Source organism: Castanea sativa, chromosome 8, assembly GCF_040712315.1.
Source record: "Castanea sativa cultivar Marrone di Chiusa Pesio chromosome 8, ASM4071231v1".
In the NCBI taxonomy this organism is placed as follows: Eukaryota; Viridiplantae; Streptophyta; class Magnoliopsida; order Fagales; family Fagaceae; genus Castanea; species Castanea sativa.
The window spans coordinates 56,042,963-56,114,848 of record NC_134020.1 but is presented as its reverse complement, the minus strand read 5'-3'; the positions used below and the strand labels follow the sequence as shown (position 1 = coordinate 56,114,848).

Here is a 71,886-nt window from a genome sequence, read left to right as displayed (position 1 = left end):
GTCGCCTCATGGATCGCATTGACGAATACAAAAGGGTAGAGGAAGACCAGCAGCAAGGGAAGGGCAAGGAGAAGGTTATCCCGCAGGATAGAAGGGATTTCAGGTCGGACAGATACCACAATAGCAAGCCGAGAAGAGATTACATCGGGCAGTCCGGCTCGGCATCCCCTCAGACCGTGAATACCGTGTTCCAAGAACCAGTACACCAATTACTGGAGAAAGTTCGTAAGGAGCCCTTCTTCAGGTGGCCTAGTAAGATGGCGGGAGACCCCGCGAAGAGGAATCAGAACCTCTTTTGTCAGTACCATCAGGACGTGGGCCACACTACCGAGAACTGTCGGACCCTTTGGAACCACTTGAAGCAGCTTGTCAGTGAAGGAAAACTGAAGCAGCACCTGTGTCAACCTAATGGGCAGGGCAGTCAATTCGGCTCAAACAATTAGAAGAATAATTCATCTCGGCCGGCATTGGGAACAATTAACGTTATCTTTGCTGCACCTGGTAGGACCGGCTCAGGTCCCACTAGGGTGATGGCAGTTTCCCATTCTCAGGCCGAAGAGGCAGGCTGCAGGCCGAAGAGGTTGAAGGTGAATTTACCCGTCTTGGGATTTTCAGAGGAGGATAAGGTTGGTACCATCCAACCCCATGACGATGCTCTTGTGATCACTCTCAAGATAGGGAATTATGACGTGAAGAGGGTGATGATTGATCAGGGCAGCGGTGTAGATATCATGTACCCTGATTTATTTAAGGGGCTAAGGTTGAAGCTGGAAGATCTTACTCCTTATGACTCGCCACTCATAAGCTTTGAAGGAAAGACCGTTGTGCCGAAGGGACAGATTCGTTTGCCCGTTCAATCTGGCTCAGAAACGGTTGAGGTGGATTTCATTGTGGTTGACGTGTACTCCCCGTATACAACCATCCTCGTCAAGCCATGGCTGCACGCTCTGGGAGCTGTCTCCTCTACCTTGCATGTTAAGGTTAAGTTCCCCTCGGGGGAATACGTTGAAGAGATCCTCGGCAGTCAATCGGTGGCCAGACAATGCATATCGGCTGCAGTGCTGCATCAGACAGAAGCCGGGTCTTCGGCTTTGATCATCAAAGAATCATAGCAATTAACAGCTCCGGATGCACCTGGAGCGGTGACAGGAGAGGAGGCTCTTTGTGAGGAGTTCGAAAAGTTTTTGATAGCGGACGACCCTGAGAGGTTCTTCCAAGTTGGCATACGCTTGCCACACCAGGAGAAGATGGATTTGTTGGAGTTTCTGAAAGACAACATTGATGTTTTTGCGTGGGACCCTTATGAGGCTCCGGGCGTAGACCCGAGCTTCATTTGTCATAATTTGAATGTCAACCCCACCATTGTTCCGAGAAGGCAGCCACCTCGACGTTCTTCCAAGGAACATTCCAAGGCTGTCAAGGAGGAGGTGCTCAAGCTCAAGAGGGCTGGGGCTATTAAAGAAGTTTTCTACCCCGAATGGTTGGCGCATACGGTTGTGGTAAAAAAGAAGAATGGAACGTGGAGAGTGTGTGTGGACTTCACGGATTTGAACAAAGCTTGCCCCAAGGATTCGTTCCCAATGTCGCGTATTGATCAGCTTATGGACGCCACTGTCGCGTATGAGTTTTTTGGATGCCTTCCAGGGTTACCATCAGATTCCATTGGCATTGGAGGATCAAGAGAAGACTGCTTTCATTACTCCAATAGGAAACTACCACTATAAGGTCATGCCATTTGGATTGAAGAATGCTGGGGCTACTTATCAAAGAATGATGACCAGAATGTTCGAACAGCAACTTGGGAAGACCATTGAGGTATATGTGGATGATATGGTGGTAAAGAGTAAAACAATACCTTCGCACGTTAAAGATTTGGCTGTCACCTTCCAGTTGCTTAGGAGGCACAAGTTGCGCCTTAACGCCTCAAAGTGCTCTTTTGGTGTGGGTTCTGGAAAGTTCTTGGGTTATATGATTACTCATAGAGGTATAGAGGTAAACCCAGTGTAGGTCAAGGCTATTCAGGACTTACAGCCGCCTCGGAATCCAAAAGAGATCCAGAAATTGACCGGAATGATCGCCGCACTAAGCAGATTTATCTCTTGGTCAGCTGACCGGTGCCGTCCTTTCTTCCAATTGTTGAATAAATGGAAAGGGTTTCAATGGACCGACGACTGCGTGTTAGCCTTTGGGCTCTAGCAAGGAGGGCCGACCTGTTCTTGAGTTAAGAACTTGTTAGTATTGCAAATCAGCCCATACGCCGAGGGTCCGAGGGTGAGTTTCTCCTCGGACAGACCCAAGAGAACTCGGAGATTCACTACAAAGGTCAAGGCAGAATTTCGGAAAGACTGTTGGTTAAGAGGGGGAACCCCTGAACCTTTTAGATACACCGGTGTTGGAAAAATATCATAAGCAAAGGCTGCCACCTCCACATTAAAGAATCTGCACCTACCTCCCTGGCCGCATTAATGAGGAAGTGACCCCTGAACAGTAGAACCGAAACTTCTGGTTACTATTCAAAGCACTAAGAGAAGAAATATCTAGGGGGAGGAGATTGGAGCAACACGTGGATAAAGCACCAAAGGAAGAAGTATTTAAAGGGGGTGAAGGCCAAAGAAAATAGGGGATCGGTCAGTTACGAAGAAAAAAATTAAGAATTGTAACCTTTAAGAGAGAAAGAGAAATAATACAGAAGTGGTTCTCGGCTCACGTCCGAGGAGGTCCCTTTGCAAATATCATCTTTTATTTATAAGTATCTTCACACCTTAGCCTGTTGTCAAGTTCTCAGTACCTCTAAATTAGATTTCAAGCCCACACTCTACAAATTTCATTGTTTAAGGCTCATTGGGACTGAGCTCATAATTGTCTTTGGGTCCAAGTGCAATTGTGCACTTACAAACCTGATATCAATTATTTTACAATCTATTACAAAAACAAATATTAAGATATCATTGCAATAATATAATATCAATTATTTTACAATCTATTGTAATGAAAAATATAAACTAATTATTTATTACAAAAATATTTACATACAAGTGATTAGACATCGTTTTAGGTTACGACAAATGGAAAAAGTAAGAGAAAAGGCTTTCATATTAGGGAAGGGAGTATAAATAGTGAGTGATGATGATGATGAGGAGGGTGCATTTTGTTGTAAATCATCATCATCATCATCATTGGCACAGTGTAAAAAGTGTTGTTTTCACACTGCTTCTCTCTCTTTCCCTTTCTTCTAATAATTCTAACAACGTCGCTGTCGTCTGATCAATGGCCACCATGACCACACAAACTCAAGCTCAGCCTCCTGTGGCAAAGAAGGTGCCCCTTTAGATGGAATTGTTCCGTGACGTCAGGGTCGACAACTACTATTGGCTTTGCGACGATTCTCGCTCCAATCTTGACATGCTCTCTTACCTCCAACAAGAGAATGCCTTTACCAATTCCCTCATGTCCGATTCCAAAAAGTTTGAAGATAAGTTGTATGCCGAGATCAGAAGGAGGATCAAAGAGGATGATGTGTCTGCCTTTGTACGTAGAGGAGCTTACTATTACTACCAAAGGACTCTTGAGGGCAAGGAGTATGTTCAACACTGTAAGCGCTCTATACCCAATCCCAACGCCCCACCTTCTGTGCACGACACCATGCCTATGAATCCCAATGCACAAGAAGAAGAACATATTATCTTGGATGAGAATGTCATGGCTCAATCTTACGATTATTATAGCATTGCTGATGATGATGTAAAAATCGTCGATAATGTAGGTTTGTCTAGATAGAGTTGAATTCTCGTCACTGTATCTGTAAATGTTATGTAAAGCTCTCCTTAGGTGGTCACCAACTCACCGGTGTGGTCGTTGCCATAGAGCCTCCAATGACAAAGTTAGTAAATTGAAGTTTTTTAGGAAATAAGAGAGCTCAGAATATTAGAATTACGCATACTAGAGTGTATTTTAACTGTGTGTATGTACCTGGTTTGGTCTCGATGGACTTGTATATATAGCTTCACAGTTTCTAGCCGTTGGGGCTTTAATTATGGCTTTAGTGCTCTTTTTGTAACGCTTTAGGGCTTATTAATGTGGGTGTTGACGAGCTTCCAACGGTATGACAACTAATTGATAACTGATTGAGGTGTTTAAACTGCTTATTAATGATTCACCTACCTTTTTCCATGTCGTGGCAAGGTGGACAAATGTTCTTGATAAGGTAGTCTGGGCAAGAGAGTTCATCGGTCCCGTTAGCTGCTTTCAAGGTCCACTTGCTCTCTATCCCTCTCTCTCTCTCTCTCTGTGTGTGTGTGACTATTATCCTAATTTGCTTCTCAAATTACAAAACTTTTTACACTACACTACAAGTTAGTCCCAATAACAAAATGGTGGCGTATGCCGAGGACACTAAAGGAGATGAGATCTACACTGTTTATGTCATTGATGTTAAAACTGGGGCTACTGTGGATAACCCTCTTGTGGGTGTCACTGCTCATCTTGAATGGGCTAGTGATGCCTCTTTAGTTTACATCACCATGGATGACATTCTCCGCCCTCACAGGGTAGGTTCTTCTCTTTCTTTTTTCTTCTATCACTAATTTATCCAGATGGAAGATTCTCTTTAAAACCTTATCTAAAAGTCGAAGTTTCTCTTTCAATGATGTAAAAAAAAAATTGCTTTCGATAAACTTTAGAAAACGTGAGCTTTGAAAACATAACTTTTGAAAACCTTTAACTTCTAAGAACCTAAAGAACAAACTTGCATATATTGTGCATTATTACTTACAACACTTTAATCACTCTGAAAGTCTAGCTGAAACAACCTCCAAAAAGCCTCAAAACACTCTTAAATAAGATCTATATTCAATTATAGAAATTACTTAATATCCTCCACAAAATATAAAGTTTATAGAACTATACAAATGGACTCACTAGGATTATATTTTGCTGAACTAACAAAACTTTCAACACTAAATTAACGTTTCTCTAAACAATGGTATTTTAATCGATAATACATCCTTGCATTAATCGAAACTCATTTAACCATGAGGAATGCAGTAGCAGCACTTTAGAATTTAATATAAGGATTTGGGTATGAAATCTTAAACTTATCATTAGCCTTTTATAAAAAAACTGTAGACGTGTTGAACCCTTAATTGGTTCATTGTGTTTGGAAATAGTCAACACCTAGGCAAAGACTACCAAAGCCACCAATCCATCCATCAGAGAACTTGGACTTTGACAAAAAGTGAGAGCTAACTAGTGGCACATGGGTGGGGTCGGGTGCAAATTCTCCAGCAAGTTAGAATTAATGTTACGGTATGAATCAGTAGCCCAAAAATTCTTATAGACCTACTAAAGTGATGCCAGCCTTAGTCATTATTTTAACAATTTCGGCTTTTGTTCTAGACCTAAAAGGTTTTCATACTACAATTGGAAAAAGGAAAAAGAAAAAGAAAAAGAAAAAGAAAGAGAAGGGAAAGAGAGAGGAAGGACTTTTTTTTTTTGGTGTGAGTGGGTGTTCTCCTAGGCTAGTTATTAGAATCGGCTTAGGCTTTTTTTTTTTTTTTTTTTTTTTTTTGCGCCTTGCATGGGTTTATTCATTCCTTTACAATTTTCAAGTATATCATTTCTCACTTACATACTTATATTTTGCTTTCTTTAGATTTGGATTATGAAGAATTCTCACAATTCCACCATGGCTTTAGGTCATCCTTCTCACCCATATATGTAGGGCCAACAAATATTGAGATAGCATTGCAATAACCTGATATCAATTATTTTATAATTTATTGCAACAACAAATATTAAGATATCATTTCAATAACATAATATCAATTATTTTACAATCTATTGTACTGAAAAATATAAAATAATTATCTATTACAAAAAATTTTCACATACTAGTGATCAGACATTGTTTTAGGTTATTACAAATGGAAAAAGTAAGGGAAAAGGCATTCGTGCTACAATTGGAAAAAGGAAAAAGAAAAAAGAAAAAAGAAAAAGAAAAAGAAAAGACTATTCTTTGGTGTGGAAGGAAGTTACTCGAATAATTTGGGGGCCGTTTGGTAATGTTTATATTTTTTGAAAATACGTGTGGGTGAAAAAATATAAAAATACATGTAATGTTGTTTAAAAACTGAAAATATTGCTTAAACTAATCATACCAAACGGCCCCTTAACTTTCTTACTAGAGAAGAAAAGACTATTCCAGTTGTTTTTAAATGTACCGTGCACAACACGTAACTGTCTCATTCTTATCATCATCATAAAAGCTATAGTATTATTGAAGAGAAACATTAAGTTCGGGGCTGGCATAAACCCAATGTTTTACATCAGCCAATTAAAAATCGCCACGTGGACATTTAAATAAATCCCTCTCCAAACAGCCAAAACTAACGCCATTCACCTCAGACAACAAAACAGAAAGAAGAAAAACCCCTCAAACAAAAGCTCTGCTTCCTCAGCCTTCACGCCGAACCTCCACCATTGCCACAGCTTGAACCTCCACTACCGCCACACATCGCCAAACAAATCCCTGTTCTCATCTCTTCCTTCACACCAAACCTCCACCACCGCCACACAGATCGTTGTTCTCCTCTCTTCCTTCACGCTGAACCTCAACCATTCCACTTTAAACCACTCACATGAATTATGCCTCTTTAAAATTTCCTTTATTCTGAGCCTTTAAAAGAAATTATTTGCTCTCTTCTTGTTTTGTTTTTGAGGAATATCTGCTCTCTTCTTTGCAAAATGAACTTGGAAAAATGACAATTTGTGTCATTTCCAATTTCTATAATAATTCAAAAACCAAACAAACCCCAGATCATATCAAAACCCAACAAAGCATATTTCATTAGAACAATACAAGTTATGAACATACAACAGAAAAACCCATAAACCCAGAAAACAGAAAAACCCATCAATAATTCTAAATCCAAATAATAAATGAGTTAAGTGAGTAGCGATTTGTGTGGCGGTGGTAGAGGTTCGGCGTGAAGGAAGCAGAGGAAGTAGAGGTGAAGGCGTGAGCTTTTGTCTGAGGGATGCTCCGGCAATCAAGCTGTGGCGGTGGTGGAGATTCAGCGTGAAGGAAGCAGAGGCGTGATCTTTTTTCTGTAATCTGTTTTGTCTAAAGGGAATGACGTGAGTTTGGTTGTTTGGAGAGGGATTTAATAAAAATTTCCACATGGCGGCGATTTATTGGCTGGCGTAAAACACTGGTTTTACGCCAGCTCCAGACCTAATGTTTTCTCATTATTGAAACATAAATAAAAAGTTGTTGAAATGTACCAAAATAGTCCTAATACCTTGGTTTGAAGGACTATATGTACGATGAATACGGTCAATGGGTTATGCAGTAATTTTATGTAGTAGTACTAGAAGATTAAGATTATGATTAAGATAAGCCGCCACCATCAAATGGATTTGGCTCAAAACCCAAATCCTTTTGATACCCAGAGTCCAATACAAAGAATATATTTTTGTCTTGAATTAATGAAAAAAAATATTAACATACCATAGCATATAAATTATTTTATAATCTATTGCAACAACAAATATTAAGATATCATTGCAATAACATAATATCAATTATTTTACAATCTATTGCATTGAGATAGCATTGTAATAACCTGATATCAATTATTTTACAATCTATTGTTATTTTACAATTTATTGCAACAACAAATATTAAGATATGATTGCAATAACATAATATCAATTATTTTACAATCTATTGCATTGAGATAGTATTGCAATAACTTGATATCAATTATTTTACAATCTATTGCAACAATAAATATTAAGATATCATTGCAATAACATAATATCAATTATTTTACAATCTATTGTAATGAAAAATATAAAATAATTATCTTTGACAAAAAAATATTAACATACCATAGCAATCACAATAATACAATCCACCATACTCCCATGCAAACTTTTGGCCAAACCAAACCCCCCAAATTTTCCATACATTATTTTCATCTTAGACCTCACCATAAACAAACTCCAATCCTTATTTCATCACATGGGAATGGACTGTCCCAGTCCCACTAGCCCATAGTTCAGGCAATTGGGCACATGCCTTCGCCGAACCGTTCGCACTTCTCTGCACTTGGTACTTAGATCTCTGCTGTACTCTCTCTCTCTCTCAACCTGCCGGTGATTTTTTTTTTGAATTGTTAATTTTATCATTGTATCATGTTCTCTCTGTATTATTGAATTATTTTACCATGCTCTCTGTGTGTGTTTTGGTGAGTGTGTGTGTGTGTTCCGATGATTCAAATTCTCTCTTTGTTGTGCCCTTTCCTGACTAGAATTAAAGTAGAAACAGGATCAGGAAAATGACCTGGATAGGGTAGCCTCAACAGAGGAGTTAAGTTTGTACTACGTTGATCCTCAAGGGGTGACCAAGTGACCATTTGTTGGGGTGACCTAGATTTTGTGTTCCGGAGCTCCTTCTTAATTAACTAATTTTTATTTCATTAAAAAATAAATATTGATTTGTTTAGTTTATAGTTTTACATAGTGGAAAGCTTCTTCTTTTTTTTCCCACGAGCTTCTGTACATAGTCCATGCTCATATGTTATTTGATGGTTGTCACAATCTTTTCATATTGTGTGAAAACCATAAGATAGAGACTTAATTTTTGCAGAACTTTGTATACATATTTGTTGAGCCAAAAAGCTTTCCCCTTTATTTTTCAAAAATTGCATGACATGTCCCTTTGCATATGGGTTGAACTCGGGCCCGAGGCGATGCTGGATAAGCTAACCTCTAACCTTAGATAGTTTTGGCAATCATAGTAGGTAGCCTCATGTAGCTATCTGTGTAGCCTTGAGGTGATTTGAAATGATTGCCCTTGATCCTCTCTATCTCCACAACCTTTTATGAGGGGCAGAATACGATGATCAAGGTTCCCATTCTCTAGGATTTAGGTCCTACCCTTAACCAACCTTGCATACAATGAACCTAGTTAGCTTAATCCGTGAGGATTCTGTTGAGTGAACATCCAAGCCTAAGATAGGATCGCCTTGTAGGATTTTTTTTCAAAATGAGTCAAGGGAAAAGTGTGTTTGTTTCCTTTTGTTTTGTAGGTGCATTCATTTTTAACAGGTTCTTTATTTTTGTACTTGTTTTAATTTATACTGACCCTTGGAGAATGAACCAAGGTTCATCCACATAATAGGATCTCCACCTATACCCTAAGGGTTACAACCCTACAAGGGTCTTCATCACATTATTTTTATTTTTATTTTTTAAATTATAAAGGGTGACAAAAAACTTTGTTTTTATTTAAAGTGTTTGTCTTTAGCCCATGTTTTCAAAAACCCCAAAAGGGAGTAAGTTTTACAAAAATCCAATTGTCATATCCTTCAAAAAATAATAATAAATATAAATAAACCTTTTTCAAAATGTATATACACCTATATATACACTCATATATCTGTATACATACATGTATATTGATATACAGATGTATATAGGTGTGTATGTACATTTTTTTCATAGAGGCAAAACTCAATTATTTTTACCCACTTCTTGTACACAAGTAACGTAAACTGTAGCTTCTTTTATTTTGCCCCTGAGCAACACACTTTGACCGTATTTTAGTTAATCTGTAGTTGGGTGGCTTAATGCCTACTAATTATTGGGGAAAAACTTTGATGCTCCCAAGTATAACGTGGGATAGCCAAATTAAAACTCAACGATGAGCTCTTAAGGTAAAACTCAAAAGCTTTCGGTACAGTGATAAGCATGTATAAACAAGAGATAAAAGTTGCACCTTGACAAAAAACGACAATAAAACCCAACAAACACTTAATTAATTGGGCTAATGGTCCTTTATGATATTGGAAGAAGAACAAATTTTTTAGGGTAAAATTATACTTAAAGTCCAACAATTAATTATTAAATAAATTTAGAAAAGTATTCCTTCTAGAAGTCTTTAAATGTCTTGGTCAGAAACGTCTATCGTACTTTCAGTCATCCAAGAAAAAAAGAAACACGGTTGAAAGAAAATGTGATTTGCTGTTGAGAGAGAGTGTCGTATTAAAGAAGCACTGAGGAGAGCGTGTCTGGTCCAGACCTAGGCTGCCTTCATATTATATTAATTTATGTACTTTTGTGTGTGTATTATAATCTCTCATATTGTCCTTTGTTTAGTAGATAAGACCTTTATTATTTATTGATCGGGTGTACTCAATACATGAAGTTTTTGACCGAGGCGGCTCAGTCTTGGATGCTTGTGATTATAGGGTGTAGTTGTTGTAGTGAATCAAATCCAATTTTAACTTGCTTCTTTTATCTTTATTTTAACTAATAAGTAACTTCGTGCATATACACTAATATATTTTAAAATAATTATAATTATATATATAATTTAATTGAATTTATAATTTTCAGTTTTTGTGTCTAATAATTTACTTGTTACAAAAATTTTAAAAAATTAGATAGGACACATGACATAAAATTAAACTCCAATTAAAATTCAATTTAGAATTTAACTGAATTTAGACTTTTTTGATTTTTGCATATAATAATTTGCTTGACACACAAATTTAAAAATTAGATAAAACACGTAGTGCAAAATTATACTCAAATTTAGAATTTGAATTTTCTCTCAGTTTTGGCTATTAATAATAATAATATATATATATATATATAGATTTATTAATACAAATTATAATCAATAAATATTTTCTATTGAAGCCAAAAATTTAGTTCTCTCTTGTAGGGATTCAAATTTCCCTGTCTCTCTCTCTCTCTCTCTCTCTCTCTCTCTCTCTTGTTTTTTTTTTAAATTTATTTTAGATAAACACATGAGTTTACTCTTTCTTTTTTTTTCTTGTCTTTTTTTGTTTATTAAGTTTTTGATGATTTATTTATATTAGACCATTAATATTTAACACTTCATTAACTCACCTAGGACAAAAATTTAAAAAAACTTAAATAGGACATGTGAGGCAAAATTAGACAAAAATTGGAATCCAATTTAAAACTTAATTAGATTTTCTCTCAACTTTACCTATTAATATATGTGTGTATGTGTGTGTATGCGCGCGCGTGTGTGTGTTTTCTTTTCTTTTTTTGAGGAACTTAGGGCATGTATTTTAGCATGTACACTTTTGGACTTTAGGGTCTATTCGGTTGAGATGATGGAAAAATGGGAGAATAAAAAATGGAGAGTAGATGGAAAAGTGAGAGGATAAAAAATATTTTATTTTTCTCTATTTATGTTTGATTAGGAGGGTGTAAAGGTGGAGGGATTGAAAATATACTTTTTTTTGTTTAGTTGAGAAGAAAACAATCACACCAAGTTTATTAAAAAAAAATCGTACAAAAAAGAAAAGGAAAAAAAAAAGATTAATGGAAGACACAAAGTTGTTTTTTTATACTACTATTTAAGAGGTTTCTCTTATTTGTGATTCTCATTTTTTGTTCAAAAATATCTCTACACCCTTATGTTTAAATAAAAATAAAACTAAATGACAATCTAGTAAATATACAACTCTAACTCCCACTAAAATATTGCCTAAAAAATAGAGTCATTATCTTATTGATTTTTAAATTACTTTATCAACTTATAAATTAGATTTTCAAAATAAAAATTATTTATAAAAAATAAAAACGCATAAATTTTTTTTTTTTGGGCTATAAAATAGAACTATTAAATCCAAAAAGAATCACATCACAAATGCAAATTGCATGCGATAAAAGTGAGTGACTTCTGACTACATACATTGGGCGTAGAAAAACAGAGCAGTCATGGAAATTCCAAAATGTTTGCTAATCAATCATTAATTCCAGGTAAATTTGATTGGATTAGCATCATATTCAACATTTGAATGCTATGGGCAAAGGAGGAAGGATAGGAAAAGCAAATCCAATGGGAGCCCGGATATATATTATACATGTTTTAAAATGTTTTTTGTGTTATTGTTTACGGTAAAGACAGAATTCCCTCTATCAGAATGAGAATGCTTTTGTTTCAATTAAAAAAAGAAAAAAGAAAGCAGCAAATGGAGAAAGATGAGAGGCTATCATATAACTAAAACAAGCGACTTTTCTCGTCTTCTTTATGACTTCATCTTATCCGGAATTTAGCTATGTTCTTTCCACGTGAAGCACAGAAAAGCACAATTGCACAGAAGCTTCCTCCAACAACAACACGAATGGTTTTGGTCTTGGAGTTGAGCAGAAAATTACTCCCAACTCCCAACGCAGTTGCAGTGTTTCTTTGTCTTTGTGTTTTGCCCATTTATCTTTTATTTTAGTGTTAGTACTAAAATAGAATACTACTAGTAGTAATTTTTTTACTGTTTTTAGTTTTAGACATAATAGTTTAGAATCGAATCCATCCAATTCCAACCAATCCAATCTGAAAGCTTCCCGCGTAAAAAAATAATAAAGGAATAAAAATATAAATTTTTTTTTTTTAAAAAAAGTCCACGATGAAACTCATCTTTTACAATCTTGTACTCTCTAAAAAACAGGAGTTTCTAGCAGCCATGATGAAATCTTCAAACTCACCCCTCTACCTGCTATCTTGCCTTCTAATGTTACTGCTTCTCCCGGTGCCTTCCCTATCGGCTGACCCCGATTCGTTACAGGACTTTTGTGTTGCAGATTTGAATGCATCCATATCAATCAATGGACTTTTGTGTTGCAGAGTTGAGCGCAGTGTAAAAAGTGTTGTTTACGCACTGCTTTTCTCTCTTTCCCTTTCTTCCAATTCTAACAACGCCGCCGTCGTCCGATCAACGGCCACCATGACCACACAGACTCAGCCTCAGCCTCCTGTGGCAAAGAAGGTACCCCACAAGATGGAATTGTTCGGCGACGTCAGGGTCGACAACTACTATTGGCTCCGCGACGATTCTCGCTCCAATCCCGACATGCTCTCTTACCTCAAACAAGAGAACGTCTTTACCGATTCCCTCATGTCCGATTCCAAAAAGTTTGAAGATGAGCTGTATGCGGAGATCAGAGGGAGGATCAAAGAGGACGACGTGTCTGCCCCTGTACAAAGAGGGCCTTACTATTACTACCAGAGGACTCTTGAGGGCAAGGAGTATGTTCAACACTGTAGGCGCCCTGTACCCAATCCCAACGCCCCACCTTCTGTGCACGACACCATGCCCACTGATCCCAATGCTGAAGAAGAGCATATTATCTTGGACGAGAATGTTAAGGCTCAATCTTACGATTATTATAGCATTGATGCTTTCGAGGTCCTCTCTTTCTCTTTGACTATTATCTCAATTTGCTGGAATTTTATTTTTAAATAACATTAAATATTAAAAAATTTAGTTAGTTGCCACGTTTTAAAACAATGTTGAAAACTAGCATCTCGAGTGTCTAAAACTCGAGTTCCGAGATAAAACTCGAGTTTTTAAGTCTCGATTTGTAAGTGGTGGTACCTGATGTGGAAGAAAAATCCACGTGGAATCACGTTGAAATCGAGTTTTTGAAACTCGATTTGCTTCAGCTTGAAATCGAGTTTCAAAAACTCGATTTATCATCATTTTCATCAGTTTCTGAAACTAGCGGCCCAGCGCCCAGACGCCCAGACGCTCCATCTCCTTCAAACCCCAAACCCTCTACCGCATCTCATCGGCGGCAGAAAAACCCATCGGCGGCATAAAACTCTTGTCTCCTCTCATCGGCGACCTCGCAGCTCATCGGCGACCTCGCATCTCATCGGTGGTAGAAAACCCATCGGCGACCTCGCATATCATCGGTGGTAGAAAACCCATCGGCGACCTCACAGCTCATCGGCGACCTCGCATCTCATCGGCGACCTCGCAGCTCATCGGCGACCTCGCATCTCATCGGTGGTAGAAAACCCATCGGCGACCGCTCACTCAGCTCTCTCACTGTCTCGCACTCTCGTCCACTGGGATTTTGTTTTTCCCTCATTTCCAGGTAAGGCCAGAACTTAGAGAGGGTTATTCCGGTAGAAATGGAGTCTGGTAGAGTGGGCATTGTTGTGTAAATCTCGAGTCTCAAAGACTCGAGATCTGTGAAAATTTTTTTTTTTGTGCCGTAGAACTCGAGTCTATCAGACTCGAGTTAAATGTGTTTTTATTTTTATAAAAATCGAGTTTTGAAGACTCGAGATCCAGGTGGCATTTTTCTCCACCTTAGCGAGCACAAAGCGAGTCTTGTAGACTCGAGTTTTAATGTGAATCTCGAGTTTTTGAAACTCGAGTTGTTATTTTCCTTTATTGTTTCAAATCATGCCTAACTTACTATATTCATGCCATCCACATGCCTAATCTGCACATTCCCCCCAATTTGCTGCTTCTCAAATTACAAAGCTTTTTACACTACACTACACTACAGGTTAGTCCCAATAACAAATTGGTGGCATATGCCGAGGACACTAAAGGAGATGAGATCTACACTGTTTATGTCATTGATGCTGAAACTGGGGCTACTGTGGATAAACCTCTTGTGGGTGTCACTGCCTATCTTGAATGGGCTAGTGATGCCTCTTTAGTTTACATCACCATGGATGACATTCTCCGCCCTCACAAGGTAGGTTCTTCTCTTTCCTTCTTTACTTCCCGCACATTTCATTCTAAATTACATTACACTATTAATGGGCTTGTTAGTTGTTTTGCTAATGCTCTGTTGTTATTGCCCACAGGCGTGGTTACATAAATTGGGAACACAGCAATCGACCGATACCTGTCTTTACTACGAAAAAGATGATACCTTTTCTCTTGATCTTCAAGCTTCTGAAAGCAAGAAGTTTTTGTTTGTTGCTTCTGAAAGTAAAAATACTAGGTTTAACTTTTATCTTGATGTTTCAAACCCTGAAGATGGACTTAAAGTTCTCACACCTCGTGTAGATGGCATTGACACCTCAGTCAGCCATCGTGGGAATCATTTTTTTATCCAGAGGAGGAGTGATGAGTTTTTCAATTCTGAACTCATAGCTTGTCCTCTGGATAATACTAATGCAACTACGCTTCTTCTTCCACACAGACAAAGGTAATTATCAATTCCTACCAGTTTTACATTGCTAACACATTCTATGTATTATATGAAACAAATAAAGTAACTGTATTATATACCTACAGAGTGTAGATCTGAATGTGATCAAAAAACATTTTATAGAATCAGACCCCCTTCTGTTTTAATTTCAATTGTTTACTTCTTGACATTTTGGATCATCCTGTCATGGACTATCAGATCAAAATTAGTTCTTTTCAGAATTCAATACAATTCATGCTGGAAAGTTACTGTGAATTCTTAAATTCAAAAGTGGCAAGAATTCAAAATACCTGAAATGTTTCTTCTTTCTTCTAAATTGTCTCAAATTTTCTGCTAACATGAAAGTTTGTAATATCTTTTGCAATAGTACACTTTTGCTGATGCTACATGTTATATTTGTTCTCCTATCCTTGAAGCTATAGAACTTTCCTCTCTCCCAACTTTACACGATGTGCGCATGTTAATCATAGAAAATCTAGGCATGCTTGATCCTATAAGCTCATCTTTTTTTACTGAGTAACAAATTTACGAATCTAGATAATATGCTCATGCTTCGTGGTGTTCAATGTTCTAAAGGTCAATTTCCTTGTTTTGACTTAAAAATGCAAGGAAAAGGATTGTCATAGATTCAATGAAAACAAAATTCTACATCAAATCCATACCTAACATAGCCAGTAATAACTAGTCCTTTATAAAACAGATACGCACGGACACTAATCAAATGACAAAAGTTGGCTACAGAATGAGGCATCCCTCCACTGAAAAGTGGAAACCCTCTTCTCCTATAGGTTGAACCCTTGAAGTCTCTGCAGAAAAATTGATAGTAAATTAGTCATACTTGAAGGACATAAGTATATCCGGAGATGTGAAGGACATACCTAAAGTCACTTGGATGTATATCCGGAAATGTGAAGAACATACTTGAAGGACTACTAGAACTTTGAACTTATCGTTCTGTTGCTCCATTATGCAATTAGATATACTAGAGGGAAACCTGGGATGACTACTAGTGATGATGCCAAGAAGATCAGTAGGCTGGATGCTTCGGACTTCAAAGGACCACTGGTTCTCTCTGTGGCCTGAAAAAGAAAGAAAAGCGAATCAAAGGCGACCGGGGCTAACCGGCCAAAAATCCTCCGATGGCAAAGTTAGTTTTTCTCTATGTTATCTGAGTTCCAACTTTTTTGGAGTAGAAATGAACATACCGTGGGTTTGTCTGAAACAGCCTTTATATAGTGTTCTTATAGGCGGTTATAAAAATTGGAACTTCTCCTGGATTCAAGGAGAGGTAGAAATCAAACGTAACTTGCATAACCGTTTGGAAGTTATGCTCTTGTTTCACAACGGATACCTGGCGGTTATGCGTGGGATAAGGGATTATCACATCTTATTCGGAGATTTTCCTAAGTACGATACCCTCGTCCTGGAGTTCCTTAGTTGGGTGTGCTTTGGTACACGCGCAGAGGCTGCCTCGTCTAACAGTCACTCCTTCAGGACGAGGCTGTCGGCACTCTGGACGAGTGCATCACTCTGGTGGTGCTTACCTCGTCCAGAACTCTTCTTCCTTGGACGAGGTAATTGTAGGCAAGTTTTTGAGGGTGTTTACAGTGGTAGGTGGGTCATGGACGACCTGTATGGACGAGACAAAGATAGGCTAAATCAGTTCCCTATCAGTTGCCCCCTGTTTTAAGGTCGTCCAAAGCTCTTTGGTTTCTGGACTCGTTTCAACGTACTATTCCACGTGTTTCAAAGTAGAGGACGAGGCTCCAAAGGCCCCAGATTATGTCACGTGTCATTATTTACCTAGGTTAACCGTTGCGTCGATTTGGGTTTTCGAGGAGGTTGCCACGTGGTTCTTCCTGATTGGTCATTTCGTTCTGGGTTTTACTTTTCAACACCTATAAATAGTGGATTTCCTCCCCTACCCTCTCCATTTTCCAAATTCTCTCGTTTGACATCTCTCGTCCATCGCCTCGTCTAGGAGTATTCCAGCGTCCCTAGTTTCTTTCGTCTAGAGCCAGGTATTTTCTCTACGCTTGTCTTTAGGTTTCCCTTATATTTCCAAAATGTCCGAAAGTTTCTCTTCGTCTAGCAATAGTGTTGATAGGGAGATAGATGAATATCGTAACACAACTAGCTATAGTGGTTCTAGTAGTGACAGTAGGAGCAGTGGTAATACCACAGACGAGTATGTTTCACAGGGTTCTGGGGTTCCGCAAGTTTTCCGGGAAGAACTTAGGACGAGGGTAGGGTCACGGGTACGGGGCTGGTCCTCTTGCACGCCCTCGCCCACTAGAATGGACGAGGTTGAGGCGTATACAAGCTCTAGCATGTAGGGGTTCGGCCAAGACGGACGAGAGGAAGTTAGCGTCCACCCTTATGGGCGGTACCAAATCCCGGACGAGCTAAATCCTAGATTAGCCGTCCGTGGTGAGTGGTGTTGCCAACCTCACTTTTTGGCATTGGGGTTTATGAAGCCTATCTTCTAGGGGGTCTTAGGCTACCTCTTAATGCTTTTGCCGAGGGAGTTACTTAGTAGGTTAGGTTTAGGTTTGTGTCGGCTAAATCCTAATGCATGGAGACTAGTCGTTTTCTATGCAAGTTTTGTGGAGAGAGGTTTTTGAAGGAGATTGTCCTCTTCGTGGACGAATTCCTTTTGCTATAAACCCTGCGAAATTAGTCAATCTCGTGGCTTACATCGGTTCACGGCCCGGGGAGAAAAGATTGTAGGATTATTAAATCTTTGGTTACTTCGAGATAGGAGGCTGGAAGACGGAGTTCTTCTTCGTCTCGGTTTTTGGGCGAGGGCCATGCATTGAGTTGAGCGAGGGGATTCGTTTCCCCCCTATACAGGAGACATAGGGAACCTTCGTCCTGAAGGTATGCTTACCACTACCGTAACATTACCTTTATTATACATCTTTCTATGTTAAACTCCTCGTCTTTATTGCAGGTGTTAGAAGGCCATCGTTGAACAAGTTCTATTTAGGACGCGTTCAGAAGGCTCGTCTTCACCCAGAGAGGGACTTCCACTCTTTGGTCACCCTGCAACGTCTTGCGACTTGGGGACTTGGCCCAGAGCCCTCTCCGGAAGCATTAGCCCACGAAATCACAGTTTGTCGACGTGAGTTCTCGTCTTGAATTTCTCTTTTTTATTATTTCCTTATTTTTGTCGTCTTAGACAGATTTGCTAACTTATTCACCCATACCCGTTATTATTGTTATTTGTTTTAGGGATGGCTACTATGAAGGAAAACAAGGGCAAAGGAGTCGCGGACGAGCGTGCTAGGCAAGACTCCGAGGCAAGGGCTCGTCCTGCTACCGGTGATAAGAGGAGCCTGTCAAAGGCTATCAACCTTGAAAACCTCCCCAGCCGGAGAGCCAAGCACAGGAAATCGTCCAAGCCTGGGGTCATCTCTCCCGCTGTCCCCGTTCCTCCTCCTTCACCGTCCGTCCAGATCGTTGATGTGGAGTCGTCTGAGCCTGTTCATCCTCCTCCGTCCAAAACCAATGTTCCTACCTCGTCCCAGCCTCCCGTTGACGTTGTGCCTAACCTCCTTGAGAGTGAAGGGTTGGCTTGGGAGAGGTTCCAACAAGCAGTGTCTGACGAGGACGTGGCTGTATGCTATAACATGTCCTTGAAAGATTTTGAACATTCAGGTGTCCACGATCTTTTCAAGGTAAGTGATATGAATTTATTCTCGTCACTAGTTTTGCTTTTATGCTTGTCGGCTTTGTTTAATACGAAAACTTTTATTTGCTTGTGCAGGCCATGTCCAAGTTTATAGGCGTCAGACGAGGCAAAAAGCTGGATAGGACGAGGCTGGCTTGTTGGAGAGGAGGATCCGGGAGGTCAAGGACGATTGCAAGGGTTGGGGGAGGCAGGCCAGAGGCTAAGGACGAGGCCAAGGGGTTTGCCCAACCTCGTCGAGGAGGCGAAGGCCAACATGGTGGAGAAAGACTCTCGTCTTGACCACTTTCAAAGGAGAATCGGACGAGTGAGCAACTCCCTTGTGAGGGCTAAGGACGAAGGCGTGGACGAGTTCAAGGCTTCGAAGCCATTCAACGACCTTACGGACGCCAACTATGCGAGTTTGGATTTGAGGATTTTCGCATGGAGGCGAAAGAAAAGTTTCCAGAAGTTGATTTCAGCCCCATCGTCCTTCAACTAGGAGGTGCTTCCAGTTCTTTTCTTCAGACTAGCTCTGAAGACGTCAATGTTGAAGACGATGCCTCGACCAAGCCCGCTGAAGACGACCCTAATGCCTGATGCCCGTTATTTGAAGATTTTCATTATTTGTTCAAGTGTTTTCTTCCTGTCTCTTTCTTCTTCTTTTTTTTTTTAAAATGTATAAGAGTACATTTGTCTCGTCCTGAGTACTTTTGACGGCTTAATAAACAATGCCTTTCAAGGCTTATTTCTCAAGGGTTTTTGGACGGTGGTCGTTCACCCTTTATTGTTTAATGAATGTTTATTTTCGCTTATCATTATTGTTGTTCTATGGACGAGTGTGTGTATTATTTTCTTATTCAATTGCCTTTTAAGCAATGTTCCCAAGTGTTGGGTGATTGTTTACATGATGCCCTTATGGACGACTAGATTAGGACGATGATGATCACTTTGCCTGTTCTTTAGGCGATTACTAGTATTTTTGCGAGTTCATAATCATCTCGACCATATGCTCGTCGTTGGAATGCACGTGTTAATGCCTACTTTCCTTCTTAGACGAGTAGGCCCTGCTAAGGAAAGCTTGGACGAGCATGCCTTAGCATTTTTTCTTTGCTTTATCCTCATTCTTTTTTTTTAAGGAAAGCTTGGACGAGCATGCCTTAGCATTTTTTCTTTGCTTTATCCTCATTCTTTTTTAAGGAAAGCTTAGACGAGTTTGTCTTCGTCCAGAGATTTTACTTGCCTAAGGCTTTTTCCTTCTCCGTGGGTATTATCAGGGAAACTGGAATTCAAATATATAAGAAATTCAAACCATATTATTACATGAACATTGTTCACAAACTTGGCACATGCTTATAAGCTAGTGCCTTATTAAGATACTTAAGTACATAGCATTGTCTTTCATAAGCTAGTCTGTAAGTAGTGCAAAAGTTCGAGAACTAGTGCACTTTTATTCATAACACACCATAACAGTAGTAAAAGCAAAAGTAAATATAGGTAAACACGCGAATTATAATTGTAATTTTGCTACTGACTTCCCTCGTCCTTGCTCATCACTGATAATACCTTCGCAGATGTTCCACGTTCCAAGAATGCTCTAACTTCCGCCCGTTCAGGGCTTCCAGGTAGTAGGACCCCTGCCTTTTGCAATTGATTACCCTGTAGGGTCCTTCCCAATTGGGTCCCAGTTTTCCATGAGCTGGGTTCCTGGTTGCCAAGGAGACCCTTTTGAGGACAAGGTCCCCCACATCGAACCGTCTGGGTTTTACCATGGCATCGTGCTGTCTGGCCATGAGATTTTTGTACCTCGCCGTCCTTTGCTCCGCATCCATTCTTACCTCATCAATAAGATCGAGGTCAAGGCGAAGTTGTTCCCCGTTGTCTTTCTCCTGGTACTCCATCACTCGGTGACTTGCCATATGGACCTCCGTGGTATGACGGCTTCACTCCCATAGGCTAGTTTAAAGGGGTCTCTCTGTCGGAGTTCGTGCGATCGTCTATAGGCCCCGAAGAACACTGGTAGCTCGTCGGCCATATCCCTTTTGCCCCCTCAAGCGAGTCTTGATGATTTTCAACGGGGATCGGTTTGCTACTTCAGCTTGCCCATTTGCTGTGGATGGGAGGGTGAAGAATAGTGATTCTTGATTCCAAAATGATTGCGAAGTCACGAAGGGTGCGTTGTCAAATTGACGTCCGTTGTCGGATACTAATACCACAGGTACTCCGAACACATAGGATATTCTTCCATACAAAATTCTTCACGTTAACTGCTAAGTGATTCTTTTGCAAGAGGCTCGGCTTCTACCCACTTGGTAAAGTAATCTATCCCTACCACCAAAAACTTCATTTGCCGGACTCATATGGGAAAAGGACCCGGGATATCCGGTCCCCATTTTGTGCGAAGGGCCATGGGGGCTGTCATTGGGGTACGATACTCGACGGCTATGCGGGCACATTGCTATAACGCTGGCATTGGTCACATACCTTGACATAGGCTTTAGCGTCTGCCTGCATTGTTGGCCAATAGTAGCCGGCACGGACGATCTTATGGACAAGGGACCTTGCCCCTGAATGATTTCCACACGATCCTTCATGAACTTCCCTCAGAACATAATTTGACTCGTTAGGAGCCAGACATCTTAAGTAGGGTTGGGAAAAGTCTCGCTTGTACAACACCTCATTTATGAGGACATACTTGGCCGACTTGACCCTTAACTTTCTCGCCTCATCCTTGTCCTCTGGAAGCCTCCCATCCTTGCGGTAAATTATTATCGGACTCATCCAATTCTCTCCTCCTCCTATCTGCTGTATGTCAGGGATGTCTATGCTCGGCATGTACTGGATGTCGCCGAACTCGTCTATGACCCCTGCCGAGGCGGCTTTCGCCAAGGCGTCTGCTTCCGCATTCTCCTCCCTGGGAAGTTGAATAAAACTTATGGCTGAAAATTTTCGGGCAAGGCGTTTTACTCTGTTAAGGTGTTTTACTCTGTTAAGGTACTTCTTCATTCGATCCTCCTTGACATCACACATCCCATTTACTTGGTTAATGACCAGTTGAAAGTCTCCTCTGATTGTTAACGACTCCGCCCCTAAGGACTTGGCCAATTCCAACCCCTTGAGTAGAGCCTCGTACTCAGCCTCGTTGTTGGTAGTTGGATGTCTTGCGAACGGGCCGCATACTCCGGCTTGTCACCCTCGGGGGACTTGAGGTACAATTCCAATCCCTCACGCATACATTGTGGACGATCCGTCTACATTAACCACCCAATTTCATTTCCTTCGTCCTTGTTCGGAGTCGTCCGGCGGGGGTGAATTCTGCAATGAAATCTACCAATGCTTGCGCTTTTATTGTGCTCACTCGGGAGGTACGACATCAAACTCGGCGGAAGCTTAACGGCCCACTATACTAGCCGTCCGGCGGCTTCCAACTTGCTCATCGCCTTTTTTATGGGATGGTACGGGGACGTTGATGACGTGTGCACAGGAAATAATGTCTCGGCTTCTGGAAGCCGTGATTAATGCGAAGGCTAGTTTCTCCATCATCGGGTATCGTCCTTCACCTCTCATCGCGTGGCTTGTGTAATAGACCGGCTTCTAGACTCTCCCTCTTCTCGACTAACGTTGAGCTTCTTGCGTGTGGGGACAACGCAAGTACAAGTACAACTCTTCCCAGTGCAGACGGACTCAACGGTGGTGCCGTCATTAGATACGTCTTCCAAGTCTTGGAAGGCCTTTTGACACTCGTCCGTCCATTCAAAAGCCTTCCTAAGGACTTTAAAGAATGGTAAACATTTGTCGGTAGCTTTCGATACAAACTTGTTGAGGGCGGCGACTCGTCCGGATGAGCGGACTTCGTTGATATTTTTCGGTGGCTCCATGTTCGGTATCGCTTTGGATTTTATCCGGATTCGCCTCAATTCCTACGTGCGACACCATAAACCCCAGAACTTACCCATGAAACCCCGAAAGCACCTTTTGCTCGGATTTAATTTCATGAGGCACCGTCGCAACGTATCAATATTCTCATGAAGGTCGTCAAGATGTTTATCCTCGTCTGGCTCTTCACCAGCATGTCGTCCACATAAACCTCCACATTTCGGCAATTTGAGGACGGAACATATGGTTAACCGGCCTTTGGTAGGTCGCCCCCGCGTTCTTCAAACCGAAGGGCATAACCTTGTAGCAATACAACCCTTGGCTCGTGACGAATGAGGTCTTCTCACGATCTGCTTCATTCATCGAATGCGGTTATACCACGAGAAAGCATCCATGGTAAGTATCTGTGACGACTGCCGTCGAGTCCCTTCTTGGTCAATGCGCGGCAATGGGTAGCTATCCTTGGGGCAAGCTTTGTTTAGATCGATGAAGTCCACGCACATCCGCCACTTGCCATTGGCTTTCTTGACCATGACTACGTTCGCCAACCGATCGGGTAATGAACTTCTCGGATAAACTTCGCGGCGACCAACACGCACCTCTTCCTTAATGGCATTGTCTCGCTCGGGAGCAAAAACTCTTCTCTTCGACGCCTTTGGTTTCGAATAGGGACACACGTTCGGGCTATGGGTAATGACGCTCGGATCGATACCGGGCATGTCCTCGTGACTCCATGCAAAGACATCGAGGTTTTCTTCGAAGCCGAATCAAAGCGTGCTTTTGCCCCTCTTCCATGCTCGCCCCGGCTACGGTAGACTTCTCGGGCTGGTTATCGTCCAGGGGACGTCCTCTAATGCTTCGGTGGGCTCGGCCACGACCCTTCTTCCGTCTATACTCATCGCTTGCATGTGCTCGTCCATGGCCGGCATAGCTAAATAGCATTCTCTGGCGACGGCCAGGTCTCCTTGTACACGGCCTACTCGTGCTCGGTCGGGAATTTGATGGACGGGTGGTAGGTAGAGGTTACCGCTTTCAGTGTTCAAAGTTGGCCTTCCAATAATTGCATTGTATGACGATGCACAATCAACAACAAGGAAATTCACCTCCTTGGTTATCTGCTTTAACGGATATGTTCGAGCGACCACTAGCAACGTGATGGTGCCCACGGGTTGCACCTTCATTCCTCCGAATCCTACTAACGGCGAGTTCCTTTGGTCGAGGCGATCTCGTCCTAGCCTCATTTGTTGGAATGCGGGGTAGTAGAGAATGTCTGCAGAGCTGCCATTGTCTATCAATACCCTCCTGGTCGTGTAGTCAGAGATGAGTAGGGTGATGACTATCGCGTTATCGTGTGGGTGGTGAATTCGTCCTGCCTCCTCGTCCGTGAAAGTAACAGCCTGTTGGTCTACATCCCTCGTCCAAGGAGGTCGTCCAGACTGTTGGATGTTCTGCACCACTTTCAGGTATGTCTTCCTTGACTTGGACGACTGCGTCGTCGAGCTTCCTCCTATAATTACCCTTATTTCTCCTAGTGGGGGGCGTGATGATTCTTCCACCTTGGCCTTCATTTTCTCATCTCTCTGGTCTCGTCCAAGGAAGTTCCTCAATTTTTCCTGTCTAATGAGATTTTCTATCTGCTGCTTCAAGTCAAAGCACTCATCCGTATCATGCCCATGGTCCCTGTGAAAACGGCAGTACTTGCTCCTATTACGCTTGTTGGGGTCTCCCTTCATTTTGTCCGGCCACTTCAAGGACGGATCATCCTTTATCTGCATAAGAACTTGCTCTAATGGCATAGTCAGGGGCGTGTATTGCTGATTCCTGGCGGAGGAACTGGCCTTCTTACCATCCTTATCTTTTCTCTCGTCTACCCGAACTTTCTTTGGACGAGGTCACGGGATCGGATAACGATGGTGGCCCACTTCCAGTGTTACGCCTTTTTCTTTTCTTGGCTATGATAGCGTCTTCGGCATTCATAAAATTAAGGGCTGAATGGACAAGCTCGGCCACCAGTACGTAGTTCTGCTCGTAGAGCTTATGAATGAACAAGTCGAGAATTGACCCCGTTGTGGAAAGCGGCCAGCAATAGCTTGTCATCCATCTCGTCCACCGTTAAGGCTTCTCTGTCGGGTGATAAAAGATCACAAACTTTCATTTTCCCCTTGCTCTATAGTCGGCGGGCTAGAGGAGGAACGTTTGTGGCCCAGCCTCCAATGAAGTTGTTGACAAACGGCTTACTCGGTTCTTCAAATGATCCCACTTGAGTTTGGGGGAATCTTCTTGAACCACACTCGCGCTGGTCCCTTGAGTGTGGTGGGAAAAGCTCTGCACATGATCTCGTGCGGGACCCCGAATGCGGTGCATGGTCGTCTTGAAAGTTGCAATGTGATCGCATGGGTCGCGATTTCCATCGTACGAGTCTAAAGAAGGCATTTTGAATTTCGGGGTAGAGGGTGGCGGTTGATGGAAGGCTGTGAAAGGGGGAGTCCGTTCGGTGGACCATATCATCTACTGCGGGTTTGCTCGCCTAATGTTTTCCCTCATTTCATCCATGGCTTTTCTCATACGGTCCATTTCTTTTTCCAAGTGCGGCACCCTTCTTGAAGCGGTACCCACTTGTTTGATCTTCGGACTCTACATTTTCCCCTCCTTCCTTCCTTGGGGCCACTTCCCTCCATGTGTCCTTGGCCACCTCCCGAGGTTGATCTCCCTATTCAACTCCTGGTTCGACGTGTCGGTTGCCATAGCGGCGGCCATGGATTGTATATCTTGAATAGAAGGCGGTTGCATTGCGGAGTGCGTCTACGCGATCGCGAAGGGGATTGCCTTGGAGGCATCCTACTCTACGGTGGCTGGGCTGGTAGCCCTTGATCTCGTTCGAACCATTCAGCCTTATTGTCTGGGATAGAATAACTCTTCCCACAGACGGCGCCAACTGATGATGCCAAGAAGATCAGTAGGCTGGATGCTTCGGACATCAAAGGACCACTGGTTCTCTCTGTGGCCTGAAAAAGAAAGAAAAGCAAATCAAAGGCGACTGGGGCTAACCGGCCAAAAATCCTCCGATGGCAAAGTTAGTTTTTCTCTATGTTATCTGAGTTCCAACTTTTTTGGAGTAGAAATGAACATACCGTGGGTTTGTCTGAAACAGCCTTTATATAGTGTTCTTATAGGCGGTTATAAAAATTGGAACTTCTCCTGGATTCAAGGAGAGGTAGAAATCAAACGTAACTTGCATAACCGTTTGGAAGTTATGCTCTTGTTTCACAACGGATACCTGGCGGTTATGCGTGGGATAAGGGATTATCACATCTTATTCGGAGATTTTCCTAAGTACGATACCCTCGTCCTGGAGTTCCTTAGTTGGGTGTGCTTTGGTACACGCGCAGAGGCTGCCTCGTCTAACAGTCACTCCTTCAGGACGAGGCTGTCGGCACTCTGGACGAGTGCATCACTCTGGTGGTGCTTACCTCGTCCAGAACTCTTCTTCCTCGGACGAGGTAATTGTAGGCAAGTTTCTGAGGGTGTTTACAGTGGTAGGTGGGTCATGGACGACCTGTATGGACGAGACAAAGATAGGCTAAATCAGTTCCCTATCAACTAGAATTTTGAACTTTTTTTTTTTTTATAAGTTTACTAGAACTTTAAATTTATCATTCTACTGCTCTATTATGCTGATTAGATGTACTAGAAGGAAAGAGGTCCAAAACTCAGCAGATGCTTATAAGCAGATACCTCTACTATATGGGAAGGAAAGTACTTACATGGAAAAAGCAAAATATGAAGGTTGTGAAGGATAGGACAAAGACTAAGAAAGAGAAGGCAACACATTTGGGAAAGGAAAGAGGTCCAAAACTCAGAAATGCTTTCCAAGTATGGGGAAGGAGAGAAAGGGGAGGGGGGAAGAGGGGGGGGGGGTGGTTCGGATGAGAGTGTGGTGGTTTTTTTTTCCTTATGCTAGGCACATGAGGTTCTGTACCTTGGTTCAATATCTCCAGCTTATGCTGGAAACATGTTTACTTCGTATATAATTTGTCACATAATGGATGTCTTTATCAGTTGGGTTGTCCATATTAAGGGATCTCACTCTCTGTCACTCTCCCTAAAAAAAGGGGTGATAAAATAAAATGCGTGCATAGAGGGAACAGAACATAACCTTGTCCCGGTAATTAGGTAAATGTTCTCTAAGCAAACATATTTGTCCAACTGTTAGCAATTTGCACTTTCTCCAACCACTTAATCCTTGTATGTCTATGTCTATGTCTATGTCCTACTTTAAAAGGTTCAATTTATATGGATAGCAAAGGAATAACAACTTACAAGGATGTGCGTGTAATTTTGTCATATTGTGAACTAATTTGTTGCATATCCATTCTAGAAAATTTTGCATGTATTGTGCTATTATCTTTTGTAGCTACTGTTCCCTCAATATTCTTGGAGGGCATGAGGCTCCGTGGTAAAAAAACTTATGACATTTGAATTTTGTCCAGTGTAAAAATTCAGGATATACAACTCTTTAACGATCATCTCGTTGTATATGAGCGTGAAAATGGTCTACCAAAAGTAACTATTTATGGCCTTCCAGATGTTGGAGAACCTCTTAAGAGCCTTCAAGGTGGTCATCTTGTTGAGTTTATTGATCCTATATACTCAGTGGATCCATCAGAGTCACAGTTTAATTCCAGCATTTTACAATTTGATTATAGCTCAATGAAGACTCCTTCCTCTGTATATGATTATGATATGAAGACAGGCGTTTCTGTCTTGAAGAAGATTGAAACAGTAAGTCATATGAACAGATCCTTTTCAAATTATTGTGTTCTGAATCGACATCTGATTTACATGCTTATAGCAATAGATATAGTTAATTTTTGGTGGGGCTCAAGTATACTACGTGTGTACTAGGGCTTTGTTCTTTATAAAATTTTTGTTCCTAATATAAAATAATGGTCTTGTTTTCTTTTCCGATCTTTTCTATGAGCATGATTTCTGTTAATGGAATTGTGTGCATGCTCGCAGAGAGGCACTCATTTTCCTGTGATTTTAAATTAGTGTGCTTGCTGCTTATATTAAGCTGGAACTTATCAAGATCTTGACATAAATTTGAATTAGTCCTTTAGGTGTGTACATGTGATTTGACCTCATAATTTACATCCTTGCTTCATTTTATCAGTGCTTAAATTTTTCCTTAACGTTTGCTAGAACATTAACTAAAGCCAAGAATCCTTAAATGTGGGGGGTAGCAGAAAACCATACATTGGATATGTGAGGTTATTCTTGGAAAAAAAATTACCAAAAAGAGGATAAAAAAACTTTGTCGATTGCTTTTTTATAGATTTGTGAAAAAAAATAGATCATACAAACACATATTTCAAAATTTTTGAGATGATTTGATCAAATTAAATTTCACATATTTGAGATGATTAGATGTATCTCTCTCAAATTCTTGTTGCAATATGAATAAAAAAAAAAGTATCAACAACGTTCCCACCCCCCTTCTCTTACAATAACCTCTCCTGCTCTATTATCTCCAAAAATGTTTAGAATACTTCATTTTCAAAACTTGCTAAAACTATTGTATGAATTTTTTTACTGTAAGGGTGTGAAAATTCTTGATGATCAAGAGAAACATAATTCTAATTGATTTTATTAATGAAGTGTATACCCAATCTTATTGATATCATCTCCTGGGACTTGTGGTTTATTTGAAAGTCATAGAGACCTCCTTTTGCTTAGGATTTGCAATTTTGCATCACTCTTCCCCATCCTCCCTGAGTTCTTTATTGCTTTTATTAATAGCTTTGAAGTTTAGATTGATCTAGACTGAAATTTGAGAGGGTTGACTTCATCTTACAAGTATGCATTTGCATGGTTCATGTTATCAAAAATGGAGTTAAACCAAATAGTTCAGGCTTATGTATGTCAATTCTTGTATTTCTTTTTTAATATTAAAGAACTGAATATGAATGAAGACTGTTACCATCAATATCTTAGTGGTAGATATATTTACATGCTAGACTGACATACATGTACTAATCAAATGCTTTTTAGTTTTTTCTGTTGCAATAACATAAAAATAGGTTAATTTATTGTGCAATATCTTAGATTATGTCTCATATATTGCTGCTACTTTTGTAAATCATAATTCAGTAATTTTCTCCTCTCTCTCTTGCCCAGGTGTTGGGGGGTTTTGATGCCTCGAATTATTTTATTGAAAGAAAATGGGCGAATGCTCCAGATGGTACTCAGATTCCAATATCAATTGTTTATCGCAAGGATCTTGTGAAACTCGATGGGTCAGATCCATTACTACTTGATGGCTATGGTTCTTATGAGGTAATGAATTATTTCATAGATTAAACTGAGGATACTGGAACAAACAGGGATTTATATGTTTTTAATATCATAGTGATAATGGAAAAAGTGGCAACTGTTTTTTTTTTATGTAATATTTTAACAAAATATGATTTTCAAAGATCAAAGTTGTTGTAGAATGCTGTTTTGATGCATTATGTTTATGTATTATCCACTTGGAATATCCATTCTACAGGAAAAACTTTGTGATCTGGTGTACTATTCCTAGTTCTCTTGCCCTTTTAATTGTAATGTTCTACAACTTGAAGTTTAAGTCACTTGTTTTATCCATTCCTTTCTTCTGGGGTCTCCTGACTCTCATCAGAAGCTTCAACGTCCTAATTAGAGGTTACATTCCTGGATTCTGTTCTACATTTCTGGTCTAACAGGTCACTGTTCTCCAATCATGGGAAATAGTCCAGTGGTGAATCAATGCGTTGCTAAAAGTTTATTTAATGTAATCAAACACTTCTTTTTTTTCCTTTTTCTTTTCCCTTCTGTTATATGAACATATTATTCATCAATTGGCTGTTCATTTTGGTTATGTTCATGCGAACTGGTCTGGATGCTATATTCACCCATTTATCTATCCTTTTTCTTTTTGTTTTTCACTTGTACTCAATTAATTTATTCAGACTCACTCTATAATTCAAAATTTCTTGTTCTAAACAGATATGCATAGATCCCACTTTCGAGGCATCAAGGCTGTCTTTGTTAGATCGGGGTTTTATTTATGTAATAGCTCACATCCGTGGAGGTGGTGAAATGGGAAGGCAGTGGTATGAGAGTGGGAAGTTATTGAAGAAAAAAAATACTTTCACTGATTTTATTGCTTGTGCTGAGTACTTAATAGAAAACAAGTACTGTTCAAAGGAAAAATTGTGCATTAATGGAGGAAGTGCAGGAGGATTGCTTATTGGTGCTGTTCTTAATATGAGGCCTGCTTTGTTCAAGGCTGCTGTGGCTGGAGTACCTTTTGTAGATGTTTTGACTACAATGTTGGATCCAACTATCCCTCTTACCACTTTAGAGTGGGAGGTGTGTTTCTTTTTCTCATGAGATTCTGTTGTTATTGCTATCTCAACCTTTGAAAATGTTTAAATTTTGGGTTGTCAAACACAGAAAGTGACTAGTGAGTTTGTTCTTCTAGTAAACTTTTGTAATGCAGGGTGCAGGCAGATATGAACATGGAGATGATGTGCATACAAGCATAAGTACACCCATGCATTTAGCATTTGATAAGACTATACCAGCAGCTATGCCTTACATGTGATGAATCTCTTGTTTTGTGGACCACGTTTTATCGTTATACCAGGCTCTATCTCTAAGATAGGATCACCCAAATTTGAGGTCTTTCATTTTCATTTGTGCTATAGAGATACTGGAATGCTTTGATTATAATTTTTGTATTTGTGAGTGGTTCTTTACGTTGTTCATGGTTCTACTGATGTACTTATCTCACATTCTCCTCCTGTCTCTGAGATTTTAAGATTTTAATTGACTCTCAGTGGGTGCTGCAAGTAGATCTGGTTATATTTTATTGATAGTGCTGATGCAGACAATCTACCTGTAGCTGATTACTTTCTCTTAATGCAGGAATGGGGTGACCCTCGGAAGGAGGAGTTCTACTTCTACATGAAGTCATATTCCCCTGTTGATAATGTGAGAATTATACAACTCTGTGTTTCCTTTACATGTAGTTGACCAGTTTTCTCTGAACTGTGAAGCTAGATTAGTCATCATTTTCACCATTTAAACATGATTTCGGAGTTGTGTATTATTGCAGATTATCATCATTCTTCATTCTGATCTGACCTTTAACAATATTTACGCAGGTTAAGGCACAAAATTATCCTGACATTCTTGTAACAGCTGGTTTAAATGGTAAGGATAAATGCTTAACACTTTTTATGAGTGTTAGAAGCTGGTTAAATACCCATACAAGGGAGCCCACTAAACTTTCGGACATGCTTTCTTGGTACAATCTTGTCAAATTAATGTTTGCTTGGATGATCATTGTATGTGATACATTGGATGGTTGTTAGTCTGCCAAATTGACCCTCATGCATGGTAATCTGACAGCAGAGAAACATGTTATAATTTTATATATGATGCATATATTCCTTCTCATTCAATCTGAACCCTGGTGCATTGTGACAGATCCACGTGTTATGTATTCTGAACCTGCTAAGTTTGTGGCAAAACTGAGAGATCTGAAGACTGATGATAACCTACTGTTGTTTAAATGTGAGCTTGGTGCTGGGCATTTTTCGAAGTCGGGAAGGTAACAATTTTTCTGGTTATTGTATCTATAACCGTTCACAATCTTTCCAAAAGTACCACTTATTCCAAAAGTTTAAGCTAAACTGACGTAGTGAATTTAATCACTTAACTGTTATTCTTACAAACTCAATAAGTGGGGCTCAAGATGGTTCAAACTCAAAACGACTGTCTTTGATCGAAAGCGGTTGCATGTCTTCTCTCTAATAACTTAATTTATTGTTTTGTTATTTTGATGGATGCAGATTTGAGATGCTCCAAGAAGATGCATTCACGTATGCCTTTATAATGAAGTCTCTAAATATGATTCCTGGCCATGGATCTGAGCAAAATTGATCAGTTGCAAAATGGTGTTGGCAACATCTTTACTAGTTTGTGTGTATTAATTCAAAACGTGATCTAAAATGTTGATTTTTTAGTGTTGATTGCTGCAATTTACAATTTTACATAGTATGGAAAAACAAATGTATCATTATTTGATATCAGGTGCAATATGCCATTGATATCAGTTGCAAATTCTGCTGGTTTTTATCTATATTAGGGACTATTATTGGTGTTGCCCATAAATTTCATTTAGCAAGAAATAATTATGTGGAATGTCTCAATACGGGATTTCATTACCAAGTAGAATGTTATAACACTGGTACATCCAAATATATTGCACATGTGCTCGTTCGGAAAACTCAACAGCTGCACTTGACAAGAAGTTATTGTGGGAGCATTTTAGGTGCTAATATTGATAAAAGATCTCAATTCAAAGATGTGAGACCTATCAAGGCTTAGATTTATCAGAACCTCAGTTCATTGAAAGATAAGATAGAAATATGGTCAGAATATAATATTTTGTTAATCCTGAGTTCATTTCAAACTCTATGCAAGATAAAGCAAGTTCGCTTATTATGCTCGTATGACATGAAGTAGAGTCACGGTAAAAAATGATGATAAATGTTAAGCAAATCTCCATATCTTCAGAGGAATCTGGATTATAGAGGGGGAAAAGATTACTAAACATTGAAAATATATATATTGATTAAACTTGGACTAATCTATCAGTTACGGATGGTGTCCTTCTCCCTTCAATGAATGATCGGTACGTTCTCTAGCTACATTTAAATTGGGTCTTGCCTAGATGGAAACAACTTTCACTCTGTAAAATGTCATTCCACGAAGGGTCCACTGAAGGAAGACTATACTCATCAGGTTGTAGGGACAAAGCAAAATCTGGCAATGCTGGAGCTGTCTGCTCAATCCTGCAATCAAGGAAACCCAATTAAACATATTCTCGTTTTCTATCATATATAAGAACAAACAAACCCAATTATTTTGGCTCAACATTGATCATTTCACTCGTTTTACTTGGATGTATTTGCTCACTAATAAATCTGAGGTTTACTCTAAATTTGTCTTGTTTCATGCTATGATCAAAACCCAATTCTCTTCTACCATTAAGGTTCTCAGATCAGATGGAGGTGGTGAGTTTACCTCTAAGTCTTTTGAATCTTTTCTGTCTTCCAATGGAATTCAACACCAGATTTCTTGTCCCTACACTCCTCAACAGAATGGTTTAGTTGAAAGGAAACATAGACACCTAATTGAAACCACAATCACCTTACTTTCCCAAGCCTCTCTTCCTTCCATATATTGGTCTTTTGCTGTTCAGTCTGCCCTAACACTCATCAATCTTCTTCCTACATTATCTCTAGACTTCTTGTCACCTTGGCTTAAACTCTATGGTCATAATCCTGATATCTTTTCCCACAAAGTATTTGGTTATGCTTGTTACCCTTACCTCAGGCCATACAGTAAACATAAACTCAATCACAGAACAGCTGAATGCATTTTCTTAGGCTATTCCAATGTTTCTAAGGGTTACTTGTGCCTTGATTTACTCACTAACAAATTGTATACCTGCAGGCATGTGTTGTTTAATGAGCACAAATTCCCTTTTCCCCTTACATCTCCCTCTGTTACACCCTCCAAACCACCAACTCGAGATATATGGCTATCCAATCTCTTGTACCTTCACTCTTCCAATCAGCCCTCTATCCTAGGTCCCTAAATATCCACTCCTTCCTCTTGTTCTTTACCTGTTTCGACTCCTTGTCCCTTATCTCTGTCTCACTCTCCTTCTTCATCTCAGTCACAGCCTATACCTACCACTCTCTCACCTCCTGTCTCAGCTCCCTCTCCTCCCTTACCACCTGCATCCCCTACTTCACAACATTCCTCCCAAAATATTTCAGCTTCTACTCTCATACCTGTCAATTCCCATCCTATGACAACCAGGTCTAAAAATGGTATCACTAAGCCTAAACTTTGTTTTAAGGCTATGCTTGATTACACTTATACTGAACCACCATCCTACAAGGTTGCTTCTAAGTTTCCCCAATGGGTTCAAGCTATGGATGCAGAATTTTCTGCCTTGCATCGCCAGAAAACTTGGTCTCTTGTTCCTGCTCCCCCTGGCATCAATTTGGTGGGTTGTAAATGGGTGTATAAGCTGAAATTGCACAGTGATGGCACCATTGCTCGCTACAAGGCAAGGTTGGTTGCCAAGGGCTTTCATCAACAGGCAGGTATGGACTACACTGAGACATTCAGTCCAGTTGTGAAACCAGCTACAGTGAGATTAGTCATTTCCATTGCAGTGAGTCTTCATTGGCCGCTCAGGCTATTGGATGTCTCCAATGCCTTTCTCCATGGTTTTCTAAAGGAGGAAGTGTACATGGCACAACCACCAGGCTATGTGGATCAACAATTTCCTCATCATGTCTGTAGGTTACATAAGTCCTTGTATGGCTTGAAACAAGCCCCTCGGGCTTGGTTTGACAGATTTGCCTCTCAATTGTTACATCTTGGTTTTGAAGTTTCCATGGCAGACTCATCTTTATTTGTCTATCAATCTCATCAGATCATTATTTAACTCCTGGTGTATGTTGATGATATTATCATCACAGGCAATTCTTCTTCTCAGGTCTCTCATCTAGTTACTGCTCTCAGTCAGGCTTTTGAGCTTAAGGATTTGGGTGCTCTTTCCTATTTCTTGGGCATTCAAATTATGCCTTCCAGATTTAGGCTTACCTTATGTCAATCCAAGTATGCTTCCGATGTCCTTCACAAGTTCAAAATGGAGAATTCCAAGCCAACAAAGACTCCTTGCTGTCCTAATGTACGCCTTACTCCCTTTGATGGTTCTGTTTTGCCTGATCCATCTGAATATAGGAGTTTAGTGGGTGCTCTCCAATACTTAACTTTCACACGTCCTGATTTAGCCTTCAGTGTGCATCAGCTATGTCAATTTATGCATCATCCCACTACTACTCATTTGGAGGCAGCCAAGCGTGTTCTTCGTTATGTGAGGGGTACTTTGCATTTTGGCATACACCTTGCTCCTGGTCCTCTTACTTTCTCAGCCTTCTCTGACGCAGATTGGGCTGGCGATCCTACTAACAGAAAATCTACCACTGGCATGTTAATTTTCCTTAGTTCAAGCCCAATTTCTTAGTCTTCCAAGAAACAGTCCACTGTTTCGCGTTCATCCACAGAGGCCGAGTATCGCGCCTTGGCTTCCACCGCCGCTGAGTTGGCTTGGCTTCGCACACTCTTTAAGGACCTTAAGCTATTTCTTCCCCACATTCCCATCCTCTGGTGTGATAACAATTCTGCTATTGCTCTGGCCTCTAATCCTGTTTTTCATTCCCGGACCAAACACATTAAGGTTGACTACTATTATGTGAGAGGTTGTGTTCTTCGCAGTACTTTGGGGATCAAGTTCATCTCTGGCTGTGACAATTTCGCTGACATCTTTACAAAACCCTTGCCTGGTCCTCACTTTCTGGTTCTGCGTCGCAAACTCTTGGCTGACACTGCCTCGAGTTTGAGGGGGGATGTTGAGAGTAGTTCCAGAAGCTCCACAAATTCCAAAGGAAAACAGAGTGTTATGTCCAATGGCTAGTTTTCAAATGAAAACTTGTACATAATGAAACGCTGCTTTTATATTTAATGAAACGCTGCATTTCATGTGTCTGTCATTATGTTGTTGGTACGTTGCATTTTGTATAAGATATTGTTGGTATTATCTGAGTCTATTAGGCAGTTATTAATAGTTTCTTAGTTCCTAATTTCTCTCCACCATTCACGGATCAATCCCGTGATTTTAGGAACTCTGATCAGACAGTTATTGACTCTTGTGTATATATATATATTGTGGAATAGTGTAATGATAAGCTAAGCAATTATTTCTCCAGAATTTTCTTCTTCTCTCTCTCTCTGTAACTTCTTCTTCCTCTTATCTGAGTTCATAGCATCTCTCTGAGTGTGTTACTGTGTAAACTCCATTATTGCATTCTGTTAAGCTTGGGTTGAATCTTTTCATGTACTACGTTGACCCTCAAGGGGTGACCTAGGGACCATTTGTTGGGGTGACCTAGATTTTGTGTTCCGGAGCTCCTTCTTAATTAACTAATTTCTATTTCATTAAAAAATAAATATTGATTTGTTTAGTTTATAGTTTTACATAGTGGAAAGGTTCTTCTTTCTTTTTCCCACAAACTTTTGTACATAGTCCATGCTCATATGTTATTTGATAGTTGTCACAATCTTTTCATATTGTGTGAAAACCATAAGATAGAGGCTTAATTTCTACAGAACTTTGTATACATATTTGTTGAGCCAAAAAGCTTTCCCCTTTATTTTTCAAAAATTGCATGACATGTTCCTTTGCATATAGGTCGAACTCGGGCCCAAGGCGATGCTGGATAAGCTAACCTCTAACCTTAGATAGTTTTGGCAATCATAGTAGGTAGCCTCATGTAGCTATCTGTGTAGCCTTGAGGTGATTTGAAACGATTGCCCATGATCCGCTCTATCTCCACAACCTCTATGAGGGGTAGAATACGATGATCAAGGTTCCCATTCTCTAGTATTTAGGTCCTACCCTTAACCAACCTTGCATACAATGAACCTAGTTAGCTTAATCCGTGAGGATTCTGTTGAGTGAACATCCAAGCCTAAGATAGGATCGCCTTGTAGGATTTTTTTTCAAAATGAGTCAAGGGAAAAGTGTTTTTGTTTCCTTTTGTTTTGTAGGTGCATTTATTTTAAACGAGTAAGGCTTCTGTCCAATGGAAATTTTTGCTGGACACGTCCGGATTCGAACATGTGTCCAAGAGTGGACATGTGTCCACCATCCAACGTGTCCAGTGGAAACTTCCACTGGACACAAGCCACACCCATTTTAAACAGGTTCTTTATTTCTGTACTTGTTTTATACTAACCCTTAGAGAATGAACCAAGGTTCATCCACATAATAGGATCTCCACCTATACCCTAAGGGTTACAACCCTACAAGGGTCTTCATGCATTCATCCTTCATCACGTTTTTTTTTTTTTTTTTTGTTATAAAGGGTGACAAAAAACTTTGTTTTTATTTAAAGTGTTTGTCTTTAGCCCGTGTTTTCAAAAAACCCCAAAAGGGAGTAAGTTTTACAAAAATCCATGTGTCATATCCTTCAAAAAATAATAAAAATATAAATAAACCTTTTACAAAATGTATATACACCTATATATACACTCATATATCTGTATACATACATGTATATTGATATACAGATGTATATAGGTGTGTATGTACATTTTTTTCATAGAGGCAAAACTCAATTTTTTTTACATAAGTAACGCAAACTGTAGCTTCTTTTATTTTGCCCCTGAGCAATACAGTTTGACCGTATTTTAGTTAATTTGTAGTTGGGTGGCTTAATGCCTACTAATTATTGGGAGAAAACTTTGATGCTTCCAAGTATAATGTGGGGTAGCCAAATTAAAACTCAACGATGAGCTCTTATGGTAAAATCCAAAAGCATTCGGTATAGTGATAAGCATGTATAAGCAAGAGATAAATGTTGTACCTTGACAAAAAAACGACAATAAAGCCCAGCAAACACTTAATTAATTGGGCTAATGGTCCTTTATGGTACTGCAAGAAGAACAAATTCTCTAGGGTAAAATTATACTTAAGGTCCAACAATCAGTTATTAAACAAATTTAGGAAATATTCACTTCTAGAAGTCTTTAAATGTCTTGGTCAGAAACGTCTATCGTACTTTCAGTCATCCAAGAAAAACAGAAACACGGTTGAAAGAAAATGTGATTTGCTGTTGAGAGAGAGTGTCGTATTAAAGAAGCACTGAGGAGAGCGCGTGTCTGGTCCAGACCTAGGCTGCCTTCATATTATATTAATTTATGTGCTTTTGTGTGTGTATTATAATCTCTCATATTGTCCTTGATTTAGTAGATAAGACCTTTATTATTTATTGATTTGTGTACTCAATACATGAAGTTTCTGACCGAGGCGGCTCAGTCTTGGATGCTTGTGATTATAGGGTGTAGTTGTTGTAGTGAATCAAATCCAATTTTAACTTGCTTCTTTTATCTTTATTTTAACTAATAAGTAACTTCGTGCATATACACTAATATATTTTAAAATAATTATAATTATATATATAATTTAATTGAATTTATAATTTTCAGTTTTTGTGTCTAATAATTTACTTGTTACAAAAATTTTAAAAAATTAGATAGGACACATGACATAAAATTAAACTCCAATTAAAATTCAATTTAGAATTTAACTGAATTTAGACTTTTTTGATTTTTGCATATAATAATTTACTTGACACACAAATTTAAAAATTAGATAAAACACATGGTGCAAAATTATACTCAAATTTAGAATTTGAATTTTCTCTCAGTTTTGGCTATTAATAATATATATATATATAGATTTATTAATACAAATTATAATCAATAAATATTTTCTATTGAAGCCAAAAATTTAGTCGTCTCTTGTAGGGATTCAAATTTCTCTCTCTCTCTCTCTTGTTTTTTTTTTAAATTTATTTTAGATATACACATGAGTTTACTCTTTCTTTTTTTTCTTTTCTTTTTTTGTTTATTAAGTTTTTGATGATTTATTTATATTAGACCATTAATCTTTTACACTTCATTAACTCACCTAGGACAAAATTTTTAAAAAACTTAAATAGGACATGTGAGGCAAAATTAGACAAAAATTGGAATCCAATTTAAAACCTAATTAGATTTTCTCTCAACTTTACCTATTAATATATGTGTGTATGTGTGTGTATGCGCGTGTGCGTGTGTGTTTTCTTTTCTTTTTTTGAGGAACTTATGGCATGTATTTTAGCATGTACACTTTTGGACTTTAGGGTTTGTTCGGTTGAGATGATGGAAAAGTGGGAGAATAAAAAATGGAGAGTAGATGGAAAAGTGAGAGGATAAAAAATATTTTATTTTTTCCTATTTGTGTTTGATTGGGAGGGTGTAAAGGTGGAGGGATTGAAAATATTTTTTTTTTGTTTAGTTGAGAAGAAAACAATCACACCACGTTTATTAAACAATCACACCAAGTTTATTAAAACAAAAATCGTACAAAAAAAGAAAAGGAAAAAAAAATTAATGGAAGACACAAAGTTGTTTTTTCTATACTATTATTTAAGGAGTTTTCCTTATTTGCGATTCTCATTTTTTGTTCAAAAATGCCCCTACACCCTTATGTTTAAGTAAAAATAAAACTAAATGACAATCTGGTAAACATACAACTCTAACTCCCACTAAAATATTACCTAAAAAACAGAGCCACTATCTTATTGATTTTCAAATTACTTTATCAACTTATAAATTAAATTTTCAAAATAAAAATTATTTATAAAAAATAAAAACGCATACTTTTTTTTTTTTTACCATAAAATAAAACTATTAAACCCAAAAAGAGCCTCGTGACATATGCAAAGTGCATGCGATAAAAGTGAGTGACTTCTGACTACATACATTGGGCGTAGAAAAAAAAGAGGAGTAATGGAAATTCCAAAATGTTTAGGAGTCATGGAAATTCCAAAATGTTTACTAATCAATCATTGATTCCAGGTAAATTTGATTGGATTAGCATCATATTCAACATTTGAATGCTATGGGCAAAGGAGGAAGGATAGGAAAAGTAAATCCAATGGGAGCCCGGATATATATTATACATGTTTTAAAATGTTTTTTGTGTTATTGTTTACGGTAAAGACAGAATTCCCTCTATCAGAATGAGAATGCTTTCGTTTCAATTAAAAAAAGAAAAAAGAAAAAAGAAAGCAGAAAATGGAGAAAAATGAGAGGCTATCATAACTAAAACAAGCGACTTTTCTCGTCTTCTTTATGACTTCATCTTATCCGGAATTTAGCTATGTTCTTTCCACGTGAAGCACAGAAAAGCACAATTGCACAGAAGCTTCCTCCAACAACAACACGAATGGTTTTGGTCTTGGAGTTGAGCAGAAAAGTACTCCCAACTCCCAACGCAGTTGCAGTGTTTCTTTATCTTTGTGTTTTACCCATTTATTTTTTATTTTAGTATTAGTACTAAAATAGAATACTACCAGTAGTAATTTTTTTACTGTTTTTAGTTTTAGACATAATAGTTTAGAATCGAATCCATCCAATTCCAACCAATCCAATCTGAAAGCTTCCCGCGTAAAAAAAAAGGAAGGAATAAAAATATAATTTTTTTAAAAAAAGTAAAAAGAAAAGGGTTTAGCGTAATAGTAGGGAAGGGAGTATAAATAGTGAGTGATGATGATGAGGAGTATGCATTTTGTTGTAAATCATCATCAGCGCAGTGTAAAAGGTGTTGTTTACGCACTGCTTCTCTCTCTTTCCCTTTCTTCCAATTCTAACAACGCCTCCGTCGTCCGATCAACGGCCACCATGACCACACAGACTCAGCCTCAGCCTCCTGTGGCAAAGAAGGTACCCCACAAGATGGAATTGTTCGGCGACGTCAGGGTCGACAACTACTATTGGCTCCGCGACGATTCTCGCTCCAATCCCGACATGCTCTCTTACCTCAAACAAGAGAACGTCTTTACCGATTCCCTCATGTCCGATTCCAAAAAGTTTGAAGATGAGCTGTATGCGGAGATCAGAGGGAGGATCAAAGAGGACGACGTGTCTGCCCCTGTACAAAGAGGGCCTTACTATTACTACCAGAGGACTCTTGAGGGCAAGGAGTATGTTCAACACTGTAGGCGCCCTGTACCCAATCCCAACGCCCCACCTTCTGTGCACGACACCATGCCCAATACTGAAGAAGAAGAAGAACATATTATCTTGGACGAGAATGTCAAGGCTCAATCTTACGATTATTATAGCATTGATGCTTTCGAGGTCCTCTCTTTCTCTTTGACTGTTATCTCAGTTTGCTGCTTCTCAAATTACAAAGCTTTTTACACTACACTACACTACACTACAGGTTAGTCCCAATAACAAATTGGTGGCGTATGCCGAGGACACTAAAGGAGATGAGATCTACACTGTTTATGTCATTGATGCTGAAACTGGGGCTACTGTGGATAAATCTCTTGTGGGTGTCACTGCCTATCTTGAATGGGCTAGTGATGCCTCTTTAGTTTACATCACCATGGATGACATTCTCCGCCCTCACAAGGTAGGTTCTTCTCTTTCCTTCTTTACTTCCCGCACATTTCATTCTAAATTACATTACACTATTAATGGGCTTGTTAGTTGTTTTGCTAATGCTCTGTTGTTATTGCCCACAGGCATGGTTACATAAATTGGGAACACAGCAATCGACCGATACCTGTCTTTACTACGAAAAAGATGATACCTTTTCTCTTGATCTTCAAGCTTCTGAAAGCAAGAAGTTTTTGTTTGTTGCTTCTGAAAGTAAAAATACTAGGTTTAACTTTTATCTTGATGTTTCAAACCCTGAAGATGGACTTAAAGTTCTCACACCTCGTGTAGATGGCATTGACACCTCAGTCAGCCATCGTGGGAATCATTTTTTTATCCAGAGGAGGAGTGATGAGTTTTTCAATTCTGAACTCATAGCTTGTCCTCTGGATAATACTAATGCAACTACGCTTCTTCTTCCACACAGACAAAGGTAATTATCAATTCCTACAAGTTTTACATTGCTAACACATTCTATGTATTATATGAAACAAATAAAGTAACTGTATTATATACCTACAGAGTGTAGATCTGCATGTGATCAAAAAACATTTTATAGAATCAGACACCCCTCTGCTTTAATTTCAATTGTTTACTTCTTGACATTTTGGATCATCCTGTCATGGACTATCAGATCAAAATTAGTTCTTTTCAGAGTTCAATACAATTCATGCTGGAAAGTTACTGTGAATTCTTAAATTCAAAAGTGGCAAGAATTCAAAATACCTGAAATGTTTCTTCTTTCTTCTAAATTGTCTCAAATTTTCTGCTAACATGAAAGTTTGTAATATCTTTTGCAATAGTACACTTTTGCTGATGCTACATGTTATATTTGTTCTCCTATCCTTGAAGCTATAGAACTTTCCTCTCTCCCAACTTTACACGATGTGCGCATGTTAATCATAGAAAATCTAGGCATGCTTGATCCTATAAGCTCATCTTTTTTTACTGAGTAACAAATTTACGAATCTAGATAATATGCTCATGCTTCGTGGTGTTCAATGTTCTAAAGGTCAATTTCCTTGTTTTGACTTATAAATGCAAGGAAAAGGATTGTCATAGATTCAATGAAAACAAAATTCTACATCAAATCCATACCTAACATAGCCAGTAATAACTAGTCCTTTATAAAACAGATACACAACGGACACTAATCAAATGACAAAAGTTGGCTACAGAATGAGGCATCCCTCCACTGAAAAGTGGAAACCCTCTTCTCCTATAGGTTGAACCCTTGAAGTCTCTGCAGAAAAATTGATAGTAAATTAGTCATACTTGAAGGACATAAGTATATCCGGAGATGTGAAGGACATACCTAAAGTCACTTGGATGTATATCCGGAAATGTGAAGAACATACTTGAAGGACTACTAGAACTTTGAACTTATCGTTCTGTTGCTCCATTATGCAATTAGATATACTAGAGGGAAACCTGGGATGACTACTAGAATTTTGAACTTTTTTTTTTTTGGATAAGTTTACTAGAACTTTAAATTTATCATTCTACTGCTCTATTATGCTGATTAGATGTACTAGAAGGAAAGAGGTCCAAAACTCAGCAGATGCTTATAAGCAGATACCTCTACTATATGGGAAGGAAAGTACTTACATGGAAAAAGCAAAATATGAAGGTTGTGAAGGATAGGACAAAGACTAAGAAAGAGAAGGCAACACATTTGGGAAAGGAAAGAGGTCCAAAACTCAGAAATGCTTTCCAAGTATGGGGAAGGAGAGAAAGGGGAGGGGGGGGGGGGGTTCGGATAAGAGTGTGGTGGTTTTTTTTTTTTTTTTTCCTTATGCTAGGCACATGAGGTTCTGTACCTTGGTTCAATATCTCCAGCTTATGCTGGGAACATGTTTACTTCGTATATAATTTGTCACATAATGGATGTCTTTATCAGTTGGGTTATTTATATTAAGGGATCTCACTCTCTGTCACTCTCCCTAAAAAAAGGGGTGATAAAAAAAAATGCGTGCATAGGGAACAGAACATAGCCTTGTCCCGGTAATTAGGTAAATGTTCTCTAAGCAAACATATTTGTCCAACTGTTAGCAATTTGCACTTGCTCTAACCACTTATCCTTCTATGTCTATGTCTATGTCCTACTTTAAAAGGTTCAATTTATATGGATAGCAAAGGAATAACAACTTACAAGGATGTGTGTGTAATTTTGTCATATTGTGAACTAATTTGTTGCATATCCATTCTAGAAAATTTTGCATGTATTGTGCTATTATCTTTTGTAGCTACTGTCCCTCAATATTCTTGGAGGGCATGAGGCTCCGTGGTAAAAAAACTTATGACATTTGAATTTTGTCCAGTGTAAAAATTCAGGATATACAACTCTTTAACGATCATCTCGTTGTATACGAGCGTGAAAATGGTCTACCAAAAGTAACTATTTACGGCCTTCCAGATGTTGGAGAACCTCTTAAGAGCCTTCAAGGTGGTCATCTTGTTGAGTTTATTGATCCCATATACTCAGTGGATCCATCAGAGTCACAGTTTAATTCCAGCATTTTACGATTTGATTATAGCTCAATGAAGACTCCTCCCTCTGTATATGATTATGATATGAAGACAGGCGTTTCTGTCTTGAAGAAGATTGAAACAGTAAGCCATATGAACAGATCCTTTTCAAATTATTGTGTTCTGAATCGACATCTGATTTACATGCTTATAGCAATAGATATAGTTAATTTTTGGTGGGGCTCAAGTATACTACGTGTGTACTAGGGCTTTGTTCTTTATAAAATTTTTGTTTGTAATATAAAATAATGGTCTTGTTTTCTTTTCCGATCTTTTCTATGAGCATGATTTCTGTTAATGGAATTGTGTGCATGCTCGCAGAGAGGCACTCATTTTCCTGTGATTTTAAATTAGTGTGCTTGCTGCTTATATTAAGCTGGAACTTATCAAGATCTTGACATAAATTTGAATTAGTCCTTTAGGTGTGTACATGTGATTTGACCTCATAATTTACATCCTTGCTTCATTTTATCAGTGCTTAAATTTTTCCTTAACGTTTGCTAGAACATTAACTAAAGCCAAGAATCCTTAAATGTGGGGGGTAGCAGAAAACCATACATTGAATCGGTGAGGTTATTCTTGGAAAAAAATTACCAAAAAGAGGATACAAAAACTTTATTGATTGCTTTTTTATAGATTTGTGAAAAAAAAAGATCATACAAACACATATTTCAAAATTTTTGAGATGATTTGATCAAATTAAATTTCACATATTTGAGATGATTAGATGTATCTCTCTCAAATTCTTGTTGCAATATGAATAAATAAAAAAGTTTCAACAACGTTCCCCCCCCCCCCCACCCCACCCCCCACCCCCCTTCTCTTACAATAACCTCTCCTGCTCTATTATCTCCAAAAATGTTTAGAATACTTCATTTTCAAAACTTGCTAAAACTATTGTATGAATTTTTTTACTGTAAGGGTGTGAAAATTCTTGATGATCAAGAGAAACATAATTCTAATTGATTTTATTAATGAAGTGTATACCCAATCTTATTGATATCATCTCCTGGGACTTGTGGTTTATTTGAAAGTCATAGAGACCTCCTTTTGCTTAGGATTTGCAATTTTGCATCACTCTTCCCCATCCTCCCTGAGTTCTTTATTGCTTTTATTAATAGCTTTGAAGTTTAGATTGATCTAGACTGAAATTTGAGAGGGTTGACTTCATCTTACAAGTATGCATTTGCATGGTTCATGTTATCAAAAATGGAGTTAAACCAAATAGTTGAGGCTTATGTATGTCAATTTTTGTATTTCTTGTTTAATATTAAAGAACTTAATATGAATGAAGACTGTTACCATCAATATCTTAGTGTTAGATATATTTGCATGCTAGACTGACATACATGTACTGATTGAATGCTTTTTAGTTTTTTCTGTTGCAATAACATAAAAATAGGTTAATCTATTGTGCAATATCTTAGATTATGTCTCATATATTGCTGCTACTTTTGTAAATCATAATTCAGTAATTTTCTCCTCTCTCTCTCTTGCCCAGGTGTTGGGGGGTTTTGATGCCTCGAATTATTTTATTGAAAGAAAATGGGCGAATGCTCCAGATGGTACTCAGATTCCAATATCAATTGTTTATCGCAAGGATCTTGTGAAACTCGATGGGTCAGATCCATTACTACTTTATGGCTATGGTTCTTATGAGGTAATGAATTATTTCATAGATTAAACTGAGGATACTGGAACAAACAGGGATTTATATGTTTTTAATACCATAGTGATAATGGAAAAAGTGGCAACTGTTTTTTTTTTATGTAATATTTTAACAAAATATGATTTTCAAAGATCAAAGTTGTTGTAGAATGCTGTTTTGATGCATTATGTTTATGTATTATCCACTTGGAATATCCATTTTACAGGAAAAACTTTGTGATCTGGTGTACTATTCCTAGTTCTCTTGCCCTTTTAATTATAATGTTCTGCAACTTGAAGTTTAAGTCACTTGTTTTATCCATTCCTTTCTTCTGGGGTCTCCTGACTCTCATCAGAAGCTTCAACGTCCTAATTAGAGGTTACATTCCTGGATTCTGTTCTACATTTCTGGTCTAATAGGTCACTGTTCTCCAATCATGGGAAATAGTACAGTGGTCAATCAATGCATTGCTAAAAGTTTATTTAATGTAATCAAACACTTCTTTTTCTTTTTTCCTTCTGTTATATGAACATATTATTCATCAATTGGCTGTTCATTTTGGTTATGTTCATGCAAACTGGTCTGGATGCTATGTTCACCCATTTATCTATTCTTTTTCTTTTTGCTTTTCACTTGTACTCAATTAATTCATTCAGACTCACTCTATAATTCAAAATTTCTTGTTCTAAACAGATATGCATAGATCCCACTTTCAAGGCATCAAGGCTGTCTTTGTTAGATCGGGGTTTTATTTATGTAATAGCTCACATCCGTGGAGGTGGTGAAATGGGAAGGCAGTGGTATGAGAATGGGAAGTTATTGAAGAAAAAAAATACTTTCACTGATTTTATTGCTTGTGCTGAGTACTTAATAGAAAACAAGTACTGTTCAAAGGAAAAATTGTGCATTAATGGAAGAAGTGCAGGAGGATTGCTTATTGGTGCTGTTCTTAATATGAGGCCTGATTTGTTCAAGGCTGCTGTGGCTGGAGTACCTTTTGTAGATGTTTTGACTACAATGTTGGATCCAACTATCCCTCTTACCACTTCAGAGTGGGAGGTGTGTTTCTTTTTCTCATGAGATTCTGTTGTTATTGCTATCTCAACCTTTGAAAATGTTTAAATTTTGGGTTGTCAAACACAGAAAGTGACTAGTGAGTTTGTTCTTCTAGTAAACTTTTGTAATGCAGGGTGCAGGCAGATATGAACATGGAGATGATGTGCATACAAGCATAAGTACATCCATGCATTTACCATTTGATAAGACACTATACCAGCAGCTATGCCTTACATGTGATGAGTCTCTTGTTTTGTGGACCATGTTTTATTGTTATACCAGGCTATATCTCTAAGATAGGATCACCCAAATTTGAGGTCTTTCATTTTCATATGTGCTATAGAGATACTGGAATGCTTTGATTAGAATTTTTGTGTTTGTGAGTGGTTCTTTACGTTGTTCATGGTTCTACTGATGTACTTATCTCACATTCTCCTCCTGTCTCTGAGATTTTAAGATTTTAATGGACTCTCAGTGGGTGCTGCAAGTAGATCTGGTTATATTTTATTGATAGTGCTGATGCAGACAATCTACTTGTAGCTGATTACTTTCTCTTAATGCAGGAATGGGGTGACCCTCGGAAGGAGGAGTTCTACTTCTACATGAAGTCATATTCCCCTGTTGATAATGTGAGAATTATACAACTCTGTGTTTCCTTTACATGTAGTTGACCAGTTTTCTCTGAACTGTGAAGCTAGATTAGTCATCATTTTCACCATTTAAACATGATTTCGGAGTTGTGTATTATTGCAGATTATCATCATTCTTCATTCTGATCTGACCTTTAACAATATTTACGCAGGTTAAGGCACAAAATTATCCTGACATTCTTGTAACAGCTGGTTTAAATGGTAAGGATAAATGCTTAACACTTTTTATGAGAGTTAGAAGCTGGTTAAATACCCATACAAGGGAGCCCACTAAACTTTCGGACATGCTTTCTTGGTACAATCTTGTCAAATTAATGTTTGCTTGGATGATCATTGTATGTGATACATTGGATGGTTGTTAGTCTGCCAAATTGACCCTCATGCATGGTAATCTGACAGCAGAGAAACATGTTATAATTTTATATATGATGCGTATATTCCTTCTCATTCAATCTGAACCCTGGTGCATTGTGACAGATCCACGTGTTATGTATTCTGAACCTGCTAAGTTTGTGGCAAAACTGAGAGATCTGAAGACTGATGATAACCTACTGTTATTTAAATGTGAGCTTGGTGCTGGGCATTTTTCGAAGTCAGGAAGGTAACAATTTTTCTGGTTATTGTATCAATAACCATTCACAATCTTTCCAAAAGTTTAAGCTAAACGGACATAGTGAATTTAATCACTTAACTGTTATTTTTACAAACTCAATAAGTGGGGCTCAAGACGGTTCAAACTCAAAACGACTGTCTTTGATCGAAAGCGGTTGCATGTCTTCTCTCTAATAACTTAATTTATTGTTTTGTTATTTTGATGGATGTAGATTTGAGAAGCTCCAAGAAGATGCATTCACGTATGCCTTTATAATGAAGTCTCTAAATATGATTCCTGGCCATGGATCTGAGCAAAATTGATCACTTGCAAAATGGTGTTGGCAACATCTTTACTAGTTTGTGTGTATTAATTCAAAACGTGATCTAAAATGTTGATTTTTTGGTGTTGATTGCTGCAATTTACAATTTTACATGGTATGGAAAAACAAATGTATCATTATTTGATATCAGGTGCAATATGCCATTGATATCAGTTACAAATTCTGCTGGTTTTTATCTATATTACGGACTATTATTTGGTGTTGCCCATAAATTTCATTTAGCAAGAAATAATTATGTGGAATGTCTCAATACGGGATTTCATTACCAAGTAGAATGTTATAACACTGGTACATCCAAATATATTGCACATGTGCTCGTTCGTAAAACTCAACAGCTGCACTTGACAAGTAATTGTGGGAGCATTTTAGGTGCTAATATTGATAAAAGATCTCAATTCAAAGATGTGAGACCTATCAAGGCTTAGATTTATCAGAACCTCAGTTCATTGAAAGATAAGATAGAAATATGGTCAGAATATAATATTTTGTTAATCCTGAGTTCATTTCAAACTCTATGCAAGATAAAGCAAGTTCGCTTATTATGCTCGTATGGCATGAAGTAGAATCACGGTAAAAAATGATGATAAATGTTAAGAAGCAAAGCTCCATATCTTAAGAGGAATCTGGATTATAGAGGAAGAAAAGATTATTAAACATTGAAAATATATACATTGATTAAACTTGGACTAATCTATCAGTTACGGATGGTGTCCTTCTCCCTTCAATGAATGATTGGTACGTTCTCTAGCTACATTTAAATTGGGTCTTGCCTAGATGGAAACAGACTTTCACTCTGTAAAATGTCATTCCACGAAGGGTCCACTGAAGGAAGACTATACTCATCAGGTTTTAGGGACAAAGCAAAATCTGGCAATGCTGGAGCTGTCTGCTCAATCCTGCAATCAAGGATACCCAATTAAACATTTTCTTGTTTTCTATCATATATAAGAACAAACAAACCCAATTATTTTGGCTCAACATTGACACAAGGTGCTAGACACACAAAAAATTGAAGGACACTGGCCAAAAAATTCAAGGCCTTTTTCAGATACTGGTTAATATGACTGCCAGCCATGTTACAAAGTTTCCAACATACTGATACTTCGGACAAAATGAACTGCAGCTAGTTATTATTCCTTTGACATAACAACCATCTGGGGCTATATATGAAACATGATAAACCAGTATAGTATTACTATAGTATAGACTAACTTACAATTCATGATTGAGAGTGTCCCGATTCATTTGCACCTTACTTGAAATGTCTTTTGCAATCTTCTCGGAAAGGGAGTTGCTGCTAGTCCTCCAAACAGGAGGATTTCTGGACCCAAAAAAACAAAACAATAATAATAAGTAATAAATAAGATAAAATTAGCGGACTTTATTAAAAGATACAAAACAAAACAAAGGAAAGCAATGAGAAACACAACAACACAACAGAACAAACCACCCCCTCCATCTTCCAGCTCCTACGAAAAACATAATGGTAATGGAGAGGCACATTCAAACCTTCCTAAACAGGCTCTCCTTTGTCTCAATCACCATAGCCACCTTGACCCTCCTCCTCCTCTTCCTCCAAACCCCACAAACCTGTGTCCCTCCAAACTCACCTCCCAAACCCCACCTCAAATTCCCAAAGTCCTCCTGTGATTCCTCCCCACGCGAGCTTCTACCCATTGACAAGAAAAACCGGCGCCTCTGGTCCTCCAACTCATGGCAATCCAAAGTCTCCTCCTTTTCCCACTTCTTCACCTCAATCCACCATCTGGGTTTTCTTCACAACCACTCCAAAGTCCTCTGTGTCTCCGCTGGGGCTGGCCACGAGGTCATGGCACTTTCAAAGCTTGGAACTTTAGACGTTACTGGGGTTGAATTGGTCGACTCGCCGCCTTTAGTGAGCCGCGCTGATCCGCATAACTTGCCCTTCTTTGACAATATCTTTGATTTGGTGTATACTGGGCATTTGGAGGAGGCTTTGTTTCCGGCCAGATTTGTGTCTGAGATGGAGAGAACGGCGAGGGGTAATGGGGTCTGTGTTGTCGTTGTGGAGGAGTGTGGTAATGACGATGTGAGACAGATTGTGGGTTTGTTTCAGAATTCCAGGCTTGTTAGCGTGGCCAATGTTAGTTTGGTTGGATTGAGAATGACAAGGATTATAATGAGAACTAGGATGATGTCTTAATTGATTTAATTCTTTGTTTCATTCAAATGTTAATTTGATTTGTTAATGCTGTTGTTGGATATATATGTGTGTTGTGTTGAATGATGTGGGGTTACTGAATTACTCATTATCTTAGCATTAAAGTCCAATTGAATTTTAGTGGCTTAAGAAAATGAGAGGAGATCTAATGAGAAGGTGAATCTTATGGAAGGTAAATGAATCTGACTGCGTATGAAAATGCTGTGAGAACTATGAGATTCAATGAATGAAAATCCTTTGTTTACATTTTACTTCTACTCTTATCATTGTGCTTCATAATTCAGCCCTGCATCTCTACTGTATTGGATATGTTTCTTTGGCTACTACACTTGAGCTTTTGGAGTCTGGTTTCCTTCCAAACTCTGTATTAGGGATCAAGGTTTTGTTCATTCCAACCTCCAGTGGCGACAATATGATTCTAGTCAAGCTCTTTTCCATATCTTGCAATTCCTCCAATGGTTCTTTAGAGTTCTTTAGATCTGATATATTACTGATTACTTGATTTAACAATATGTCAATTCTAATAACCACATACAACAGAATTAGCAAAATTCTTAAATGATTCCTGCACCTATTATGATGTGATTTTGAGGTCAAGTGTTTGCTGAGTTGGGTGTCCATATAAAATATTTGAGCTTCTTATGTTTCTTGATTCATCTGCACTTCTTTTTTTCCTGCAGTTTGCAAAATTTTACCAATAGGAAGGTGTTCCAAAAGGCTTTGTTTGTCAGTGATTGATGCCCAAGAAACGCTGTTGTGATCTTGTGATTCTAAATAAGCTCCTGGGAAATAAGGCTTGCACCTTTGAGAATGAAAAAACCCGCCTGGAAATGATATGTGCTTATGGTGCTTCAGCTTTTGAGGTTCAAACATGTTCTTCATAAAGATCAGGTCATAATTTGCCCTTAGAAAACACTGAAGTGCCCCCAAAAAAAAAATTTTGAAGCACCCCACTGGTATTATTTGAGAACCTTAGAGCAAAGAGTTTGTCATAGACCAACCAAAATCTATGTGATGACACAATGATTTATGGATGAAGGCAAAAGGTCAAACTCAAACATATTAGTTGAAGAGAATGCTTTTGGTGATTTTCTGATCTTTTCCATGATCTCTGTGCAAGATCTTCAAAGTTGATTCTGGAACTAGGATTGCTTTGATAGTTTTCTGCTAGAAATTCTTTTAAGTTCATGAGCATGATATTCCATATTTGATTACTAGATTTGCTTTCTAGACATGATAGATTCATGGAGGGGTTTTCTATCAATTTTTAAGGTGTTTAGAGATCATGAGTTGCTGGTATTTTGTTGTTGAGTCAATAAAACTAGTTTTTGTCTTTTTCAGAAACCCATTGAAGCCTGTTATGTCATTTAGTATGTTTTGTATGTGCAAATTCATCTGATTTCTTTTAGTTGATCATTAGTATTTGCCTTTGATCTTCTTGAAAAGCTAAGCTAATGCTGCCATTTCCTTGCAAGGTAATGTGCCTCATTTTGTTAGATGAAATAACTGCTTTATATCCTGAACATGTACACCTTTTGACTATGTGAGATGCATGCATTTACACTTACATGGTATGTGTCACACAGAGAGAGAGAGAGAGAGATCAGTCAACTACCGTGATAAAGGAGGTGTGATATTGAAGGATTCACAGGCCTTCTTACTCTCCTTGAGAAACTGATCTGCTGCTTGCAGAGCTGCTACAGCCATCATATGAAATCTTTCTGTGTTCCCCTCGTCAAGGATCAAACCATGATAATAGTATGCAGCAGCCTGAAAGATAAATAATAAAGACTTGGATGCATCATGTTTTTTCATGTAATAGCCAAGTATGCACACTGGAATTCTGTACTCTAGTAATACAAAGTAAGGCTTCCTGATATAGCAATTATGAAACAGAAAGCTGTAATCTTCTCTCTTCTCTTCTTTTACAATAAAAACACTGGTTTCTGAATTGAGGATCTATATTGCTGAAAACATGTCAAACAAATAGGTTTTGGATATGTCAAAAAAAAAAAACTATTTATATCATCAAAGCATTGATCTCATTAGAATTCCCATGCTTTTTTCATTTTACTTGTGGAGAGGAACAAATTAGACAAGACATGAGTGAGTAGCTTAGCCTTACATTACATTAAATTTGCAGCAGTAAACACTAGTAATGGGTCATATTATCAACTCCCTTCTTTAATAGAATATGCAGCGTTCGTCATTAGACTACAACATGGTAGATGTGTATTATGCAGAGCCTTCATTGTCATTGTTTATCAATTTCTTCTCTAACAGTCATAGTTCCAACGTTCATTTATGCAGCTTAGTTAGTGATTTTAGGAGTTTCCGTGCAGAGTAGTAAGGAAAACACAACTTCTTACCATTGATGAGTGAAAACCAAAAAAGCCTAAGATGCCATGAAGTAATAGTTTCAAATGCGGAGTTGTGATATAAAAAGAAAAAGAAATATACCTTGGCCTCATTATGTTTCCACTTAACAAAAAACTTATGCTTTTGCCCCCATTGATTTGCCAGTGGAAGGTTTACTATGTTTTCTTGTGCCTGCAGAGAGTAGCATGGTAAGAAACATATACAAGTAAATATACGACTCGGTTTCCCAATCACAAATAAACTTATAAACATAAATATGAAGTACTTATGAGACAACAGCCTGCCTTGTGTTGCTCAGAAATGGCTAAGCCTTTTTCGAGAGGCTTTCACCTTGAAAACTGAACTAGACCCCATTCCTAGAAAGCACGGACGCGACTGGGAGGGTGCCGCACCCGAGTCCGACTCGGCCCAACGCGGGACGCGGCGTCCGACGCGGTTGCCCGCGCGTCAGTGTCGCGTCTGAGTTTTTTTTTTTTTTTCACGGATTCGCGCCGACTCGGCTAGATTCACGCCGAATCGGGAAGATTCGGCCAAAATCGGGCCGTATCAGATCGTATCGGCCGGCAACCGAAACGGCCAAAACAGGCCGAAATCGGCCTTGAATCTCACCAGAATAGCTGAAATCGGCTTTGAATGAGGGCCAAACAGCCTAAATCTATCATTCCTCAATTTCTTTTGAATATTTGTTGCTTCTTTTTGTGTTTTCTTTTTGGTTTTGTGTTTTGTTTTGTGTTTCTTGCCTTCTTCTTTCTTTGTTTTGTGAATCAAGGCATAGTAATATGTTTTTTAAGAATATTTTAATTGTAATAATATATAGAAAATATAAATAAAAAAATTTTTAATAATTTTTTAATTGCCGAGTCCCGCCGCACCCGCGCCCACTTTTTTCAAAAATTGCAGAGTCCCGCACTCGCACTCGCACCCGAGTCCCAAAACGCACCCGTGCTTCATAGCCCCATTCCCTATATGTCCATTCTATCTTGAGGCCAGAACTAGCACAAGTATATGATGATATCCAACTCAAAAACCCGAAGACAAACAAGCTTACCTTATTACTAGATAAAGGGGAAAGGGAGTAAAACCAAATCTAAGAAGCTGACAACTGTGAGACCAGGAGAATGGTGAAGATATGCAAACTTATAAAAAAACAAAAGAAATAAAGCAGGAAAATGAGGGCATTCCCCATTTCATATAAGTAGAAGTTAGATATGTTAGAAACCTTGAGACTAAGGGCCTGTTTAGTAGTAGTGTTAAAGTATTGTTGTTCAGTTTTCAGTATTGTGAAAATGAGAGTTTGAGTGTTATAAAAATTCGTATTAGAAGTATTTTATTGTTTAAACACTGAAAACTGTTGTTTAAAAATCACTACCAAACAGGCCCTAAGACATTAAAGCGCACCTACAAGGATTTGTCAATGAAGTCAACTTATTTTAGTCTTCCCATTTTCCAGATCTAATGCAAAAGATATGTGACCCACATTTTGTGGTACTCACACAATTCAAATTTTGATGATCAGGGTAACCGTTAGGCCTTTTTTCTTAGCTTTATCTCAAAATAAGTCAAATTTGGTAGCTTAAAGATAAGCCTGCATGCATAATCTGCAAGCCTTTTTTGTAGCTGATGTATTGCTTTTGCTCCATGTGACTAGAGTACTAGACATATATGTGGCATGAACGGAATCATAATAGGTGGGATGTTGTATCATACGGACATGAAGCTTTCATTTAGAAGCTATTAGGCACATTGAGAGCAAAAAGAAAAACAGGAAAGAATACTATAAAAGGCCAGCAAAGAACTTACCACCCACAATGTGTTGCAGTGTTGGACAGATTAGGAAAAGGAAAAGAAAGCAATATTATATTTCACTTAGAAGTAGTATTAGGCACAGCTAAAAGGGAAAATTTTGTTTCCTAGGTCCCAACTCCCAAATATGATACCTCAATTTTCTTTTTCTTCAAAACCGGTCTACCAACTTATTGAATGGATCATTCATGAAGGACAATGAAGAACATAATGAACCAATAAGATGTTATTTTGAATGTGTATAATAATGCTTCATTTATAGTGAAGGATTCAGATTTCTACCTGATGCCAGTATTTTACCATCTCACATGCAAGTCTCCGTTTCACTGCCATTGTGGCTTGTATACTATCAATAGCCACTCCAAGTTGAATGTCAACTCCCTGTATCATTAGAAAATAAATTAGGCAAAAGGGAAAACCAATTTGAGATAAAGATTTTGTTTTGGGTCCATATGCAATTCCCATTCTCTTTGCTGTCTGTTTTTCAATAGCCATATGCTTCCCGGTTGATCTATCCTTCACTCCCTAGATACTTCAATTGGTCCTATTCAATTTCATTCTAATCATTGCACTGCCAATAATCAGCCTAACTTTTAGTATCATTATCTGGTTGGTAGTTTTGTCTATAGAAATTTATTGATTAGTTCAGCTTCATGCCTACTTTAGCAGCTGGGCTAGCGCTATTCTGTATTGCACCCTGTCACTTGTGTCCTTAAAATTAGAAAGGAAAATATTGCAATATTGCACAAAATATGGAAGAATGAATGGTGCTCTTGGTGTAATGACACTTACAGTATTTCTTCCAGGCAGAGGAAAGAAAGGCCAGGGAACGGTTGCAAATTACAACTATGAAGAAGCTCATGTTTCTTGCATGTGCAATCTATTTTTGTCTTATGATACAATAATTACAAATCTACCATATATAATATAAAAGTTAAAAATCTTTCATATTACCATTTCACTGGTCTGAAGCTAAACTCGAAATAATAAAAGCAAGACTCTGGGGCCTGATAAAATCCTCACTCAAACAGAATACTTGAACGTGTATTCAATCATTAACTACAGAATACTTAATCCATGTATTGGAGACACAAGCAAGGAATATATATAAAAAGGATTCAGTAATATGGATTCAACAAATGATGGCATAACTTCAAAAGTTTACAGGTTACAACAAATGCCAATATTCTGATATTCCATGGCCTAAATAATAAATATGGAATGCATATATAATAGAATGCGTAGTTTCTCCATTTTATAGAGGCAAAGATGGAGTGCAAACCATATTGCTTTACCTGGCCTAGAGCTTGCAAGCAAAGGGCTTCTAGCACTTCTTCTGCCAGGTCTAATGGTAGATCTTTCCTACAGTAATTAATAGTTCAGGAGTCAATTTGACCTTCTAAAGCATGAAGTTTGTTGTAAGAATAATCTGAAAACTCAAATTCATCTGAAAACTATAGGTGGTTGTGTTTAAAGAAGAATTTCAGCAAACCTGACTTCAGGTGGGAACTGAGGGAGAGCATGTTTGACAGCAAAATCTAAATATCCAGCTGCCTTCAAAAGCAAATCAATAGATCTTCGTCTGCACTCTGATAGAGAACTCAAATATGATATCTATTAGTGACATTAATGAAGAATATTTCATGTGGAAGTGCAAAGTAAACAAAGTTTAAAAAGAAAAATGAAATAACAGCTTATAAACTCCATTTCCACAATTTTGGACATAAACATTCATGGCAAGAATACTACTATGTGATTTATTCAACATAATGAAAAGAGATTACTATACATGTCCTGGCAGGATGTACTTAATAGTTTGATCAGCGGATTGGTACATATTGGTGTTGGATACTAGTAGTATCATACTACTTAAATTAAGGGCATATATCTAGAACATCTATAGTGATGTTAAAGTCTAAATCCAAAAAAATGTGACTATTAATGTTACAAGTATTGAATTTAATCAATGTTCCGGCTATGCAAGCTTCTCATTCATGCATGTCAAATAGAGAGAAACAGTCGGGCACCTTGATGCAGATACAAGTTTTCCCTTACTAACTTGTAAAGGTCATTTTACTTTTCATGATCTAGAGAGAATACAGTAATAATGCCTATAAATGTCCAATCTTTACCAAATAGTTAATGATCAACAAACCATGAATATATAATTTTTTTTTCTAAGAAAAACCACAAATATATAGAAATCTGGCAGTAAGGAATCTGGTTACAGAATATGGAGGAAAAGTAGCAACTACAGTATAGAAAGCATGTTAAAATTAGTCCTTCAGTTTAAATTGTATATCATATACTTTCTGCATTCTCTCTATCAAGAATAAGGAATAATTCAAGAGAAATCAAGAACAGTGCTGCAGTCAGCATTTAATCACACCTTCAGATACTTTAGACTGATATCCATCAGTAGATGCTTTAGAAAGGAGCAAGAAGTTGGCCTGTGATAATGTTAGCATGGCCATCAAGTGCAAAACTGAAAGTACCTCATACCAAGAATTAGACATGGTTGTTTCCTGCAAAGGTAATGATCTGGATCAGAAATGTTTTGAAGGGCTTATGAAAGGATTGAAATACTGTTTAAGTGTTTCACCTCTGCATCATCCTCCTGATTTACCCAACTGAATTGCAATTTATGCTGTAGCTTGTTACCTGCATTATGATATAAAAGTAAATAAGAAATTATATTAAACCAGAATAAACTTAAAGAAAGGAAGCTGTATCCAAATCATGTACTAAGGCTTTATTTAGTCACTGAAGGAGGTGGGAAAACATTCTTGGTTCTTGAAATCCTTCTTAATTTCACAGAACTGAAGAATCTATTTCATCTAGTTGGCTTAGCTGAATAACCTAACATTAATAGTAGTAAAAAATGACATGTTAATTAAGGAAGTAACAAAGAGTATGACTTCGGATACAATAAAATAGTGAAAAAGAATATGTGTGGCTGACCCTAACTCCAAAATCTTGGTACTAAGGCTTGGTTGTTGTTGTTGGGTTGAGGCTTGAGGCACTAAACTTCTGATGTATTTCATTGCAAACAAAGCATTATTGGAATTTTTTGGAGCAGTGTATTATCCAATATTCAAACCATTTCCTGCCCTTAATGCAAATTCTTTGTTATTAACATACCATTGTAAACTAGTCCCAACAGCACTGGTAGGTAATCTTCAAGAGCCTGCTGAAGATCAGCTAATGTTGAACCTCCTGCATAGCAAGCCAATCTATGAGAGTAATTAATCAGTCTAAATCAAAACTGGGAAAACTGGAGAAATGTTTATAACTCAGCAGACCATGTTGTGTGGCTATTCTTCTTGATTTTGCAGATCTAGGTGCTTCTTGCCCTGCCATGACAACAATACGTGTTCTTAGAGCAGATAAACGTTCAACCAAATTCTTGGATAACCCATCATTAAGTGGCAGCACAAAGTCAACTGGTTTAGGAATCCTTAGTCCAGGAACAAACACCATTATCTCCCCAGCATTTTTTGGGTTTTTTCCACCAGAGTCATTTGGTGTAGATACAAGGCACCCCATATATGCTCAATTTTTGCTTCTTCCGAGTCCTGAACAAGATCAAATGAGTTGCTATCTGGATTTTAAGGTTAGCTTGATAAGAAAAACATCCTAAAAAACTTATCAATCAACACAAATTTTTTTCTTTTCCACTGAGAGATGCATAAGTGTGAGAGAAATTTCTGAACGTATAAAGAATTATAAGACTCCCATCCTAGAGAACCCAATGGCAAAGTTGGTAGCAGATGATTGATACTTGATATTCTCAACCATAAAATTCTAAGCACAAGAGACCAACACACGTAAAATTGAAAATTAATATTCAAGAAAATAGGTCATAAACAAAGAGTAGATAAAATGCAAACCCCCAGAATAGTGGGCAATTCATGAGAATCTGATTCAGGAGCTTCCAAGAACATTCAGAAATATGGAAATCAAATGCACATCAATGAAAATAACTAATGGAGCTTCTTACAAATTCATAATTTACAGTTTCTACTCATTGAAAACTTAAAACCACAACTTTTGTTTTTCTCTATATACACAATTTCCACTTTATAGTATCAATTAAACAAAACAGTAGTCATTGATAGCTCACCTTGACTCCTAATCAGAAAGTTGGTGAATATTAGTATACCACAAACTCTGTCCGAATCTATGCATAAACACTTCACACTACAAACAAAAGAAAGCGGAAAAGGTGTAGTGAAACCGATCGAAAACAAAAGCTGTTACTTGAGTTTGGCCTATATATATTAATATTAGATTCAGTTTGTTTAGGCCAAAAGCATGATTTCTTTGCTTTGTGGCAAACTTTGGTGACATGGGTATTACATGTTATGTGACTTCTCATTTTTCCATAAATCGAACCATCTCTAAAGACACAAACAGCTCATACGTCACTACACAGAAAACGGCTATTTTTAATTCTATAACGTAACTAAAAAGGTAGAGCTGGGAGCCCAAAAAAAGCAACTTCAACACAAGTACATGGTACATAGACACAGACAGACACAGCTCACATGTATGATATCATGCGTTATAAACTAACCAATTTCCACATTGAAATGATTCTTCATTGCCCCGTTTGGTTATCAGGATAGTGATGGCAAAAAGAACCAACATTCTTTTCCTTATTTAAACGTTTGCGTTGTTCTTTCTCCTTTCTTTCAAGTATTTATTTTTGTTAGAAAATTTTCCAATTTAAGCAATAAACTATATATGATTTCATATCACTTAAGCAATTTATGTTGGGACAGTGTAGCATATAGTCATAGACACTAGCAGCATCATATAGATGATGCAGCTGCTCTTATATGGCGATTTTTTAACTCATGTACAGCTACAGCATCATTTAGATGATGCAGCTGGTCACAGGAGCCGGTAATTGATTAATTAGTTAATTAATTTTTTATTTTATATAAGATAGAATTTCTAATCTAATTTAATCTAAGTGTATATATATGTGTGAAGCTTCCTCCTGAAAACTTGAACTCCGACCCTTGTCTCCACACCGCACAAACATTTATACTTGTAGTGTGACAACTGCACCAAAATGCACACAACAATATCAATTGACTTTTGATCTTATTTGATTTTAACAAATAGTAATATTAGGGACTATTTCACTACATTTTTCATAATTTATTAAATTGATAAACTATATTTAGAATAAAATCACTTTCATTTGAATTTATTTTCGTCATTTTTATTGTACACGAAGCAATGTTAAAAAATATTGTCTTGACTTATTGATTTAACTTCTTTTTTTTTTGAGAATCGACTTATTGATTTAACTAAATGTGTTGAGAAAAACGAAAGCGAACCTGTATCTTTAACACTCACGGATGGACTCTCGCTCTCTCATGCTCTCAACGGAAGAACAAGATGCTCTCTCGCGTAGTAATAAAAAAGTCAAGAATATTGGCCATGCAGGATTTCAGGATGGGCAGGACGGTTCCTCCTCGCCCCTGAGAAATGGCATTGGTGGCTGGAATGAGGCAGTATCTTTCAAGGATAGATTGGTTGGGGACGTTCCTGGTGCCTACACTCGGGCTTTTAACTTTGGAGACTCTATGGAGGACGATTTAGAATCGGATGATGAGGTGGAAGCTCTCCGTGAAGGTCTGGCGGCAGTAAAGTTTTCTAAAGATTTCAAGCAACAGATTCGGAGCCCATGGTCTAGAGCGCTCATTGTTAAAGTCTATGGTCGAACAGTCGGTTTTAACTATATCAATACTAAGCTATTAGCTCTATGGAAGCCCGCTGGGAGGTTGGATTGTGTTGGTTTAGGACATGGTTTTTTCCTCACTCGTTTATCTCTTAAGGAGGACTACGAGGCGATTCTGAGGAAAGGACCATGGTTTATTGGAGAGCATTTTCTGTCCATTAGACCATGGGAACCTAACTTCCGTCCGGCAACGGCAAACGTTTCATCGGTGGCAGTATGGGTTCGATTGAATGAATTACCTATTGAATATTATAATGCGCAAGCATTACTTCAGATTGGCAAGTCGATTGGGAATGTGTTAAGGGTCGACACGCACACAGCTACTGAAACTAAAGGCAAGTTCGCTAGGCTATGTGTGCAGATTGATGTCGATAAGCCTTTGATAACGGCCATTCTGATTGGGAAATTTGAGCAACTGGTGTGTTACGAGGGCATCCAAAAATTATGTTTTGGTTGTGGGCGAGTGGGACACCGGAAGGAGAATTGCCCGTACACTATCCGCCGCGACGCTCCTCCAGGAAGGGCAGAGAAGATGAATGAAGGGAGCTCCTCATGCGAATTGCATGCTTCTGGCCACGTAGAGAAAGGACAAGGTGTCAGTGACAGCGAGAATGTTAGTGGGAATGAGGGGTCTGTAGATAGTACGTACAGCGCGTGGGTTGTGGTTACACGCAGGAGGAATGGGACAAAAACTCAAAGAAATGGTGGGACCTCCATGGGTCAGGTTCATGAACAGCCAAAATTTGGCGTAGCGCAGAATGGCAATAAGGCTGCGACAAGCATGTTTAGTCTGCAACCCAATAAAACTAGTGGGCCTAATAAGGAAGTGAAGAGGAAAAGCTCGCCCAGCAGGGATATCAGTGGGCCTATCTTGGCCAACTCTCTTCAGCGATTAGTGAAGACGAATAGTTCGTGGGCTCTAAAGGAGAATGAGGGAAGCCCAAATAGTGTGGGATTGGAGAAGAGCTCAAATTGGGATGGGCGTGGGAAGGATAAGGGTGTGCAAAAGCCCAAGGCTAGGAGTTCAGTAAAGGAAATGAAAGCTCTTGCTCGAGCTAGGGCGGACCATTCTGCGTCTTCAAGCTCTGCAAGAAAAGTTGGAGGCGAAGGTTCACAGCCAGCTTTCCAAAACCACGATGGAGGGTCTCAAGCTCGCAACGATGACCAACCCCCGCGAGACTCGCCGGAATTTCAGTTCACATCCGCGCCGTGGCCAGGAACGAATCCCTTGATTCGAGAGGGAGATCGTTTAGACTCTGACAACTTTTTCTGCCGAGGTGCGAGCGAAGCTGATCCGATTGGGGAGCTGGTTCATTGTGAAGCTCCAAAAGGTAGGCTAATCCCGTCCTCCCTTAACGGCGGTGGTTTGGATTATCTCAAGGATGGAAGTGAAGAACCCGTGGGGGTTATCACCAGCCCCTGTTCTATGCAAAGCGAATCCAGAGGTCTTCTCACAGCAGCTCAGCATGGGAATCAGATTCAAGATAGAGCAGTGGATCAGATTCGTGATGGGGGAGGTGTTGAAGCGGATCAGATGGACCTCGAGGGGGGAGGTGAAGATGTCGCTGCCTGTCGATGATTGCTTTTTCCCCTTTTCATATGTTCCTCATGAATATTATTATGTGGAACTGTAGAGGTGCTCGTAAGCCCTCCTTTCGGAAGCATGTTGGTGAGCTGGTTCGGAATCATAATCTAGCGATGTTGGTAGTAATGGAGACCCGTGTTGGGGGTGAGAGGGCGAAGGAAATTTCAGATAGGCTGCCTTTTGATGGTGCAGTGCACACAGACACTATTGGTTATGCTAGTGGGCTGTGGATGCTGTGGGATTCAGATAGAGTGGATGTTACTCCTCTGGCTAATACGGAGCAAGAAATTCATGCTATAGTGAAGGTACGAAATTCTAACTCTAGCTGGCTTTTTACAGCTGTGTATGCTAGTCCTAGAACTGCTGAAAGACTTATTTTGTGGAATAATCTCATTAAAACTGCTGAGTTACATAATATGCCGTGGATATTGGCGGGGGATTTTAATGAACCCCTTTCGGAAGAGGATAAATTTGGGGGAAGAGCGGTTAGTGTCAACAGGTCCCTTTTATTTAAAGAATGTCTGGATAAATGTAACATGATTGACATTGGTTTTGCGGGGCCTCGTTTTACCTGGTCAAATAGAAGAGAATTCCAAGATTTAATCCAAGAAAGGATAGATAGAGTTTTTATGAACCCCAATTGGTGCTTATTGTACCCGGAAGCTCGAGTTGTCCATCTTACTCGATGCCATTCTGACCACTGCCCTGTTCTACTAGAAATTCAGCCGAGAACAATTATGGGGAGAAAGAGGCCTTTTCGTTTCCAAACCTGCTGGCTGACTGATCCTTCTTTCCCCTCTGTTGTTCCTGAAGCTTGGCGAGGTTCTCCCAATCTAGGAGATGCAGTTAATAGATTCACTCAGGCAGCAATAAGGTGGAATGGATCTCATTTTGGGAATATCTTCACCAGGAAAAAGAATCTGTTAGCTAGGATCAATGGTATTCAACGGGCATTATCCGTGAGACCTTCTGTTTTCCTTGTTAACTTGGAAAATGAGCTTCTCAAAGAGCTTGATCAGGTGCTTAATCAAGAGGAGGAGCTCTGGGCCTTGAAGTCTCGTATAAACTGGATGGTACAAGGTGACCGTAACACTGCTTTCTATCATGTGACCACCCTTGTTCGAAGGAAAAGAAATCAGACTTTGGCCATTAAGAATCATCTAGGGGAGTGGATTCATGAGGAGAGTACTATTAAGGGGATTATTAGGAGTGGTTTCAATAATATCTACACCTCTTCCTTTGTTTCAAGTTCTAGGGCTGATCCCTCTGTTTCCCAATGGCAGGCAGCCTTATCTGATGAAGAGAAGGTGAGTATGGGTGGGATTGCTTCAGAGGAAGAGATAAAATCTGCTCTTTGGTCATTAAAAGCTTTTAAAACTCCGGGCCCAGATGGTTTACACGCTGGCTTCTTTCATAGATTTTGGTTGGTCGTGGGCAACTCGGTGATTGAGGTTGTTAAAAAAGTCTTTACTGACAGGGCTGTCCCGGAATATTTGAATAGCACTCTTATCTCCTTAATTCCAAAGATTCAAAGCCCTGAAACGTTGAGTAACTATAGGCCTATTAGCTTGTGCAACACTGTGTACAAGATTATTACAAAAATTATTGTGGCTAGAATTAGACCGTATTTGGATAAGCTTATTTCTCCTCTCCAAGCAGCCTTTGTTCCGGGAAGGAAGGGCATTGATAATGCGATCATAGTGCAAGAAATCATACATACTCTTAGTAGGAAGAAAGGTCGGGTGGGGTACATGGCAATAAAGATCGATTTAGAAAAGGCGTATGACAAACTTGAGTGGAGCTTCATAAGGGATATGCTGATTAGGGCCAACTTACCAGCTGATATGATTGATATTATCATGAGTTGCATATCCACGGTCTCGACATCTATCTTGGTTAATGGTGAAGCTTTAGATCCAATCTATCCGACTAGGGGGATAAGGCAAGGGGACCCTCTTTCACCGTATTTATTCATTCTTTGCATGGAGTTTCTTGGGCAGCTCATTGAGGAGAAATGTAATGCTAAGTTGTGGCATCCGGTAAAGGCTTCTTGTAGTGGGCCAGCCTTCTCCCACTTATTTTTTGCGGACGATTTGGTGCTCTTTGCTAAAGCTGACCACATTAATTGTTCCGCGGTGAGGGATGTTCTTGATGAGTTTTGCAGTGTTTCGGGTCAAACTGTTAGTGATGCCAAATCAAGAGTTTACTTCTCGCCCAATGTGGATAGGGATTCTAGGGAGTCTCTTAGCAATATCCTTGGTTTTGCCTCCACCCCCTCTCTTGGTAAATACCTTGGAATTCCTATCAGGCATCCTGGCTCTTCTCCCCAAGATTTTAATTTTATCCTCGATAGGGTTAAAAATAAGCTAGCTGGGTGGAAGGCTAACTTGCTTTCCTTGGCTGGTCGGACTGTCTTGATTCAAGCTTCTTCGGCAGCTATTCCCGCTTATGTCATGCAATGCACCTACATCCCAAATAAAATCCTTGAGGGAATTGATCGGGTGAATAGAAATTTTCTTTGGGGGTCTTCAGAGTCATCTAAGAAAATTCATTGGGTTGGGTGGCATAAGGTAACAAAATGTAAGGAAGAAGGCGGACTTGGTTTGCAAGCAGCCAAGGGTAGAAATACTGCTTTGCTTGCCAAGCTTAATTGGAGGATGTACGTCGAGAAGGAAGCCTTATGGGCCAAAGTGTTAAGGCAGAAATATTGCAACATTAGGAGGACTAACTCTCCTAATATGGATAGGCTGCCGTGTTCTCAGATTTGGAAAGCAGTAAAGAAGGGGAGGGATACTTTCAATGAGGGTAGCATGTGGACGATTGGAAGAGATAGCAATGTAAACTTTTGGGGGGACAATTGGACAGGTAAAGGAGCTCTCCGTGGCATGATCCAAGGTCCTCTAAGCCGTGGTGCTGATCAGTGGAAGATTGGAGATGTTCTTACTGACATGTGCTGGAATTGGAGCCAGATATCCTTTGATCTCCCTTACCAGGTCAAATCTTTAATTCAAGCTATTCCCATCCCTCTTATGAGTAGCGGCCAGGATAGGCTAGCTTGGTTAGGCAACCCAAGGGGAATTTTTGATCTTAGGAGTGCTTATTCCATTGCCATGAAGGACGATGCTGTCCCTTCCCAAAATTCTGGTTGGATTTGGAAGCTTCAAACGTTGCCCAAACTCAAAACTTTCCTTTGGCAGTGTACTCACAATAGCATTGGCGTTAAAGTGTGTCTTGCTAGAAGAGGATTTGTGGAGGATGAGTTATGCCCCATCTGTCAGAGGGAGCCTGAATCAATATTACATGCCATTAGAGATTGTGCTTGGGTGAAGGACATTTGGGTTCAGCTGGGAGTCAGCATATCCAATCAAGTTTTTTGGTCAAGTGATCTTCAAGAATGGATCTTACTCAATGGGAAAAATAATAGCAGCTGTGGTCAAGGGAAACCTCCTTGGAAAATTTTATTTTCTTTTGTTGTGTGGTGTATTTGGAAAAGCCGTAACATGTTTGTATTTAATGGTAAAACTCAGAACCCAAACCTGCATAAGGAGATTATGCATCAAGCTGTGGAGTTTTACTATTGTGTGCAGTCTCCTAGAAACCCAAACAAAAAAATTTTAAGGGCTATTCGTTGGGAAAGACCCATAGCTGGTTGGAAGAAACTTAACACTGATGGATCATACTTGGGTGGGGTGGACAGGGCTGGTTGTGGAGGTTTAGTGAGGAATGATCAGGGGCAGTGGATTGCGGGTTTTTCTAGACATATTGGTTCAACCAATAGTTTTATAGCAGAATTATGGGGGCTTAGGGAGGGTCTTTTGCTTTGCTGTAACTTAAACATTGATTCTCTTGTTGTGGAAATGGATGCTCAAGCTGTGGTAGAGGTCTTCAAGAATGCCGCATATGTAAACAATGTCATTTCCCCTCTATTGGAAGACTGCAGGTACTTAGCAACCCGCTTCCGAAGGATTCAATTTACCCACTGCTATCGCCAAGCCAATCGGTGTGCGGATATTCTTGCTAGAATGGGTGCTATCCAGGATGTAGATTTTATTTCCTTTAGTAGTCCGCCTGTGGACGTTTACAATGTTTTTAAGGATGATTTGAATGGCGTGTTTGCCAGCAGGATGTGTTCTGCTCTTGATGTAATCTTTTAGCCTTTTAATATATCGTCGTTTACCAAAAAAAAAAAAAAAATGTGTTGAGAAACACTATTTTGTCACATGATGAATAAAACATCTCCCCATCACCATAATGTCATGTCAACTCTCAGCGCCCAGGCAGCCAAAGGTATGTATTAGACTCTATAAATCTCTTTCATAAATCATACATCCACCAATTAAACTGTGACAACTGACAAAAGATTAGCTTTTCCTGCAGCATATTGTTTTGGCAGCATTATTTTTTAAAATATTTAGGAAAAAAAATATCGGGTCAAAATATTAGTTTACCAAACTTGGGTCCCAAATATTAAGAGCATGTTTGGTCAACTATTTCAAACTCACATTTTTATATTTTAAACAATATTACATATTTTTTATACATTTTTTCACTTACATGTAGTTTAAAAAATTATAAAAATCACATCTCAAACTATTCTACCAAACACCTCTTATAACAATCTAATCGTACATAATAGTTAGAAAAGTTTGATAAACTTTAGTTTAACTTGAACTCGAGGATAATAAAATTAAGTTTCAAAAATGTACTACATAATTATATAAATTAAGTCACGTGCTATTCAGCAAATTTTTCTTTGTTAGCCTTTTCGGTTTTGCGTGAGCCATGACAAGTCATTCTTGGTGAGTTTCTATTAATTTATTTATTAAGAAACTTCTTCATGAGAATTTAAATAGTGAGTTTTAATGTAATATAAATGAATAAATAAGCAAACCATGTAGACAAATTACCATTGAAAAGAAAGGCCACCAAAACTGAAACTGCTAAGTACTGTATTTTGTGATTAACTAATCACTGTAGTCTGTAAGTCATCGGGATTGTAGAACATATGTTACATTTTAATTTAACTTATCTCAGTCATGAATTAGTATTGCAATATATGAGCTAAGACCTATCCAAATTTTTTCCATTTCTTTACTATATACGTCAAGCAAGATAAGAAAATCATTATGACTTTTAGAAGGAGCTTCTTTTTGGTCATTTTATAATCAATACATAGCTACATAAGCAAGCATCAATTTGCCCACTAGAGCAATATTCTTCTATTAATGTATATATGACCCGTATTTAGTAGAAATTGTTATTAATTGGTAATCACTTCCCATCCAAATAAATAAATAAATATAAATATATACACACACACTAATGACTTGGCTTCTATTCATAGGCAGTGAACAATCAATGGGGGACTTTTTATTTTTTTAAGAACTTAGAGCTAACCTCGGTTGGATGTTTTTACTTGGGTACTTGGAGTTTATTATAATATCTTCCTAAGAATAATAGATTCATTTTGCACCATTTTCATCAAAATCAGGACAGAGCAGTTTGTGAGTCTCTTTCACCAATTAGAGCCTCTTTTTATATAAACAAGTTGGCTGACATTGTACCTCGAAGGTCAGATATTACTAATATGATCAAATAGAAATTCAATGAATTTTTGTTTTTTTCAGGAATGCGTTCCCTTATTCTATTGCAAACAAAATTTGTTATATCACCAGCTTGCCAGTCATATCTTCTTGTTTATTGAATAAAAAGTTTAAGTAATCATGTGATTAACTTAGTCACAGTAATATTTCTCCTAATTGCAGAGATTCAATTAGAGAAACGGTCCTTATAATAAGTAGATTAAAATCATTAAACTAGTTGTGCTCTAGGTGAAACTTTGTTTATTATCAAAATTTGAATAAGTTTAAATGACTTTTTTTATTATTAAAATTCTACTAAAGCTTGACAAAAAAAAATTCATGTTTCATTTTAATTTTTAATTTTTTTAATTATCTATCATATGTTTTAACTTTGGCAAAATGGAAAACTCAATCTTAAATGAATTTCATCACGTGGTTAACCTAACTAATCTATTAATGATTTATAACCAACCCAAACAAATTTGGGCTAAGGTTTGGTTGTTATGTATTCTTTTATAATATCCTATTTTTATATATAATTATACTATTTGTTAATTTCACATGTCATTTTTTTTTATATACTTCTACTAATGATATTTTCATTCTTGAATCAGCTCACTCTTTCTCATTGGTTCATTAATCGCTCTCCTTTGAACGTGCACAAACCATCTCAAACGATTACCCATATCTTTAAGTGTATTTTCTCATTTTGATTCTTATCTTCCCGTGTATTTTCACTTATTCATCTTACCATCGATATTTTCAACTACACTTTTGTAATTAATATGTTACTTCTTAACAACCTAACATTCAATAACATAGAGCAAAATTGGTCTTATAACAACATTATAAAAATTTCCCTTTAACTTAATAGGTATTCCATAATCACACAATACTCTAAATACACTTCTCAACTCCATCCATCTCGCTCTTACCCTATAATTCATGGATAATTATTGAGTACTCCTATAGTACTATAAATGTGTACTCCCCCTCTCACATAACTATGGGTCCCACTGATTAAATTTATCGTGAGACCCACAATTCATGTGAGAAGCGGAAGTATGCATTTATGGTACTCTTGTAGTATTTAATAATTTTCCATGATTCACATCCTCTTCAATCTCTCCAGATTTATGAATTATTGATCCAAGATTCCAAAAATTCTCCTTAGTGTCTCTTAACCATCAAGTGTTACAATTTCTTCACCTTTGGTTCTACTTTTACTACTTATATTCCATATTCTATGCTTTAGTCCTACTTATCAAAGTCTTTAGATTGCGGCTTATAATTTGACATTTAGGGCCCGCTTTGAGAGATTAAAAGAGAGTCTTTAAAACTCAAAACTTTGTGTTGCAACCACAACTCCTCATAACTTTTTTTTTTCAAACGCTCATTTTAAACTCAACATTTTTCAATAACTTATACAAACGCGCCCTTACTCTATGTCTATTTTCATTCAATAGAACAATATCATCTGGAAAAAAAAAAAAGGTATACATCTAGTGACTTCCTCTTAAATTTATTTAATGAGCTTATCATATATCACTAGTGCAAAGAGATGTGTACTTAATGACTATCCTTATTACAAACCCATAGTAATATGAAACTTATTTAGGATGTCTGGACTTGTGTTCATACTAGTTACAGCTTAATATAATTTAAATAATTTTTTCTTTTTTCTTTTTTCAAAGCTTACAATATAACTTTTAGAGACCCTATCATATGCTTTCTTAATGCCAACAAAAATCATATCAAGTTCTTTACATGCTTTTTAAAATTTTTTTTAATTAGGCATCTAAGTAAGGAAATAGCTTCTATAACATATTCTCCTAACATAAAACCAAATTAAATCTCTTATATTGTTGTTTCATATGACTTAAATTATGTCCGATCACATTTTTCCTAAATGCCATCATGCGACTCATACCTTTAATTTCACGGTAATTTGTATAGTTTGAATATCTCCATAACTCACTAGGAATTTTGTTTACCCTTGAAATATTATTGAAAATATTTATCAATTAGCATACAATCACATTAACCAAGCACTTTCAACTTCTTCAAACAATCCTCTTTAATGTGTCATTTAGTTTGATTATCCTAATTCTTTGAACAATCTTGTGGTTTCTATTCTAAATTGGATTACACAATTTGCTCAAATCTTTTGCATAGCTTGTAAGATAAATTTAGAGTTGCGGAATAAAATAAACATACCTCTTAGCCATAGTTATTTAAGTGATTGGAGAAAAAGAATACTCACTATATGATAATGTTTATAAAATGGTCTTATAGTCTATGGCCTTTACCTCACATATTTCCTTTTCATGAAGACAAGCTATATATATAGCCTAGACTAGAGACCCTTTTAAATTAAGATTTCTTCCATAACTCTCCTTCCATCAAGGAATTTAAAACTTGTAACTTCAAGGTGTTTATTAACCATAGGAGTTATACCAATTAAGTCTCCATGAGGGAACTTCACACACATATACACATAGATTAGGCTAGAGTAGAATTCTATATTGTAAAAAAATAAAAAAAAAGTTACTTAGAAGTTGGTATTAACCATAACATTTTTTCACAAATAAAATCTTTAAGACATGAGTTTTCATGTATCACTTAAATATAGGCCATATAAAATTCTTCTTAAGGAGATATAGTGCATGCTTGTTTCAACGTTTTCAACCCAAAAAGCCCGTTTGAAAAAGCAAACCCAAAAAGCCCATTTGGTTAGGTTCAAAAAGTAATTTTTTATTAAAAGTTGCGTTTTGGGTTTGTGAAAAAAACGTGCATTTGCAAAAAGGAGCTCAGAGCTACAGTTGCAAAACACACAAACACGTTTTCTCAAAACAGAAATATTACCGTTGTTGGGTTTCTTTTTTTCCTAAATTGCCCATAGTTTTTTTTTTCAGCTCCTCTATGCTGTTGTGCTGTGGCCTCTCTTCTTCTTCATCTTCTTCTTCTTCTTTTGTGCTGCTTCTTCCTCTTCTCTTCTCTATTTTTTTTTTTTTTTATTTACATCTTACTTATATGATCTAAAAAAAAAAATCCTTTTGACTTTGGTAGAGTTTTTGATAAATGGAACCTTTGGAGACATGGAGTAGAGAGAGGGAGCTCAGACTTGTTTGTGTGTGTGGGGCTTTGTGTGGAGGAAAGTAAAAGAAAAGGAAGATAAGGACGAAGTGAAGGTGTGGATGAGAAAAAAGTGAAAGAAAAAAAAAAAGTTTTTGGGTTTGGGTAAAGCAACGTGGAAGAAAATATAGAGAGTAGGAACACAGATTGTTTTACAACTTCTTTTTCATAACTGTGATGTTATAGAGTATGTGGTGGAGACAAAATTGTGGGTACTAGAACAACTCATTTAAAAGATAAGTGTTAATAAAATTTTATTTTACAAAGATTAATTTTAAATTAGTATTGTGAAAATATTGGGACATTTTATTATATCTCTAAACTTTTTAAGTTAGTACTATTTTTCTTTAGAAAAAAAACAGTACCATTGACAGAATATTTTTATAACAATTTCATAATAAAATTTGCATAATAAGTTGTGTTATTAGTTCTCATCTAGACCTATTAGTGACATTTTTTTTTCTTACCATTAACAACTTGTTATATAGACTTTATTGTGAAATTTTTGTGAAAATATTGTGTCCATAACTTACATTAAAAGAGATAATTAAAACAAATAATTCTCTTTATATAGACATTGCCTTTTTTAGTAATTTACCCCTCAAACTGTCACTTTTATAAGTGCTAGTCAAACACTCAGTTCTTTTGAAAAAACACTTTTCCATACTGCACTTTTTGAAAACTCCACTTTTTCAAAAAACCCAGTTTCAAAAAACTGAACCTAATTCACCCATAATCCTACCTCGCTTCCATTAAACAAAAAGGCTAAATAAAATTTTGCATCTCTCCTTAATATGTTCTTCTTGAACTACGGCTTTTAATCTTAATCTTTAATGCACTAGACACTATTCAAATCTCTTATTTATATCTCCTTTATCTTAGCAAGTTTATAAATATTCTTTTTTTCATCCATCGAGAAGGTATTTAGTATCAAATGATATTATGTTAGTGGTATCAAAATCCAATAAGTATAAGAAATGTCAGCAAAAAATAACTACCTTACTAACAAATAAAAGACATGTGTTAATGGGTTGTTATTTTTGTAAGTGCACAATTGTACCCAGACCCAAAAACAAGTGTTGGGCTCAGGCCCAATGAGCCTTATACAATAAAATTTATAGAGTATAGATTTGAAATCTAGGTTCAAGATGTTGGAAGTTTTACTAACAGACTAGAATGCCACAATCTATGTAAATAGTAAACGACTATGACAAAGGGACCTCCTTGGACGTAAGCCGAGGACGATTTGTATAAAAATTCTCTTTCTATGCCAAAGTTTACAATTCTTAGTTCCTATTTTTCTTAGCAGAAAGTTCAGATCCCCCTTCTCTTTCCTCTCTCGTTTCCTTATATACTTCTTCTTCACTGATTCATCCACGTGTCATACAAATCTTCCCTTTGGATACTTGTCCCATCCACCACCTTCTTGAAGTCTTCAAATAATAGCAGGGAGGCTGAATCTTACTGTTCAGAGGTCATTTCCCCATTAATGCGGCCAGGGAGGTAGATGCAGGGCTTTTAATATGGTGATAGCAGCTTTTTCCTTAGATATTTCTCACATGTCTCTGCTTCTAAAGGGTGCTTGGATCACCCTCTTACCCACCAGTTCTTCTAGAGTTCTGCCTCTAACCCATTTAGCAAGTCCCAGGGTAATTGCTGGACCTGTCCGAGGAGACACTCCTCCTCGGACAACTCCTCCGACTACTACAGCGCGGATTGACTTGTTGGCCTAGAGGCTCTGATCAAAACAGACTGGTACTAACCGATCAGGCCCAAAACCTAAACATTTATTCAATAGCTTTTACCCCCCACAATTTTTATACACATGTATCTCATTTATTACATTTTGATACGGATAACATGATATCATTTGATACAAAATACTTTTTCCTATCAATTAGCCTCATTATTCTAA

The 71,886-nt window shown here is 38.1% G+C and overlaps 4 protein-coding genes across 7 annotated transcripts; 3 read left to right on the top strand and 1 right to left on the bottom strand.

The window, feature by feature from the left end:
• The first annotated feature begins 11,984 nt into the window (after positions 1-11,984).
• On the top strand, positions 11,985-31,747 carry LOC142607609 (uncharacterized). Its single transcript, XM_075779158.1, has 10 exons — positions 11,985-13,229; positions 14,344-14,538; positions 14,651-14,997; positions 27,037-27,328; positions 28,724-28,882; positions 29,573-29,938; positions 30,497-30,562; positions 30,736-30,784; positions 31,061-31,184; positions 31,426-31,747. Exons 1-10 carry the CDS (start codon positions 12,450-12,452, stop codon positions 31,514-31,516), a joined length of 2,469 nt encoding a protein of 822 aa, XP_075635273.1. The 5' UTR covers positions 11,985-12,449; the 3' UTR covers positions 31,517-31,747.
• A 481-nt stretch (positions 31,748-32,228) lies between these two features.
• On the bottom strand, positions 32,229-58,613 carry LOC142607607 (uncharacterized). Of its 4 annotated transcripts, none has more exons than XM_075779153.1 (13): positions 58,038-58,179; positions 57,217-57,489; positions 57,056-57,130; positions 56,517-56,575; positions 56,304-56,439; positions 55,407-55,503; positions 55,210-55,276; positions 54,197-54,295; positions 52,193-52,282; positions 51,348-51,502; positions 48,749-48,853; positions 48,248-48,428; positions 32,229-32,242 (listed from the first exon to the last, which is right to left on the bottom strand). In XM_075779153.1, exons 2-12 carry the CDS (start codon positions 57,458-57,460, stop codon positions 48,287-48,289), a joined length of 1,269 nt encoding a protein of 422 aa, XP_075635268.1. In that variant the 5' UTR covers positions 57,461-57,489; positions 58,038-58,179; the 3' UTR covers positions 32,229-32,242; positions 48,248-48,286. The 4 variants fall into 4 exon arrangements, with proteins under 4 accessions (XP_075635268.1, XP_075635269.1, XP_075635271.1 ...); XM_075779154.1 differs by lacking the exon at positions 32,229-32,242 and adding an exon at positions 57,632-57,718 and having other exon boundaries at positions 48,086-48,428; positions 58,038-58,175; XM_075779156.1 differs by lacking the exons at positions 32,229-32,242; positions 58,038-58,179 and adding an exon at positions 58,491-58,613 and having other exon boundaries at positions 48,086-48,428.
• On the top strand, positions 39,678-47,744 carry LOC142607606 (uncharacterized). Its single transcript, XM_075779151.1, has 10 exons — positions 39,678-40,408; positions 40,494-40,688; positions 40,801-41,147; positions 43,036-43,327; positions 44,745-44,903; positions 45,585-45,950; positions 46,511-46,576; positions 46,750-46,798; positions 47,075-47,198; positions 47,422-47,744. The coding sequence occupies exons 1-10, from the start codon at positions 39,815-39,817 to the stop codon at positions 47,510-47,512; spliced, it is 2,283 nt and encodes a 760-aa protein (XP_075635266.1). The 5' UTR covers positions 39,678-39,814; the 3' UTR covers positions 47,513-47,744.
• LOC142607608 (uncharacterized) lies at positions 48,932-49,768 on the top strand. The gene has a single exon (XM_075779157.1). It carries the CDS (start codon positions 49,016-49,018, stop codon positions 49,712-49,714), a length of 699 nt encoding a protein of 232 aa, XP_075635272.1. The 5' UTR covers positions 48,932-49,015; the 3' UTR covers positions 49,715-49,768.
• Positions 58,614-71,886: the final 13,273 nt, after the last annotated feature.

Excerpts from the sequence above, each read along its gene's own strand:
- LOC142607606 (XM_075779151.1), top strand. The coding sequence starts at position 39,815 with ATGATGATGAGGAGTATGCATTTTGTTGTAAATCATCATCAGCGCAGT. Across the intron at positions 40,409-40,493 it reads ATAGCATTGATGCTTTCGAG|GTTAGTCCCAATAACAAATT; the intron begins GTCCTCTCTTTC and ends ACTACACTACAG. Across the intron at positions 45,951-46,510 it reads TTACCACTTCAGAGTGGGAG|GAATGGGGTGACCCTCGGAA; the intron begins GTGTGTTTCTTT and ends CTCTTAATGCAG.
- LOC142607607 (XM_075779156.1), bottom strand. The coding sequence starts at position 57,460 with ATGGGGTGCCTTGTATCTACACCAAATGACTCTGGTGGAAAAAACCCA. Across the intron at positions 56,440-56,516 it reads ATCAGGAGGATGATGCAGAG|GAAACAACCATGTCTAATTC; the intron begins GTGAAACACTTA and ends TTACCTTTGCAG. Across the intron at positions 51,503-52,192 it reads GGAAACATAATGAGGCCAAG|GCTGCTGCATACTATTATCA; the intron begins GTATATTTCTTT and ends TTTATCTTTCAG.
- LOC142607608 (XM_075779157.1), top strand. The coding sequence starts at position 49,016 with ATGGTAATGGAGAGGCACATTCAAACCTTCCTAAACAGGCTCTCCTTT.
- LOC142607609 (XM_075779158.1), top strand. The coding sequence starts at position 12,450 with ATGAAACTCATCTTTTACAATCTTGTACTCTCTAAAAAACAGGAGTTT. Across the intron at positions 28,883-29,572 it reads ATGGCTATGGTTCTTATGAG|ATATGCATAGATCCCACTTT; the intron begins GTAATGAATTAT and ends TGTTCTAAACAG. Across the intron at positions 31,185-31,425 it reads CATTTTTCGAAGTCGGGAAG|ATTTGAGATGCTCCAAGAAG; the intron begins GTAACAATTTTT and ends TGATGGATGCAG.